The sequence below is a fragment of the Sinohyriopsis cumingii genome, chromosome 1 (genome assembly GCF_028554795.1).
Source record: "Sinohyriopsis cumingii isolate HCF-2022 chromosome 1, ASM2855479v2, whole genome shotgun sequence".
NCBI classification, from domain to species: Eukaryota; Metazoa; Mollusca; class Bivalvia; order Unionida; family Unionidae; genus Sinohyriopsis; species Sinohyriopsis cumingii.
In genome coordinates, this window is record NC_142961.1 from 29,735,841 (window position 1) to 29,806,566 (window position 70,726).

Below are 70,726 nucleotides of genomic sequence, written 5' to 3' on the forward strand. Positions count from 1 at the left end.
AAAATCCCATGTTAAATTCCCCTTGTCCGTAGAGTGTCCCACGATTTATTCCCATGTTAAATTCCCCTTGTCCGTAAAGTGTCCCACGATTTATTCCCATGTTAATTCCCCTTGTCCGTATATGTTCCCACGATTTTTCGCCATGTTAAATTTCCATTGTCCGTAAAGTGTCCCAGGGGTGTTTTGACTGGAATTTCCATTGTCCGTAAAGTATCCCACCTTACTACTGACACCAGATTGGTACCATCTTCATTTAGGACCAACTATATATCATAATTAGTCCATCCCACTCTATAGGATTAGTGAGATTTTCAACATAACGATCTACAGCGTCTATATTGGATGTCCAACTTGCACTATTTGCATCTAGGCCCAAATTAACCATTGATTGAATGCATGTGTAAAGTTTCATGGCAATCCTCCAAATAATTTAGGAGTGGCTGTGATACCAAGCATGTGCTAACAGATGTACAGATCATGGACACAGTCTGCAATGTAAAATTAATGTTATTGCGCAGAAGGTACTTCTCTTCTTTCAATGATCTTGACCTTTCAACTGTCACCCCAAAATCAATGGCTTCTTATTATCTGTTTAGAAGAAATAGTGATACTCTGCTGCGTGGTATATACTGGAAGTCAAAGACGTACCATTTTGATTCAGAACTAGACATCACAACACTTTCAATGAAAACCCTATGTCAAATGAACATCCAATCAGAAGAAAAACGTGATACGATTTTTAAGACTGCCGCCATGACAGCCATATTGGATGTTAGGCTGACACCATTTTCATTTACAATCAACCAGACAGCATAAGAAGTCTCTTAGTGAAAACTCCACATTGATATGACCATCCATTCAATGTGAGTAATGATAATAAGATTATGAAGAAGGCCAACAATGAGGCAATAATTGATGCAAGACTGGTACAATTTTCATTTAGGACCAACTAAGGAGCATAAAAATTATTTAATGAAAACCCCATATCAGAACAACTATTCATTAAGGAGTAGTGTTAACTGTATTTTCAAGATGTCCTTTGATATTATCATCTGTTCAGGAGTAGTGATAAGCTGCTGTGGCATAAATAGTGTATGTCATATTGGCACCATTTTGAATAAGACATCGGAAACAATAATGTCTTTCACTGAAAACCCCATGCTGATATCACCATTCAATCATAAGGAATTGTCATGGATGGTTAAGGGCACCATTTTCATTTAGAACCAACTACACGTTATGTGTGTGTGATTGGATTTTTAATGTAGCTTAAAAATTGCAGTCATATCGCTTCAATGTCTGCAGTGTGGCAGTTTTATGTGATGTCTATCACTAGGGCATCATGCCACAGACATGTAGTACCATGTCCCACCCAGTCATTATCCTGACATCTGGCCGACTAGTCCTAACACAAACCTCTTAATGCTGAGCATGAAACAAGACTGCTGCAAGTACCATTTTTAAAAGTCTTTGATATGACTCAGTTGGGGTTCAAACCTGCAACTTCAGCATCTGAAGCAGACAGTCTAACCACTTAGTCCACCGGAGCTTTCCAACTAAACATTATAAGAATTCTTTTAGTGAAAACTCCATGTTAGATATGACCATCCATTCAGGAGGACTAATGACACAATTGTCAAGATGGCTTCCAAGACAAATATAATGGACATACAAAGCTCACCATTTTCATTTGGGGCAAACAAGACACCATTAGTCTTTTAGTGAGACCCATATTGATATGACCATTCAGAATGAAGTAATAAGATTTTCTGTGTCCATCATGGTGGCTATACTGATTGTCCAAGATGCAAAATATTTACTTAGGACCAGCTAGTCATGAAGATGATGTGTAAAGTTTCACGGCAATCCTACCAGTACTTTATTAGTATGTCACGGCAATCCTACTAGTACTTTATAAGTATTTCACGGTAATTCTACCAGTACTTTATTAGTATGTCACGGTAATCCTACCAGTACTTTATTAGTATGTCACGGCAATCCTACCAGTACTTTAGAAGTATTTCACGGTAATCCTACCAGTACTTTATTAGTATGTCACGGCAATCCTACCAGTACTTTAGAAGTAGGAACCAGTACATTAGAAGTATGTCACGGCAATCACTTCATAAGTATTTCACAACAATCCTACCAGTACTTTAGAAGTAATTCACAGCAATCCTACCAGTAATTTAGAAGTATTTCACGGCAATCCTACCAGTATTTTATTAATATGTCACGTCAATCCTAACAGTACTTTATTAGTATGTCATGACACTCCTACCAGTACTTTAGAAGTATTTCAAGGCAATCCTACCAGTACTTTATTAGCATGTCATGACACTCCTACCAGTACTTTAGAAGTATTTCAAGGCAATCATACCAGTACTTTATTAGTATTTCACGGCAATCCTACCAGCACTTTAGAAGTATTTCACGGCAATCCTACCAGTACTTTAGAATTAAATCACCGCAAATCAGACAAGAACTTTATTAGTATGTCAAGGCAATCCTACTAGTACTTTAGAAGTAATTCACGGCAATTCTACCAGTAGTTTAGAAGCACTTCACGGCAATCCTACCAGTATCTTATTAATATGTCACGGCAATCTTGCCAGTACTTTATTAGTATGTCACGGCACTCCTACCATTATTTTAGAAGTATTTCAAGGCATTCATACCAGTACTTTATTAGTATTTCACAACAATCCTACCAGCACTTTAGAAGTATTTCACGGCAATCCTACCAGTACTTTAGAAACAATTCACCGCAATCCTACCAGAACTTTATTAGTATGTCCAGGCAATCCTACCAGTAAATTAGAAGTATTTCAAGTCAATCCTACAAGTACTTTAGAAGGAATTCACCGCAATCCTACCAGTACTTTATTAGCATGTCACGGCAATCCTACCAGTAAATTAGAAGTATTTCACGGCAATCCTACCAGTACTTTAGAAGTATTTCACGGCAATCCTACTAGTACTTTACAAGTCTGCCACGGCAATCCTACCAGTACTTTAGAAGTATTTCACGGCAATCCTACCAGTATTTTATTAATATGTCACGGCAATTCTACCAGTACTTTAGAAGTATTTCACGGCAATCCTACCAGTACTTTAGAAGTATTTCACGGCAATCCTACCAGTACTTTATTATAATGTCACGGCAATCCTACGAATATTTTCGAAGTATTTCATGGCAGTCCTACCAGTACTTTAGAAGTATTTCACGGCAATCCCACCAGCACTTTATAAGTATTTCACGGCAATCCTACCAGTAGTTTAGAAGTATTTCATGGCAATCCTACTAGTACTTTATAAGTATTTCACGGCAATCCTACCAGTACTTCAGAAGTAATTCACCGCAATCCTACTAGTACTTTATTAGTATGTCACGGCAATCCTACCAGTAATTTAGAAGTATTTCACAGCAATCCTACCAGTACTTTAGAAGTATTTCACAGCAATCCCACCAGTACTTAATAAGTACTTCATGGCAACCCAACCAGTACTTTATAAGTATTTCATGGCAATCCTACCAGTACTTTAGAAGTATTTCACGGCAATCCTACCAGTACTTCATTATTATGTCACGGCAATCTTACGAGTATTTTCGAAGTATTTCATGGCAATCCTACCAGTACTTTAGAAGTATTTCATGGCAATCCTACCAGTATTTTAGAAGTAGTGGTAACAAACTTGTACTAAAAGGATTGGCAATGGACAACAATCGATGCATAAGCTCCACCTGTCTATGACAAGCACAGCTAACGTATACAGTTAAGCCACAGTTCTATTCAAAGACAAGCATCAAATTATTGTATTTTTAGAAAATAATTTCTTTTAAGTAACTGGACATGCTCATCTGTGCCTCAATAAATTATAAAAGCTAACTCAATGATGTTTCAAAAACACAAAGAAACAAGGACTGAATGAATACTTTTATTAGGTACATGTAAAAGAGTAGTCATTTATGATTCAAATTACAACTAAAATGAATAAAAAGAAACAAAGGGAAGAAAGAATATGTTTTAAGCTCGATATACGAGATTTTATGCTACATGAATGGGACACAAAAGTGAATTTTTGTGATGATATTACTCACTTTTGCTGACCATTATGTGCCTTAATGATTATGGTGAATACTTCTACAAACAGCAGATTAAGTAGGGCTAAACTATTTACTGGAGTACTAGGTAAATCCAAATGTAAATTATGCCAGTTCAAAGTTGTGCTCATTAGGACCCATTAGTTAAATCCAAATGTCAATAGTGACTGTTCAAAGTCATGTGCTCATTATACAAAAATCTGGCTGATGCTCTATTGCTAAACTTATTTACCCTACATTATGTTTTCTGTTACTCCAAGAAATTGTCTTTCCGTCTTGGTATAAAATGTATAGCCAACACTGAAATTATGCAAACAATGAAAACGTGACTCAGTCATAATATCTAAGCACATGCAGACATCTGCCACCCAATCACTAGGTTTAAGATGTTAAAGTTCAAATGCAGTAATGACTTAAGAGTAAACACATTATAAATGGATGGCAAATGACTGCATGCCCTACTAAATTCTAAAATTCCTTTTCCTGCTTGTATTCCTTCTGAATGGATTCAAACTCAAATCCTACCATTAATGTCAAAACTAGTTTAAATTGAAATACTGAAGCTGATTACAATCCAATCATGCTCCAACATGAATTAATCCTGCAGTTAATAAAATAAATAATCTTTTCCTTGAACAATATGATAATTGACATTAAATATTTGTATGTGTAAATGCATAATTAATTTTTTTTTAAAAAAAGAGTATACTGTTCACAAACAGTAAAGCAACAAACATTATGAAAAGTTCTTCTGCAAGTCATGCCTGCTCCCTCCCTAGCTTTTGGCAAACTGGTATTGTACACATGAAGATGAATCCACATACCAAGTCACATGACTGTGGCCAACTGTACCCAAGAAATTGACCACTGAATTTAGCCTAGATGTAGACAGATGAGGTCAAATTTAACCTAGGTGTAGACAGATGAGGTCAAATTTAACCTGGGTGTAGACAGATGAGGTCAAATTTAACCTAGGGTGTAGACAGATGAGGTCAAATTTAACCTAGGAGCAGACAGATGAAGTCAAATTTAACCTAGGTGTAGACAGATGAGTTTGCAACTAAGTCACTACATATGCAGCATCTAATACTGTTAGTCGTTTGAAATCAATAAACTTGGAAACTTCTGTGATGGAGAAGGCTGAAAAGTCTGAATCATCACTTAAAATCTTTAGTTGAAATATTGTTGTATAACTTTTTGTGAGGTGTACACTTATTATACATGGTAGTTACACTATTTATTACGAAGCTTAATGCCTTAAGTTAATTTTGTACACGGGATTATCATACAATGTAAATGTCAATATGTACCATGCTTTTTGGAATGCATACATGCTATAACATTAGATTCAGTGATTTGTTTGTTTGGCGTTTTACAGCACAGAAACACATGAAATTTATTTAGTGCGAGGCAAGTGAAGCAAAGTGTCTTGCACAGGGACACACAAAGGTAGCAAACCTGGGCTGACTTGACAGTAGGATCTGAACCTGACACCTTTCTTTTGTGAGTCCAGCATGCAACCAATGAGCCACTGCAGCTTCTCAATTTCACAATTTATTTTGGTAAAATAAAATTCCACAATTTCAAACTGGCGTACTGTAAATTTTGATCCATCAATCAAAAGAATCAAATTATTATAATAATAATCATTATAATTATTGATCCACATATATATCAGTGGAACAGAACTGAAAGGAGATAGCCACAATAAAGTCTAATCATTTACCTCAATTTGAGTTCCATCCACCTGACAACAAAAAACTGACCTGAAAGGTCCATGGACCTCATCCTTGTTATTAATTTTATTAAGACCTGAAAATTCCTACTGGCTTCTAAGCCTACTCATTCTTTTACAATAATACAGCTCTGTATTTACATTTAAGAAGCCAACCTAAACATTGAAAGGCATATTTTTAGTTGTCTAAGACTATCAAATATGATAATGATTCTACCATAGAAACAAATTTTATCTTGACAAACCAATGCACAGTTATCTTACAATGTACACTGTTGTTGCCCTGATTTCTGTATATTCCCAAGTGTCCTGACTGGTTTATTAGGACACAATTAGTCTAGTCGGGACCAGAGTAATTCAAAACATTTTACTGTCAGAAAGTTTTCCATCTCTGCTAGCTATCCACTTCCATATGAATTCCTTAGCATACAAGAGCAATGGAAGCATTACCACATGATTTTGAAGCTGCATTATTTATGAGCAAAGTGTCTCTGCCATCAATGAAATCAATAAAGCTTTTAGATGCATTTTAATTGCCAGACCTTTAGATACATTCTTAATTGCCAGATTTTTAGATACATTCTAAATTACCAGACCTTTGGATACATTCTTAATTACCAGACCCTTAGATACATTCTTAACTACCAGAACTTTAGATGCATTCTTAATTGCCAGACCTTTAGATATATTCTTAATTGCCAGACCTTTAGATATATTGTTAATTGCCAGACCTTTAGATACATTCTTAATTACCAGATCTTTGGATACATTCTTAATTACCAGTTCTTGACATACATTCTTAATTACCAGACCCTTAGATACATTCTTAATTGCCAGAACTTCAGATGCATTCTTAATTGCCAGATATTTAGATGCATTCCTTATTGCCAGACTTTTTAGATACATTCATAATTGCCTGACCTTTAGATACATTCTTAATTACCATTTCTTGAGATACATTCTTAATTACCAGACCTTTAGATACATTCTTAATTACCAGACCTTTAGATGCATTCTTAACTGCCAGACCTTTAGATGTATTCTTAATTGCCAGACCTTTAGATACATTGTTAATTACCAGACCTTTAGATACATTCTTAATTGCCAGACCTTTATATATATTCTTAATTACCAGACCTTTAGATACATTCTTAATTGCCAGACCTTTAGATACATTGTTAATTGCCAGACCTTTAGATATATTCTTAATTGCCAGACCTTTTGATACAGTCTTAATTACCAGTCCTTGAGATACATTCTTAATTACCAGTCCTTTTAACAGTATGCCATGATGTGTTAATTGAAACTCCCACAGCTGAAGCTTTCTACTAAATTAAAGATAATTAGACTGATTCAAGTAAGCCATTTCGATTTTCTCATGAAATGGCTCTATGTAATCCAAGGCTCTATATGGATGTGGTAAGCTCAACAGAAACCTCGGACTAGCAAAGATTTCTGTTTTGCTGCTGTTGGTTTTAATGGCACTAAAAACATAGCATTAGCTTCGTCATACCAAGAAAACGGGTGCTAAGTGCTTTTCCCATGAACACACCTAGACAGCCAACCCGGGCAGACCTGGGTGGTATCAAACCCACCAGCTTTGTGGCTAGCAAGAAGGAAAGTTTTTATAAAGGAAAAATTAAAATACCACACAGGGTGCTGCAATGCAGGCATGAAAAGCAAGTGTACATATTACTTGATGGCAGGGAGTCAATCATTAATATACCTGTTAATTTACTATTTCTTTCAATTCATAAAAGCAAGGTCAAGCACATGTAGACTGAAGTAACACAAGATTTATCACATTACAAAATGATGCATCATTCAAATGTACAATAATATATACTGACCAAGTATAGCATGTAAACAATACATGAATCTTTGCCAAACAAATCATCCTAAAGCTGGTCAAATCTATACAATTATAACATACCTTAAATCTAGAATTTACAGTATCATTTTGGTTGCAACATTTTACACATGTAAGCAGCTTAGTTTGGGTTACTGTCTGTAAATGTTTATAAAATTGAAAAATCTGTAAATGAACAAGCATATGACTGTCAGTAATTAAATGATAAATTTAAATATCTTTGCATAAGAGGACTGTTTCAAAGAGTATTTCTGTAGATTCTTTTCTTAAAGTATGGATGATTTTCACATTGAATATTGTAAAGCTAAGAAAAAGCTGAAGTTGATGAGAACTGGCTTGTAGCACACCATACACATTAAATATCAGGCCAATTTAGTGGAATATGTATATGACTGCATTTAGACTATTTTTACCTTTGAAAAATATATCAAACTGAATCATTGATTAGTAACATTTTATTTTAAAGGAACACCATTTCAGGTCTGTAAACAACCATATGGTCTCTTAGTCATTTCAGATATTTCAAAAACATTCCATGTGCATTTCCACCCAGTATATCCAGTTACATTCATCATGTACATGTATGTAGTAGCAGGAAACATTTACACAATGATCCAACAGATCTTTTACCTAAACTGACTGATATATTCTAGGAAGCCATATCTTACATTCTGAATCCAGTCATAACGAAAAGGTAAAAGACAAAAATCCAATGAATTAATCATAAGCTGAGTATGCATATTATAACAAGTCTGCCTCTCAGTAGACCTAATGTGTACATAAGTGGAAATGTAGAGTTTCTAATCATTTTCGATTAAATGGTGGAAATGTCGAGTTTATAATCATTTAAATTAAATAGCACTGATTTGGCTATTGTAAACCATCCATGTTTAAAATTATAGTTAATGATGCAGCCTTACATAATAATAATAATAATAGATACATGGATGAATGTACAGGATCATGTTACCGCTTGATAAATATGACCCAGAGTATGCTACACATCCTACTGAAGAAAAAAGGTATTATCTGACATGCCTTAAAACTGAAACGGAGGAACAACTCATCCATCCCATCCAATGTCATTTTTGTCCCTCATGCTTAGGGAGCCATATTTTAAGACAGCAATCTACAAACACCTACTCTATATTAAATATGGTTTATTCAATTCTTTTAATTTATAATCAGTGTATAGGACAAAACAGACCTCAATAAAAATGTGTGTGTGTGATTAGGATTTTTAAAGTAGCTTTAACATTTTTTCATTAAGTCTTTTGGTGAAAAGCTAATGTCATAATAATAATCCATTCTGTGCAAGTAGTAACAACAAGATAAGGAGTCAATTGGTGAAAAACTCATATTCATATAGCAATTAATTTGGAAGGAGTAGAGATAACCATGACTGTAGCCACATTGAGAGTTAGTCATTTTCATTTAGGATGGACGACGATGTCAAGGATATAAATAGGATGTGTAACGGGTGTAACATAAATGACTATTCACAACATTTGTCTGTTTGTAGTGCTGGATGTAGAGATCTGAATTTATTCAACCATATCCGATTTTTATTCTTGATTACTTCCTGATATACCTAACATTTAAGATATTAAATATATTTAATCCCATAAGCCTCATAATCATAATAAATATGCAAAGTAAATTTACATAAATGTTTGTATTCTTCACCATTAATAAGATGAAGTTTCTTCAAGATCATTGACAGCTTTTTTAAACTGTTCAAATGCATAAAATTTTATCATTAAATTAATTTTATGATGTGTGTTTGTATAATTACTTATATATAGACACCGAGTTCCCATGCATCAGTGTAGGGAACATTCATAACTCTTGGTATGCATTTCAGATTCATAGCTAAATTTCCTTTTTACAAGTTTCCTGGCAGGAATAGGTTGACATCTGAAAATGTAATTTTATTCCAATATATACTTAAGTGTCACAATCACAAAATTGGATAATAGGCTCTTTAACTGAACTTGTACATTTACAAACAAAAACATCAGTTATCAACTCAGCTGAATCACTGTGGTGCAGGAACTTTCCCACATTCAATGTCACAATGTAATGTGCAAATAGTATTTGTTTACATGCATGACATCATAGGAACATAATGTCCATTCTATTTGTATGATGTATGGATAATCCTGCCTAGCATATATTCCTCAGAATTCCAGAGATTCAAACGAGTTCTATGAAGGACATGACCAAGGGACAATTGCCGACCTAAAAATGCAGGGATCCTCCTTAAATCTGAGAAATTCCAACTTTATTTTGCAATGGCTAGAAGTTCAAGTAATTGCAGGAGTAAAAGAAAGAAAGAAATTTAACCCACCCACCAAACCTAGGTAAAATACTGAAACTTTTATATGCTTCAAACCAATAAGAGAAAAATACAAGCTCAAGTCCTGCAAAAAGTGATAGCTGTTTGACATATATTCAATATATGCATACAGCTGTACTTTTCTTAAAACGTCATTCTGTGCAAAAACATGGAATAAACTTAAATCAACAAATGTGTTCTATAAAAAAAGAATGGATCTGAAATACAATAGTTTAAATTTTCAATCAAAATGTCAATCATTATGAGAATTTGGTGATCTAACTTGCAAAAATAATTAAATATAACCAAGCAAAAGCATTTATATTTTGAATAAGAAAACAAAGTTGGGCAAAGACTTAAAATTATATAATTTAATGAAATTAAATTATATATATATATATATAGGGTGGCTGCAAGGAATCTTTCAAAAATAAATACAAAACTTGAAGACAGTTATATCATTTACAAGATACTGAGCAGACATGTACGTGGCAGTTTCACTTCCATTATATTCCAACTAATTCCTTATCCTGCTGGTAACATAAAGAAGGTAACTCGGTGATCTATTTTCAGCAAAACCTAAATGGCTTGCTATTCAGTTGAGAAAAGCAGAAAGCACTTATGATCACAAGGGAAATCCATGGAGTCAACTGGCCAGTGGTCACTTAGGGATGGACAACTGGGCACAAGAATTCAGCCATTCATAAGCTGGATTCACACTGTCAACTGTAATGTTAAAATTATGCATCCACCTAGAATGAATGAAAACTAGGGGCATAGTTGACTATTAGCAACAGCCTTTTTTTCCTCCACTTTCTTTGTGGTCCATTTGTACACCCCTTGGTTCTGCATCTCGCCCAGGTGTCTGCAAAGATAAAAGAAGAGTAAACATTTGAAATGAGTTATTAACTTGGGCAACACACAGAGATAAAACAAAATAAAGATAAATAATTAAGTGTTCGATACTAATCGAAAAGAATGATTTTATGTCTTGAGTTTTCATATGCAAAGTCAAGAAATGTGCCCCAAACCCAGATGCCTCGAAAAATATACTATAATAGACCATTTGCCAATTTCAGTAGTAGGCTGACTTTATTAGGAGTTAGCTCTCTTTTTGAATGGCTGGGGGAAAAACAAAAAACAACTTTCATTATTACCCAAATTATTTTGCCCATAGATAGAAAAAACAATTTGTCATAAGTTTACAGTTATCTTAATGTTATTCTGATGCTATACAGTAAAAACTGTTATGTTGGCATATAAAAAAATCAGCCATGTTAATCCAAATTCTTAGATGGCAAATCATATTAATCCAAGTTGCCTGTTTGGTAATTGAAAATTTCTTTGCATGTGCTCATGTCAGCAGAAATTCACTGTTAAGTCCTGACACCCACCAGTATAGCATATTTTTGAAATTGCGAAAACGATGTAAGGGTCAATATTTTACAAATAAGGAAAATGCAGAAATGCAGTATTCAGCAACAAATCAGGCATTTAATTTCAAAAAGAAAAATTTCACCAAAAGATTGAATTTAAAAAGAAATAAGGTAATAATGACTAAAAATGAATAGGAGCTAGGTCCAGAATGCAAAATTCATATTGTAGTTCTTATTGGGGAATTATGTAAGGGACAATATTTGGCGACTACCTGGAAAACTGAAGCACAAACCTAGAAACCCCATCTTAATTGACCACCACTTCTGCCAAAAAAAAAATGGTATTTTAATTCAGGTAGTCTCACAAAAGAGGTCACAATAACAAATTAACCTGAGCATTAAGAACCTGATCTCCAATGACAGGTGGTCCCTCTCAGCAGTAGTCTCTAAAGCCAGGTTTTACTGTACTGTGTAATGTTTCTGATGTTTGGACATCATTATTTGAAAATCAACAACTGAAATTATGCTTTCACTTGTATGACTCACTCTCAAATGGAAAAGGTAGATTTAATCCTACTACACAAGTTTCAAAGAAGGATAACTGTGGCAAATTACACAGTAACTGAATAAGCCATGTTTCACAAGGCCCCTTTTTTTGTTAAACCTTTTAAAAGTAAACAAATAAAACACTGAGGTTAAGACAAACTTTACTAACACGTGGATTCCAAAATGATTAGGGGTCATAACTCTGTCAATTCAAAGCTATGAAGCCCCAATCCAATTCTGGTTTTAATATATCAAGTTCTCTGAAAGAGCAGGAAAGGAAATTGTAATGGTCACTGTTTTATATACCTACCTTATTCAAAATTGCTTGAGCTAAGTCCATAAAAGCTTTTTCTACATTGATATTGGCCTTGGCACTCGTTTCTAAAAAGGGAATACCATGTTCTCTAGCAATCTGAAAAAGAAAGCAAGATGCCTTTGTCTGACAAAAATAATATCCAACATAACTTATGGAGAAGCACCTAGGTCAGTTTCTGATCGTATGTTGTTCTGACAGGACGTGAAGCAAATTCTAACATAGAAATAAAATGGGGCATGACAATTTGTCAATTACTTATAGGTTAACTTCAATGCATTATTCTATCAGACTAAAATATGACTATACCTCGCTGTTTGTTTGTACACACTGATTTCAATAACGGAAATATTTAATGTGATAAAAAGTGCAAAGAACGTTATCAATTCATTCACCAATTTATAATTTCTAACCTGAATGTGACCAGAGTAGCCCTAGTACTGGTATTCTCTGCACCTTACATGCTTAACAGACTTTCCATACTATCATGGTGCCATGTTGCGTACACTATCGACAAGTTGATTTCCTCAAACAACATTGTGACATACTTCATCCTATTTGGTAACCACCAGATAATTCTGTAAATTACCATTATGTTGAGAGTTTTTAGTTATATCCTTTGCACAAGTGTACATAATAGAAATTACACTGCTTGTTAAATCCAGGTGAAAGGCAAATTTATAATTGTCATTCTTTTTCTTTGCTTGATTCGACATTGTAAATATTGGAAGCAGGTGATGTAGTATTTTCCTTCCACATACATACATGTGTAGTCGTGAATACACCCCTTTGCTGAAAATAGACTTGTCCAGGAACTGGAAATGACTGGCAAAATGGTCATCTTTTACACTGAAAACTTACAATTGGAATGAAACAAACAGACAATAATAGTGTTAGGGTCCCACCTGGGCATAATTGGGTTTGAAATTATAAATCAGTGAATGAACTAAGTTCTGTGCATTTATTATCTCATTTGTGCTTTTCATCTTATAAATCAGCAGGGGGTACAAACAGACGGGTGGCTGAATGATCTAATATGCTCAACATTACAGATCACTCATACCTCACCTCTGTTCGCACATGTTCAAGTCTTAGCATGGCCCAACATGGGCATGTAAGAAAGAATGCCAGTAGCTTCCAAAGGGTTGGTGTTTCTTCCCAAGGGATTTGCTTCCTCTACCAAATAAGGTCTATTGGTAAAACACAATGTCAAATATAACTTACAGTTCAGAAGAAATGATAACAAGATTTACAAGATTGCTGCTGCGGATGCCATATTGGACCTCACATCAACACCATTTTCATTTAAGACCAACTTGATATTCCAGATTATCTGGTATCACTGTAGAGCTACATCTGTCTACCTTTCTATAATACCATCCACTTTAGTGTATCATGCATGACCATGACGCTACAGAGCTCGGCAGTATGCTACTACCTCCTGCCCCGTAAAGTCGTCGCTAGGGGTTAATGTGTTAAGACCAACTAGGGCCAACTAGATGTCATAAGAAGTCTTTTAGTAAAACCCTACCTTTAAATGACAATCCATTTTGGATGAGTAGTGATAACAAGATTTTTAAGATGGCCACTGTGATGGCCATATTGGATGTTTAAGCAGAACCATTGGCTGAATGTGTCAAGTTTCATTGCAACCCTGATAGTAGTTTGGGTTCAAAAACAAATCTATACTAATGGAACAGACTGACAACAAATGAAGGACCATCCCATAAGCTCTTCTTGCCCATGACCAGTATAGCTAAAACTACCAATCAAGTTTTAAGCATGAAACATGTAATGATAATGATTGGTTAAATGCATGAGATATACATCACTGTAACTTAGTTTTGCATTTTTGCCTAAATGATTAATACATCCATCAAGTGTTATGACTGTACATACAAAATGTCTGAGAAATTGAGCTATATGTAAGAACCTAAAGTAACAGTGGAAGCACAAAATGCAGGTTAAATGTAAGCAGGACCTCAAGTTTTATGACTACCTACAGCAGTATCAGAGAAAAAACTAAACGCAAAAATTCAACACCAACACCTATGATGATGCTGATGAAAGAGTGATCACTATGTCCTATCAATGCTTCACACACAAGATCAATATCTCTGAGTAATTACTCAGTATAAGTTCAAATGATGAAACCAGATTCTTAATCAGGAGTCATAACAAGTGCACAGTGAATGGCACACACCTCATGTCCAATAGTCTTCAATGTCGATAACTGAAACTTACGTGCACAAACCGCATTTCTATATCCAGTCAGTAACCTTAACCACTGACCTTTTGACCCTCAAATCAACTGAAGTTCAAACGAAATTTTTGCCAGGTATCATGTTGTTGTTGTAGGGTTTAATGCCATTTTTCAGCACAAGATAGGCTATACATGGTGGCCAGTATTAATGGTGGAGGAAGAACCTGGAAAACGCCAGAAAGAAACACCGACACACGAGAAGCTACTGGCAAGCTTTCTCATATACCCACATAAGCTGAACCCAAGACTCAAACCCAAGCAGACAGAGGTGAGATGGCAGTGATCCATAATGGTGAGTGCTTTAGACCACTCTGCCACTTGGGGCCCCCACCAGGCATCATAACAAGAACACCATAAATGGCCCATTAGATGCCCACCACATGTTTAATAGCCCTGTATGTAGATAACTTAAGTTTATGTGCAGAAACCACTCTTCTTCTTTCAGTCAGTGACCTGGATCTTTGACCTTGAGACCACAACATCAATAAGCTTTTCTATACCCAAGTTCAACCCATCCACAAAGTTTGGTCCAGGTCAATTATGCATAACTAAAATTATTCTGTGGAAACTAGTTTTCTCCTTTCAATCAGTGATCTTGGAGTGCTACGTTTTCACCATATATGCCATGTGCAAGTTTTAAGGTAATATGTGAAAATAAATTGGAAAAAAATTCCTGGCATGTTGTAATAAATGCTGAACACAGATAAACCTTGAAAAGTCACAACAACTGAGTTTAAGTTTGTGAAACACTTTGAGTGAAAGATGATATTCCACTGCATGGTTGGTACCATTAGGTGAAAAGGTACAGAGCATGAGCTTAATTTTTTTAAACAGTTCCAGTCTAGTAGGTCAAAATGATACCTTAAGTGCAGGACAAAACTTTTTGGTATAGACTCAGACTTTAATCTGATATCATAGATAGAAGATCACTTAACTGTCTCAATCTCAAGATAACACACATGCTAAGTTTGGTTAAATTCTGTCTCATGTTACGATATACACACATGCTAAGTTTGGTTAAATTCTGTCTCATGTTAAGATATACACACATGCTAAGTTTGGTTAAATTCTAACTCATGTTAAGATATACACACGTGCTAAGTTTGGTTAAATTCTGTCTCATGTTAAGATATACACATGCTAAGTTTGGTTAAATTCTGTCTCATGTTAAGATAAACACACATGCTAAGTTCAGTTAAATTCTGTCTCATGTTAAGATAAACACACATGCTAAGTTCGGTTAAATTCTGTCTCATGTTAAGATAAACACACATGCCAAATTTGGTTAAATTCTGTCTCATGTTAAGATAAACACACATGCTAAGTTCGGTTAAATTCTGTCTCATGTTAAGATAAACACACATGCTAAGTTAATTTCCATCTCAGACAATGTCAACATTGCCAAGTTCTGTCTCAATGTCAAGATATGTACGCATGCAATGTTGTTTTAAATTCTGGCTCAATGTCAAGATATACATACATGCTACGGTTCATTCATAATTAATATTTTGGGGAGAATTTTTTTTACTCAAGTGGCATCATTTAAGGTATTCTTCAGGTATACCAACTGGGTTTGATGAAAACATCTATACATACCCATTTGTGTTGTTATGCTCATGAGTAAGTGCAGCTAAAACTATGAGACAAAACCATTGACCTTAAAATCAAATGTCAGAGTGCTAACATTCAACTTACTCATTGGCATGCAACTAAAAACAGGTATGGTCACAAATTCACTTGTATATTTACAAGTAAATTACTATAGTTCAACAACAACTTGATTACAAGATTTATTAGGTCTGGTTTTCAAACGCGTTTAAAAAAGTAGAGATATCATGATAGTAAAAGTGGTAGAATTTTCCTTAAGAACCAGTTATATATGGCAACAAGCATTTTAGTCAAAACCCAATTTCAATGCCATCGTTCATGCAACTGAAGTAGTAATAAGCTTTTGCTAGGGACATGTGTCAGGCTGACCTCGCTAGGCACTGAACCTGCAACCCCTGGATTATAAGCTAGATGCTTTCCAACTGAGCTATTGTGGTGTTATGAAGGTCAGATGAGCACGTTTTTCATTCAGAACCAGCTATATTATCCTATATTGTTTTAGATAAAACCCCATGTCATTATGACTATCCAATAATAATAATAATAATGAGGACTTTGTATAGCGCCTAATCTTTAGAAGCTCTAAGCGCTTTACAACATTAGACAACACCTATAAGATAAGAAACATAATAATATTATTACAAAAACAAACAACATGAAATTAGAAAAACATTATAAAATAAAAAACATGCTGAGAATATTTCAGGTAGGAAACATTATTAGGTCTTTAAGTTTGTTCTTGCTGTCAAAATAAGTGAGTTTTGAGAGCCCTTTTGAATGTGATCACTGTGTCTTTGTGTCTAAGTTCAGTGGGCAATTCATTCCACGTTGCTGGGCCCTGGTATGCAAAAAAAAGTCTGGAAAGGTAAACAGAAAAAGACTTCCATGATGGCCATCAAAGACTGTCATTTTGGATCAGCACCATATTCAGACAGGAACAACTACATTGTGCATGAATGAAAGGGTCTTTTTGTGGGGTTTTTTTTAATGTTGACAGGGAAAGTAACAGTTGTGAGATTTTTTAAATCCTGGAAAATTACACTGGCATCATTTTCATGCAGGATCAAAGACCTCTTGTGAGAAGATTTTAGAGAAAACTCCATGTCAATAAGAAAATCCTTCCAGTGATAGCAAGATGGCCATTATGTTGCAGGTCTGAGCATCATTTTCATTTGGGACCAACTACCATAAAAGGTCTTTGAGGAAAATCGCCATGTCAAGATGATTATCCATTCAGGGCAAGTAGCAATAACATCATTTTCACGATGGCCAACTTGATAATCACATTAGAGGTCAAATCATCACCATTTCCATTTAGGACCAGCTCCATCACAAAAGAAGTCTTTTAACCCAGTCTATTTATGTCCATCCATTCAGAACAAATAGTGATAAGTGGTTTAAGTTGCCAGCCACCATGTCAGCCATTTTCAGTGATCAACTACATATCATTACAAGTGTTTAAGTTTAAAGCCCATCTCTATATAACCATCCATTCAGGACAAGTAACAAACAAGATTTCTAAGATGGACACTAAAGTGACCAGATTGGATGTCAGATTGGCACCATTTTCATTTAGAAGCAAACACAGGAAGTCTTTTAGTAAAAACAACCTTCAAAGTTGCTATGGTCATTCCTCTGGGATAAGTAACACTAATAAGATGATCAAGATGGACACCATGCCAGCCAAAATTGATGTATGTATGTGGTTTACCAGCACTGCAGCACAATCCTGGCTATTTTGTGCCAAATAAGTTGAGGTATCCCACCCAAAAAGACATTAGGAAACAAAAGCTAAAGGCAAATGAGTACTGTGAATGACATACTGTGTACCTGCCACATTTAACAGTACCCTATATGGGCAGTGGAAGGCATGGTTGACTCTGGAGATACGTGATCAAGAGGTCTTAAAAACCTGGATCTTTGGTCAAGATATACTCTTGAAATAACATTACTTTACAAAAGCCGTATTTTTCTTTTTAGACCTACCATTAATATAAACTCTGAACTTTAGACCCCAAAATCTATAGATTTCTTAATTACTCAAAGTACAAGCAATCCAAAGTTTGGTCAAGAAAATTACCCTAGAACAAAACGTGCAAAATCCACTTTCTTTTCAGTCATGATGACCATGACTGATGACCCCAAATAAAAAGGCCTCTTCCATACCTTAAGTGCCAGCCCTTTGCAAACTTTGGTCAAGAAACGAGCTCTAGAACTAATAGTTATTATACAAAAACGATATTTTGTCTTTCAATGACCTTTCCCACTGACCTTTTGATGCCAAAATCAATTTGTAAGTCATCTATAAACTTTGGTTAAGTTTTATGATCCAGAACAAATACAGTGGCCCCTCTCTTATATGGCCACCTCTTCTGCACCAGGAAAGTGGCCTTATAAGACAGGTGGCCTTTCTAGAGGGGGACTAAATTTTTTGTATAAGTGTATGTAATGAACATAGTAAGCATTTAATATCTTCGTTTAAAAGTAACATTAATTATTAAAGGTTCTTCTTGTTATAATAATACTTATTTCAACTGAATATACATTAATAGTTCTTATTCTTGGCATAAGCATGATATGCAAGAGGGTATTTTTGTCATGCACATTGCAAAACTATTCACAAAGTCATTTAAATATTGGTACATACATAATTCTCTTTCCATTTGATCCATTTTCCCACTGCTGCTGAATAACCTCCTTATCGGTTATGACGATTATTTGAGTCTTTTCAACATAAAATTGTTTTATTCAAGTCTTTTCTACACAAAATTGTTCGGCAAGTCCCTCTCCCCATCTCACCTGGTGTCAAGTAGAATAATCAACTTTCTTCTAAAAAGATATGTCTCCATTTATGTGATGACATGTTAATGTTTGGTAATGATTATTAGGATGTTGCTAACTGTATGTGGTTTAATTATGCAGTCAAAACTTCTGTCGAGTGGTCAAAATGTCTTCTTTGTAAAGGAAGCGATAAATGTGTTGTAACATGATTTTTCGGTCTTTGTCTGGTACCCTGATTTGTTCAAGGTTAATTTCAGTGTGTGTGTGTGTGTGTTAATGCACGAAATCTCTTTTAGCCTATGCTGATACTGTTATGATCTTGATAATAACATCTGGTTGTAACCATCAATGAGAAGAACTCGACAGATGTGTGAAGCCCAAAACTCTATCATAACACTGTTGAGCCCATTTCCTGTAAACTTCGGCTTTTATAGACAATGATATAATATTAATTTTAGTGTTACATGTACTTTAGTCAACACTTCTTTCAGTAACGAAAACTTGACATTGGAAGACATGTATCAACGATAGAGATAATCCGATCACTTACATCACGATATGAATTATTGGTTCTGAATACATTGGAGAAAAAAGTGGCCGCTCGTGAGGGGAACATTGTTCATTTTTGTACTAATATGCTGGCCGCTGGTAACGTAATAGGGGTACTTTTGAATACAAACCTGTCGGTGCCAAGGGATTCTGGCTGTAAGAAGTGGGTAGCTGCTGGTCAGGGGGGCCATTCAAAAGGGGTAACTACTGTACTTGTAAGAAAGAGCTTTTTCTATTTCTAAAAGCTAGCTTAAGCTCCGAATTTTTTACCATAACATCAATACACATCATCCTTTTTCCAAGTTCAAGTAATCCAGAAAGTTACATATTGGTCTGGCACTGTGATATCAAACCTTACTGTGAAAAGATTATCATCTGGTCTATGACCAGTAGAGCTAAAAACCTTGAATGTTGAAAGTGTGAAAAGCAGTTCACTATCACCAACTTTTTCCTCACATGAGCAGAAACTTTAAAAATAACCAAACCCATCTAGTTTAATGATTGTACATATAGTTTTCGATGAATCTGGGAAAAATCCAACAATGTAACCTCTAGAGTCTAAAAATGTAGGTCACTGTGACCTATAATTTGGCTACATATCACAGTGTCAGAGGAACAGAGCCAAATGCAAAGACTTAACTGGATCACCGAGCATGAAATGCAGGTCGCTATGACTACTTTTGCCAGTGGTAATTAGAACCTTCAAGATGAAATGACTCCTCAAGTTATTGGAAACTTAAGGTAATCAATGTAGCATGAAATGCAGATCACTATGATCTGCTTTTGCCACTGTAAAGTAGAGCCCTATAAGACTGACTGCTGGACCATCAAGTTTCATGACTGCAGTGATGTCAGAGAAATGGAGCTAATGCAACAACTTTACATATCGCTGCAGTGTGAAGTGTAGGTCACACTTTGAGTAGTATCCTCCAATAGTCTATCAAATTTTTTGATTGTTCATAGAACAGTGACAGAAAAATTAGCCAAATGCAAAATCTTAACAATGATGCCATCACTGTCTGAAAACTGATCTCAATGTCTGATTTATGTTTTGCAGGCAAAATAAAAATAAAGTTGTTGTTTCATGCATACGCCCTAGTGTTCTTATTATCAAACAAGAAGCTGACCATGGTTTTTGTGTCACATATACCCCCCAGCCCTATTTTCTAAATCTAGAGAGCGTGGGATAAAATAGTACTGAAATAAAAGGAAGGCAAAAATCTTGAACACTGAGATTAATCTATGGTGTGGATGCACACAAGGACCTCCTGAAGCTAAAGCGATCATTATATTGAGCTTCTGCTAAAGGCATATTGTCAGACTAGGTATTTATTAATGCATTTAAGAATGTATCAAAATGGCACAGGGACCAAATCAGGATGCATCCAACTATATGGTTGATTTTTATAAGTTTTGTCATCATTGGTGAATATAAACATTAAAAATGTGCATGGAACATATGGAATGTATTTTCTGGCACTGTTTATGCTGTTTAAATGCACCATAATGAAACACCAACTGCCCTGACAGCTTGAGAAATACTGACAAATTCAGACTAAATGTTTAAAATTTTACTCTTTTCATACTCTGAACACATGCAAAATATTATATGTACACTTTAAATCAATTTACTTGCATAATCTATTGAAATACACTGCTTATCAACAGCTCTGTCTAAGGGACAATGTGGCCCAAATGCGTATATGTTCAGATGTGCTGACTGGAAGCAAGGAGACTTGTAGGACATAAAGATTGCTATCTTGCACATTACTTTTCGTTAGAAACAGGTCTCTATGGATACTTACTCCATCTCCCCGTTCTTTGGGTACCTGGCGTTTGTCTTCCATATCACACTTGTTTCCCAGTATCATCTTTTCCACATCTTCATTAGCATGCTGCAGGTAGTACAAATAACACCAATTATTATTTCAGATATGTAATATCTTAAGACTGGAAATATGTAATTTAAGAAAAATTAAAGCAGCCATAAACAAAGAGTCTTTATAATGGTAATTTTCAGACTATCTCACTTGTTTATTCTTCGTACAGCTTTTTCATAAAATATTTTCAAAAAAGTGTATGCTGATTAATTTTGAAACCCTATGGATTCATGAGACCATTCCTAGTGCCCATCCACCATCAATAATGTGAAAAGTTTGACTTTGTACTTTACTTTGCTATTTTCTGTACTTTTCTTAATTAATTCAAGTCGTACCTTTCAGCCAAAATGTTCATCTTAACTTTGGGTAAGGAAAGTTATTAGTAATAAATTCCCATATAAAACTCACTGCTGTCATTAAGTAATGGCTTCTGTAATAAATATAAACTTCTAAATTTAATGTATGTGGAGATTGGCCTGAGCAAGATAAACATTTATACTATACAACATGCAACTGACATTTTCTGCCAATGATGCTATCTTCAAATCTCAATGTGCCTTTCGAAACCTCAATGCTGAAGTAAATCTTTTCATATATGATTTATTATTTTGGACAAAGTCACACCAGATTGTCCATATGTCATCTCAATATGGCATTTCCCAAAATAAATCCATGAATTACAAAACATAGGCTTCATGTGGATGCTGTTCTGAAGTATCCGTGGACACAAAAGATCCAAGCCATGGGTATCCAAATCCATATGGAAGCCAATTCCTAGGCTCTGCTACTGTGGTCACCAAGTATTGTGTTATGCTATACACTCAACATGGCTGAAGCAGGCTCCACACTGATTGGTCAAATGCCTTGTCAATCACTAGCTTGCCACTTCTATACAATCACCTTGCATTGTCTTATGGGCATGTAAATACCTGTATGAAGCCAGTAATAATTATGATCCAGTGAGAAATAAATGGTGTATCAGTTCCTCTCACTCCAGAGCTCTGAATTCGCTGATCATTACTGCACAACATCAAAAAGCTATATTCTATGTATTATCTATCAAATTATTGATGAAGTACTTTGTCCCGGACTGTATCCATATAAAAAAAACTTCTGTTCAAAGTTTTATCCACAGAACTGCAGTTTGGGGAATATTTTTCAGAATAACTCTGAATGTGGCAGCTGTTAGTACCATTTTTGTAAGTCTTTGGTATGACTCAGCCGGGGATCGAACCCACGACCTCCCGCATCCGCATGAAATTGACTATTGGCGATATACTCCTTAACTATTTTTTTTCTAAAACTGCAAATGTATTCATAAAACAAATGCTACACAACAGTACCTCAAAATGAACTCTTGTGTTCCAGTTAAATTAAATGGTGAGCATAAAAGTCTTTTCTGACAAACTGCAAACACCTGTATGAACACATTTTTTTAATGAAATAATTAACATTACCTCATCAATGTTGCGTAACCATTTGGAGATATTTTCAAATGTTTTTCCATTGGTTATATCATAGACTAGCATGATGCCCATGGCCCCTCTGTAGTAAGATGTGGTAATAGTATGAAACCTCTCCTGACCAGCAGTATCCCTGAAATGATAAAGTCAACTGTGATCCTAAAATGCACTTTCCATAGGCTACTGCTTGATGTAGTGAGAAATGTTTGGTGTTACATGAAAGAAATTTTACAGGCAGAATTAACCTGCTATTGACTTATTCTCTTATTTTATTTTTATTTGTATTGAACTGCCATACGATGTAGTCTCATGTACAGTCCCATGTGCATCCCTGTCCTCGATATAGCTTTTTATACATGACAACAGTGAACATTATGTGTTATGTATATTTAATTCACATTGTGATTTGGCTTTTCTCCATGATAATATATTATATATATCTATAATATGTGACTGACCTTGGTCAGTAATTTAGTTTAGGATCTACACCTGACAAAATCTTTGACATGCTGTAAACAACATATTACATAGCTAATGATTCTCAGTGATTCTAGAATATGTTTCAAGAGCATTACTACTGGAGGTAAACATAGTTGTTCCTAAACTTAGGACATAAGAATTTCACTTGAAAATTCCTGATTTTGTGGACAACTTAGAGTGTTCTAGAAGCAAGTTGTTTACAGATTTGATGGGCAGTTGACCTTCCAGGCTGTTATTGTGATTTAGCCCTTTATATTATTGTTGTCTACTTCAAAATTACTAATTCATACTTTAACAGCTGTCTAGTTGAATATGTCTATTTGTGTTTCATTTAATATATGAGAGAATTTATATATTTAAATTATTCACTGGAATTACAAAGTGGACTAATCACTATTTTGGGTTTATTGTGAATTCTTTCAAAGACATTTTGGATTATATCATTGTGATACATCAAGACTGTTGGCACATTAACATATTCGAGGTTATTGGTCCAACAGAACATTCAAAATTGGAATTCATTTGGATCAACATTGGAATATTTTTTAAACTTCTACATCTGGACTTGTGACAGAACATTAAGGAATATTTGGGATTAAAATCACAATTCTGCAAGTTCTTTTTAAGTTTGATTTTGTATTATAGTTAAATAAATTATATGTTGAATTTTTGTTCATTTTGCCCTTTTTCTGTTACTTAGTTTAAGGCCAAAAAGTCATAACGATTATGATCTGTGCATTATACTTGCATTTCAGGGGATCTATAAAATCTGCTAGTTGGGAACATGAACATTAAATAACAGAACTCTGCAACAATACTAAGCAGAAGTACTGGACCCTGACACAGGAACTCTCAGTAAGAGAGTTGAGCACCAAGAATTCTATGCATGTCTTGATCAATGGAAACAGCATAATTTATCTTTGATGGGTAGAATAACAGGAATAAAATTTTATGATACCTAAATTGATATTACCACTGACGGTTCTACCAAAACCCACAGCTTTGAAGATGAAAAAATAAAATATTTTTCTTTTCATATGAGCCGCGAATATGGACTTCTAGAAAAATCACCAAAAACAGCTGTGGTGAGAGTGGCTTAAAATTGCTGGATACAGATAAATTTATTCACTCACTAAATGTGTGCTGGGTCTACAGAATTTTAAATAAAGAGATTGTTTGTTGTTGTTGTTGTAGGGTTTAACACCATTTTTCAGCACATGATAGGCTATACATGGTAGCCAGTATTAATGGTGGAGGAAGAACCCAGGAAATCCCCGGAAAGAACCACTGACCCTGGAGAAGCTACTGGCAAACTTTCTCACATACCCACATAAGCCAAACCCGAGACTTGAACCCATGCAGACACAGGTGAGATGGCAATGATCCGTAACGGTGAGTGCTTGATAGGTATCATAAAATTGCTGCAACTTTTTCCTGTGCTGTTTATACCAACCTAAATATAAAAAAGCACAGTTACTTGTACAATTCCCTCTCCCTTTAGTTCTCTCACCCCCTTTTTCTTGCATATACACAGTGAAACACCATTCTTAACATAATGGTCAGGTCCACAAATTACCATCATGCTAAGCAATGTATTATACAATATCCAACCAAGTCAGTTAACTGAAAAAGATTGCATGTGCCTCCCCTTGACTAAACAAGATGGGTGAAGTGGAGTTTGGACTGGGGGTGGGGGTACAAAACTATGGACTTCAGTGGCTACACAAGATGGGTGAAGTGGGGTTGGGACTGTGGTGTTCAAAACTATGGACTTTAGTGAAGCAATTACCAACTTCATTCAACTTTTATGAGAAATACATAAACAGTTAATGTTTATATTTGGATGAGAACCATTCACTGGTACATAATTATACATGTATAAAAAGAACTGACAATGAAAGTGTAAACAGAGTACATGTACTCACCAGCTGATTTTATTGTATTCATAATACAGTTAGTAATTCCATTGAAAATATGCAAAAAGAACAATAATTTCCCAATTTTCCTTCCAAATTTCATTCAAATCCAAATACTTCATTTCTTGCTAAAGCACTCACACTAACTTCTGAAAATTCATGTTAAGAAAAAATGAGTATTTACTGGACATGTTCAATAGGTTGGACTTTTGACTGAAAACAAATGCATATATCAAACATTATGAGATTCTAATAAGAAACCTGTATTTGGGCTTGATAAATACTTTAACTGAAATTCTAGAAAGAGTTCGAAGGTACTGAAAATGTACTTGAAAATTTCAGCAGATTTGTATAAGTGCTTGGACAAAGTTTGAGAATAAACCATTCGATTTCATGGCTAAAGAGTGATCTTCATAAAAATAGTTCAATCATCTGCTAAAAGACAAAGAAAACCTATATTCATTTAAGCTTTGTTTATAACTATGACTTTGCACCAGTGTGGAGAAAAAACAGAAGTATGTGTGTGTGTGTGTGATTTAGATTTTTAACGTAGCTTTAATGATTTTCCAGTCATATCGCTATGATGTCTGCAGTGTGGCAGTTTAAAGTGATGTCTATCACTGGGGCATTATGCCGCAGACATGTAGCATGATGTCCCACCCAGTTACATTATCCTGACACCAGACCGACCAGTCCTAACACCAACCTATTAATGCTGAGTGACTAGCAAGGCAGCTGTAAGTACCATTTTTAGATTTGGTATCACTCGGCCAGGGTTTGAAACCACAACCTCTCGCATCCAGGGCAGATGCTCTAACCATTAGGCTACCAGAGTGGTCCAGGAAGAAGTAAGTTTCATTAAAATTAGCAAATTCTTCACCCCTGCAACATAAATAGTTCTCTTACAATCTTCACAAAATATAACTATACATGTAACTTAAACATAATATGGGAATGATGTTTAACCACTGCATTTCTGACACTGAAATAAAAAGGATTTGGATGGAGGGGGAGACTGTGGCAATAACTAAAACCACTCCTGAAAAATCAGAAGTCTGATGATAAATTGGTTTCAATGGGTGTGTACGATGGTTAACTGAGCTGGCATTGGTCATCTATTGTCTTCCCTTAAATATGTAGGTAAATTAATTTCTTTATAAATTGGGATGAGAACCTTACATAGGCTATTATATTGCATCGTTAATGCTTGGATGCACATGCCAGATGAGGAAGCAAAGGTCTGATGGTTATTGTTTACCCTGGATTGAGCAACAATTGCACAAAGGTTGTATTGATGATTAACACAAGGAAGACAATGTTACTGTTAATGGTTGTATTGATGATTAACACAAGGAAGACAATGTTACTGTTAATGGTTGTATTGATGATTAACACAAGGAAGACAATGTTACTGTTAATGGTTGTATTGATGATTAACACAAGGAAGACAATGTTACTGTTAATGGTTGTATTGATGATTAACACAAGCAAGACAATGTTACTGTTAATGGTTCAACAATAATTACATTAACAATTACCACCTTTCAGAAATAACCAAAAAGAAATATTTTTCTTCACAAATATAACATATTTTGGCAAGTTATTAAATCAAACTCATTTAGGCACTGAAACTTTGTTGAACTTAAGCCATTCGTAAAATTTTGGAAGTCATGCTACAACCATGCTATAAACCCAAATTCATGCTATAATGAAGTGCTGAAGGGATTTCAATGTACAATGAAAATAAGATGAATTGCTAGTTTAATGCTAAAAATTTAAACCCACCAGTACCCCTGTGCTGAATTTATATAACAGCGTGAATTTATATAGCTTTTATAGTGCAAAATTAATAGCAATAATTATAAAAGCACAAAGGTTTTCACTTTAAAAAAAGACTGAAAAGTGTTTTACTGTTGCCTTCTCTTTGGGTACTGTCATCCTTACATACCTACCGTATTTACCATATATGTTGGGACACTGTATTTGTTAGGACATCACACATTTATTTTAAAAGTAATTTTTTGTGCACTGTATGTTCTGGGAGACATTGGTTTTTTTTGAGCCGTAAGTTGTGGGACACCTTTTAAATCAATTGAAAACTACATGTCAGAAAATGCACTTAAGGTAAATTTTATTAAAGAAACTTTTTTAAAAAAAGAACGCTGTGAGTGTTGTTTGTTTACACCTTTTCTTCCTAGATGCAAATTTGCTAAGAACAGGAGCTCAGGTAAGAATGAATCGTCTGTGTATATGAGAACGAGTTCAAAATTTTCTGTTCTAAGTTTTTTTAAATTAAATGTCAATGTTTATTTGCAGTTCATACTTGTTACACAACTTATTATGCAAAAATAACTATTGATGAACACAGTATAAACAATTCACTGTAATTACGTAAAAATATATTCAGAAAGACAGAGACAGAGAAAGATACCGGTAGATAGTGATGGTACATAGTGATTGATAAATATACTAATTCCGAAACCGAACATCTTTATTTCCGCAGCAGTGAGATCTGACATAATCCAAGTACTGCTGAACAGACCTGAATGCCATTAACATATTTAATTTAAATCCTTCAATCTGTCCACATTATTAATTGCCCACTCAACCTCCTCAGGGTCAAATCCATCAAATTCGTCCTCTTCACTGTCACTGCCATCACACTCAGTATCTCTTATGATATTGTCCTAACATCCATTAAAGTTATTGTTAATACCACAAACTTTAATTGATTTTTGGATCAGATCTGGTTTGTCCTGAAGCGATTCGAACATCTTTTATTTACACAGCAGTGATATCTGACAAAATCCAAGTACCACTCAACAAACTTGAATGCCGCTAATATATTTAAAAAAAACATATTGCCCAGTACCTATTGGCTTTAAACTCAATTTCTGGACGTTCACTTGACAAATTCCTTGACATAAGCACATATAGTGTCCACACTAACAGGGATCTGCAGATTGCACTGGACAATAACCCACTTTGCAATTTTTCTATCCCACTCCTTGCTAAAAGTCTCCATTCATTCAGCTGCTGAGAAAAATCTATTTTTAATCAGTCTGCAATGGTTGATTTGGGGATTTTGAAATGTCTAGATGTTACTCGAATTCCTTGCAATTTTTAGACATTTACAACTTCCTTTTTTTTCTTTAATGTAAAACTCTTGCAATGCCCTCAAATGACATCATCAATTTCATAGGCATCATCTCACTCCTGACTGGGGTCTCCAATTTTGTATCTTTTTGCACCTGGTTCACTTTCTTTTACACCACACTTCTCCTCTCTAGCAAGCTTTTTTGGTCGACCTAAGGGCCTCTTAGGTGAAGCTTTAGGCAACGCATTTTCTTTCCATGCACGAGGCAAGGCCTCTTCACTACTTGAGTATTGCACTACAAACTTATCCATAATAATGGAGATCTATAATGTGGTTTATTTTGTTTTATTTTTACTCCCCTTTATATATGCTATGTACATGATAACAATGACTGTGAGGAATCACTTTTTGTGTAAATGTGTGAGAAGTTACTGTTTCAAAGTGTTTCATTGTTTCTATTTATTTTCAAAATCCCAGTGAAAACTGGTCGAAAGAAATCCAAGTTGGCTTCCCCATGTCGGCCGACTTTGTATACATATGTATAGTTAAAAACAAATCCCCATGCTAAAAGGAATCCAAAGTCTGCTTCCAGGGTCGGCTTGCTTTGTAATAAATTAAACTTTGTATTTGATATCCTACTGGTAAGTTCAAACAATGAGCTTATGGCAGTTACAAGGTTTGTTTATTCAACACCTGGGCTTTCATTTATATGCCATTGGTAGTCATAATTGACACAAACAGGTTTCAAGTTCTTCAGTGTAAATAGTATACACAGCATTAACTTGCTTTAATAATACTTTTTGTAACCCATGGAATCAAAAGGATTGTCATTTGTACTCACAGTGAATGTATTTCTAATAATGATTTTAGTTTGCGAGATATTACCATATTGCTGTCCTGGATATAATACTCTCTTGGTTATTTTGTACCTTACACCGTGTCACACATGAATGGCAAGTGCTTTCGAGCAATAGGGTTGATAATTCTCTCTCTCTCTCTCTCTCTCTCTCTCATATGTGATTTTGCAGGATCTAGTTTTCATTCTCATGACATTCAAACCTTTGAGGACAACCAAACATGATTTGTTTCTCAATATTCACATCAACGACCAATGTATTGTTTTGTCTGATGAAAAGCGATAACACTATGGATGCATGCGCTACTTATACAGAGTTTGTGGATATATTTTTCCTTTAGTAAAATGCTAATGTCGACCAAAAAAGTGAATAAATGATAACAGTACAAGGTTAGTTTCTTTCCTTTTATTTTGAAATAAGCATTTTATTTATCTATTTTACTGTAACATGCAACATGGCCGGTTGCAGTGGGGATGGGGTGGGTGCAAATTGAATATAATTTATTTCATTTCCTAAGTCTTGGGACACATGATGTATGTTATAAAAAAATCACCATTTGTTCTGGGACACAAAAAAAAATTGCGCCCCCACATATGCAGTAAATACGGTCCCCACCATGGCTTTAAAGGGCTCTATCAAACTTTTCATCACATGTCATTCCTTCATTGGGGCACTTGTATCACCTATCATATGGTACTATATAAACTCTATCTGTACATATTTACTTGTATCACCCATCATGTGGTACTATATAAACTCTATCTGTACATATTTGCTTGTATCACCCAGCATGTGGTACTATATAAACTATATCTGTACACATTTACTGTAAATGTCATTTACTTGCCCCCCAAAAAGTTAACAGTCCACTGCTATGAAAAAATATTTGGGGAAGCAATTTTCTAAAGTTTTATTTTCATAATAACTGTGGTCTTTCCCCATATAATTAATCAGGCTAGTTCATTTTTTATAATGCAGCAGCATGTATGGGGTGAATTTACTTTTGCCTCACCTACAAGTTTCATAATGCAATTATTTCTCAGGTCTAACATAAGTGTCTTAGCAGAAACATACAATGTCAGATTTGGGAATTTAACAGTTGGTAAAAGGTCAGTTCTGTCAGACATGTCCAACATATATGACTGATTCCAAAAGAATGGTTGCCATACAGAGTATAAAGTAAATGGGAAATATGTACAACTGAAACTCAAAATTTATTATGTAAATATGGCTTTCCTACAAAATCAGTAGAAAATATTACAGGAAATACAGCTAATGTACTTACACCTTGTACAGTATTGTTTTTCCTACTTTTGAACAAGTAGCAATCAAATAAAAACAAATGAAACTAGCCTTTTGATAAAATAGTTGTGCTTCTCTCAGTATCGAATTCATTATAACCTTTCTTGGAAATAAATGCACACACCATGGAGAAAGACATGTTCTCTTAAAAAAATAAATAAACTTTTGGAAGAATATTCACAATTATTATGACTCAATGGTCTTAACTCATTAACCCCTGGAGGTTTTAGTCGTTTTTGCCTGAAATGTGAGTAGGAAACATATTTGGGGGCTATTTCTGAATACATCCTAATACACAGACTTCCAAGAGATTTCCAGTTAACTTCATGCCTAGTTGTATTAGAAACAGTTTCCAGTGGCTATTTCGCTCATGCCTGAGTAGAAGGGTAAAAGTTCAAGTTCTTTTTGGTGTTTCATTTTTGCTTAATTAGACCCATTATTTTTGTATCCAGACCACTTTTTATTCCAAATGCCCATCTTATCCTACCTTTTGCGCAGGTTTGTCAGTCTGTATGCAGTTCAGACAGGTCTGTAAGATCTGAGGCCAAAAAGTCTAAAATCATGACATCAGATTACAACCACGGGCAAATTTTTCCCTTCATATTCTGTAGTGCAACTAGAAACTCCAGATTATTTGGTATAATTGTAGAGCTACCTCTGTCTACCTTTCTATAATACCATCCATTTTAGTATATCTTAAATGACCTTGACACTACAGAGCTCAGAAGTAGGCTAATACCTCCTGATGCATAAAGAAGGTGCCAGGAGTTAATAAATTAAACTAAGTAAAATAATTTATTTTTCCAGAATACAAAGTGAAAAATGTAAACTGAACTTACCCTATCGCAAATTAAATCCCTGTACTGTGAATTAAATTCAAATTAACCTAGAATTTCTAATGCAGGTCCTAATGATTAACGTTCTGAATAAGCTTCAGTGGTATTCTAGAATAAGTTCAAGGCTGGAAGTACTGACGTGTCTGTGATGGCCTGTATCACAGCAATGTGCCAACAGTCTTTTTTGAATCACAATAATACAATCCAATAATATATCCTTATTTGAATTTCACTATAAAACCAAGTCTCAATTTCCAAGAACGTTTTTTTATAGCAATTTGCATTTCCAGAAAAGAATAACTTCAATTAAATAATCTGAATAAATAAATTCCAGCCCAAATGAAAAACTGGAAACAACAATAACTCAACTGATTCTGCTCAGATCTGACAGCAAGAATGAATAATTTCTAGACAAAAAAAATTATATAGTCCTCTAGTTGACCTTTGCTCACAATTAGCATTTTCTAAAAAATAATATTACTTAACAGAAAATTTGATTCTGGAAGGTTCCAAATATTTTACAAGATAAAATCTTAGTTATGATTAGAAGGTCTGTTACTACAATTAGAATATAAAATGTGGTAAACAACACCTGGCATTTCATGGGGAATTTCCAATGTTCAGGACTCAAATTGAGTTAAAAACGTTTACAAAGCCAAAATCAGTGATTCAGGTCAGGTAGCAAATGAACTTGATTTTGGACAAGGTCAAGTCCAGAATACAATTATCCATAGCATGCAATAAATTAAAAAAAAAATAAACAATGCAAATTAAATATACATAACATGGTTATTTAGTTCATTCTGTAATTAATGAATCTATAACTCAGACAGGATACAGATTATTCTGCTTTCAATGCAAAAGGCTTAAAAAAAGAAATGTAATGAAAACAAAACAATGAAAATACACACCATATCTGGAGCTTAATCTTCTTCCCTCCAAGCTCAACCGTCTTTATCTTGAAATCAATACCTAAAGAAACAAACAATACTACAGTGAGGAATTAACATTTAACCACGCCTGAGCCGTCCCTGTATTATGTTCTTAAAAATCTGCTCAGAAGCTATAATACTGTTCACCCACTAAAGTCAGATTTTTGCGAGATGAAATTCACAGGTTTTAAGTAATGTCCGAGTGGCAGCCAGTATTAGCAGCATTGTTCATGTTTTAGTAATTACCTTGAATAGCCACTACTGTCAAAACCTCACATGAAAACATGCAGTCCCCTCATCCAATTCATATGTACCATCACATGCACAGTTAACCTAATATAGGTAACCTATCACAAATAATGCATACAGTCATTAATATGGAAAATTTACAACTGAGTAAATATTATTTATTACTACTTACAACTGCTCTGGTCAGAAAAAGAAAATTCTAAGCAAAAAGTTTAAACTGAACTGTCTGAATTTTTTTTTATCATCAGTGACAATGAATAGGATAAAATATATTTTTTGCCAACCTTTAACAGACAAGGTTTGATGCAACTGATTGCCTCACTTTTCATGGCAATTACTGTAACATGGCATTTATATTACAGGCTTTGTTCAGTTTTATGGAATTTCTTATAATGTCTCAGTTTTATGGAGTTTCTTATAATGTCTCAGTTTTATGGAGTTTCTTATAATGTCCTTCTACTGTCTAGGTATTGTACTGATTAAATCATATACACAAATAATATTAATGTCAATATTATATTTATTCATGAAATCCATCATATCTAAAACTCGCAATTAAAATGTCATTTATGATTTACAAGAAATGCTTGTTTTTAAAATTCTTGGAAAAATGTGTTTTTACCATCTTTATTAATTTAATTAATTAACCAGGAGAGGCTGAAAATCCCATCAACCAAAAGTCCAAAAACCATATTTTTGCTTTTGGACCAGCTATTTTTACCATTCCCCCCCCCCCACCTCCGGTCTGGATGACAAATGAATCATAACAGGAAAGATGAACCATGTTCATAAAGATGGAGACTGAAATGAGTCATGAAACTGATCTATCAGGAAAATATATTTACCATTATAACAAAGTAGTGCACAGAATAATATGCATTGTACTACACAGTTGGTGTGATCTCTGAAATACTGGGACTCAGTACTACAGGAGTGGACCAAGCATAATTTCATCCAATTGACTTTCCACCCTAAACCATAATGGTTGTGAAAGCAGGACTCTAAATCAAGCTAGCACTTTGCAACTTACAATTCTGATATTGTCAACTAAAAATAGAATAAAAAAATTTGATGTTTCTTGCCAGTGACATTTTGTAAATTTTATTTTAAAAATATAAATCATGCCAGTGGTCACTGAAAATACTGTGATATTTTCTGACTGAAAATATAATAACTGACAAAATTCTACCAGTAATGAAGAAAAGTAACTTTTGATCCCCATTTTGGGGATGGGGTTAAGCCTTCTAATTTTCCCCTGGATAAAGCTACACATTTCCAAAAGAAACACATCCCTTTTATAAGAAAACATGATCCATACTTATCTAGAAACTTCATCTTGTGTCCTCCAGACTTTCTGACAGAAGCAGTTTCTATTTCAAATGATTAAGTAGATCCAAATTATTTTTAATTCATTACAATTTCAAAGTGCTATAGAAAGAAGGAATATTAAACACATTTAGACTGGCACTAACTATTTTGTTGATCAAAAAGTTTATATAATTTTATCTCCTTTTCCACTCTGTACAAGTTCAAAGAAAATAGTACATGTAATTGTTGAAAAATATGTTGTGAAAGGTATAAAACAGTAAGACTGTTCACAAATTAAAAAGGATAGGTGTGCATAACTTTTCAAATAATGATGAATGTCAAAATGACCAACTATCAGGAAGTTTTATGATCGTGTTTTCTGAATATAATAGGACTTTCCCACTGCTAACTCCCTGACCCTACTTTTCACAGAAGGCTTGAAAATGTTGTAATGGCTTTTGAAGGAGCCATGTTTCTGTTTCAGTGAATCCCACTCAGTAAATGAGCAAAATGAATGAACAAATGAAAGAATAAATGTTTCATATGAAAGAAATAAAGTTTTCTTCTAATAAATCAGCTTAATAACAAAAAAAAGTGTACAACTATGTAAGGAGTTTAAGAGAAAATTGTTTTTAACTTGAAACTATATGGTCAAAATGATAGATTTACTTTATCAATTTAAACAAGAGATCCTAAAAGGGACTGATGCTCTACTGGCTGAAAACAAAAATTTCCATAAAAATCAAGACCACACCATTTGTTCTTTTCAACTGCTCAATGCTGAAACCATCTGTGATATTCTTCAGTGATAAGATGATTTTCAAATTAGTTGCTGTGATGCATATACTGGATGACAGTTCAGCATCATTGTCATTTTGGACAAAACAGACATCATCAGAAGTCTTTTCGTGAAACCCCCATTTCATAATGACCAGCTATATTGGACATCATCTAGGCTCCATTTTCATTCATAGGACTATGAAGTCTTTTAGTGAATACCCCATGCTGACACAACCATACTTTCTGGTGGAGGAGCAATAACACACGTTTTAAGATGGCCACTGTGGAGGCCATATTTTACATCAGAGCAGCACCATTTCAATATAGGACAAACTAGACCATGGGATGAATATCTGTCAAGTTTTTGGGAAATCTTTCAAGCAGTTTAGGAGAGGGATAACAAACTAAAATACCAAAAGACCATCAAATCAGCTCTTCTGATCTATGACCTATGCTAAAAATTAAGTATAATTAAATTTCAGTTGTTTACTTTAAATGAACCAAGGTAAACGATTATCCTCTCAAGTCATTCATAAAAAGAAAAAACAATAACTGACTGTTAATATAATTAACTATATGTCTTCTCATAAAGAAAAGAAAATCACACGATTAAGATAATGAACTGTATGTCATCAAGGAAAGATGCCATGAATACTGCTTTCATCATCATTTCAGTAAAACATGCCAAGAAAATTTTAACATACTACATTCTAAGTCATTATAATCAATAAAAACAATTTATCAGTTAAGTGACATGCATTAGAAAAATAATATTCACAGAGAGTACAATGATTTCTATAATTATCCTTTAAAATAAAACAAAATAATAAAAGAATACCATCAAAGGGGCTGACTTACTACAGGAATTCAAGATAAGTCCATTTCTTCCTTTAACTGCGAAGTGCTGATACCATCTCTAATATTCTTCAAGAATAATATTTTTAAATTAACTTCTTTATTAATCATCTAGTCAGGGAGATTATAAAAATGGTGTTTGCTGTATAATAAGTCTACTGGTAAAAAACCCATAATTATATAGCCATCGATTTAGGTGGAGTGGAGATAATATTTTCAAGATTGCCACCATGAAGGCCAAATTGAGGGTTAGTCATTTTCATTTAGGACCTACCAGACACCATAAGAACTCTTCTAATGAAAATTTCATGTCAAAATGACTTTCCATTACCAAAACCAAGATTTTCAAGATGGCCACATATTGCATGTCAGATCAGAACCATTTTAAGTTAGGATCAACAATACATTATACGGTCTTTTAGTGAACACCCCATGCCGATATGAGCTTTCATGCCGAATTTGTGATGACAAAAATTGTCAAGCTGGCCTTTGGTACACAGCAGATCAGCATAATTTTCATTTAAGATCAACTGGACATCATAAGGAGTCTTCTAGTGAAATGTCCCATATCAGTATGACTTTTTGTTCAGGTGGAGTAATGATAAGATTTTCAGGATGGCTGCTATGGTGGACATATTAGATGCAAGGTCAGCACCATTTTCACTTAGAACCAAACAGACATTATAAGAACTCAAGCTCATATGACCATCCATTCCATTGGCATTAACAAGATATTTGATATAGCCTCCATATTGAATGTCCAACAGCACCATTTCATTTAGGACCAACCATATCATACAATGAATGTGTGTATGAAGTTTCATTGCAATTCTCGACCGCTCCGGTGGCCTAGTGGTTAGAGCGTCCGCCTCGGATGCGGGAGGTCGTGGGTTCGATCCCTGGCCGAGTCATACCAGAGACTTAAAAAATGGTACTAACAGCTGCCTCGCTTGGCGTTCAGCATTAAGAGGTTAGTGTTAGGACTGGTTGGCCTGGTGTCAGGATAATGTGACTGGGTGGGACATCATGCTACATGTCTGCGGCATGATGCCCCAGTGCTAGACATCACTATAAACTGCCACATTGCAGACATCGTAGCGATATGACTGAAAAATTGTTAAAGCTACGTTAAAAATAAAAATCACATCAATCACATCACATCACTGCAATTCTCAATGCATATTAGGAGGTGGGTATAACAAACTTGTGCTAACAAACAGATGGACAGACTGATGGATAACAGACCATCCCATAAGATGTTCTGGTCCATGACCACTAGAGCTAAAAACTAAAATGATTTTTCTCAAACTACTGCATGATTTTCAAAACATTTTTGACATCCTCCACAAACATGTAGTGTTCTTCAAAAGAAAAAGATGGATTTTAAGGCAAAACCCTTACAAACTTTTCTCAATGATAAATTATCAGGTGTGGCTGGCCAGAACAGATATGGTCTACTTGAGTTTAGAAGCTAGTATTATGTGCTAAAGTTCTTTTATAAAAAATTAGAAACTCCAATTCCAGGTGCATATTTACCCATGATAAAAATTCAAATAATCTTCAGAAATATTTTCATCACGCATGTATACATTTTTTTGTGAGCTTTATTTAGGCTAGTACCCAAAACAAGTGAAAAAGCAGCTATAGCTATGGAAACTAAAACAAAAGAAAACACTGCAACAGGAGAAAGGAGTAAAGAAGACCAGGAAACTGACACTATGGTGGAAAGTCCAAACTTGCAAGGAAGCCTCCATCCCACTTGTAGATCTGACATCCAAAACTACTATCCACAATGGGTGCTAGAATGTGAGGAATTTTTAGTAGACAAGGAATCTAGAACAGGTTCTCCAGGAAATGCATCAGTACAAGTTAAGTCTTCTATGCATTACATAAACCAGATTGATAGAAGCAGGAAAAACAACACTGGCCACAGCAGAAGGCAGTGCCATGGTCATAAAGAAACAACAACACACCTCTACAATGAAAACCCACCTATGAATGAATGATGTATGCCAGATTCAACTGAAAATTCACCAAGATATCAATCATCACATGCTATGCCCCTACAGAAGATGCTTTGTAGAGAAAGTCCTTTTGTATGATAGCTTGCACTCAGCCGTTGAAGCAACACCATGGCAATGACTTTCTACTCACTGTTGGCAATTTTAATGTGCAGTCTCAGACAACTCAGAAAACAAAAAACAGTTCACAGGTAGACATAGAATAAGGTCAATAAATTATATGTGGTGAACGACTTTGTGATCTCTTTGAAGACAGCCAACTTGTTAAAGGAAGGACTTCTCCAGTATAAGCAAAGTCACAAGATCATATACAAGTCTGCAAATGGCAAGAGAGAAAGCCAGACAGACCATGTGCTGATCAACAGAAAGTGAAAACAATCCCTGCAAGATGTACAAGTCAAGGCATTCTGATAGGCAGTGATCACAGTCTGCTGATAGCCAAGATGACCCTTTGTTACTTCTCAATGGTCTTAACTTAAGAAACAGAACTGAGAAAAATCAACAAGTTTTGTAAAATTCAGCAAATATTTCAATTTCTCTATAATACAAAGTGAAAATTATAAAAAGAACTTACAGTATTGTGAACTAAATCACAAACAGTACTAAAAGTTCTATCACAAGTCCAAATGTATGAAGTTCCAATTGAATCCCAGTCGTATTCCAAATAAATTCCAATATTGAATGTGTTCAAGTGCATAGTCTCGAATGTGCTAATGTGCCAATGGCCTGAAGTGTATTGATATGCTAACAGTCTTTTGATGCATAGCAATAACATAATCCAAAATGTTCTTGTCTGAATTTGCTACAATTCCAAATTAATATTTCTAAGATTACTGAGTACTTTGTTAATTCCAGTGAATATTTTCAATAAATAGATCCAACCAAAGTAAAAACAAGACAGCAATAAGACTGACTCTGCTTCAGATGTTAAGTCAAGAATGAATAATCTGTCAAGTAAACAACATCATATAAAAAGCTAAAACACAATAACTAAGACAGGATATAGGTCAGTCTCCTTAATAAAACATTCTAAGTTCTCAACAGGTTTAGCAATTTCAAAGTAAAAAACTTAATGTCCTATACTCTGATTCAAGAAAAAATGCTTACCTTTAATAATGATCTAAATATTTAATCTATTCTCTGAGAAATATTAGCTATGTATTATGCTGTTTACAAAATAAATGTCACTGGTCAGGTACACCAATAGCTTGATTTTGGACAAGGCTAAGTACAAAAATACTGACGTACATAACATAAAATCTTTAAGAAAGCCACCAAACAATACAAATTAAATATACATAACACCTTAAACTGAGAAAGACCAAATTGGGTGAAAATAAAAAATAAAATAACATTTCACCAATGCCAAACTTTAATATCAAAATGCCTGGCAATAGTTCAACTTTACACTAAAACAAACAAGTTCAGCATACACACCTCACTTCATCCCTCAAAAACCTGGACTATGCTGATGACATTGGACTGTTTTCAAGTCAGCATTTAGATATGCAACAAAATGAAGATAAACTCAGTGAGATGGCCATAAAGACAGGACAGATAATGAACAGCAAGAAAACCAAATCAGTGAGTAAAAACAATAAAACAAATGATCTTATCACTGTGAATCATGTGCCAATGAAGGTAGAGAAGTTCTGATACACTGGAAGCAAAGTGTCCACTGACAGAAACCGGGAGAGAATCAGCACCCAAAATTAGCCAAGCAAATCAAACCTTCACTATGCTGAAACACATACAGCACTTCACACCACTTGGATTACAGACTAAGCTGAGGATTTACCAAAGCAATATCATCAGAGTTCTACAGCACAGCTTTGAATGCTGGAAGCTAACATCAAGTATAGTTCAAAAGCTTTACATCTTCCAAAACAAGGGTCTGATGATGATTTACCATGTTCTCGGCAAACAGGATAAAAAATTAAGACCTGCATCAAAGGAGAGAATCATCTTCTTTTGTCCTCATTGTGAAGAAAAGATGATGGTGACAGATGAGGCATGTATGTTGAATTTCACTGGATGCACCACCCATTACAGACTTTGCTAGACCCGGAGCAGGAGACAAAAAAAGGGGTTAGCCAAAAGAATCTTGGAGAAGGACTATAGAGAATGAAATGAAGGAATGCTGCCTGACATGCTGAGCAGCAGGATGTCAGCACTGGCTAAATCTCAACAAATCCTTATGTGCCACCTAAGGCAAAAATAGGGAAAAACACATCAGGAGTACTTTAAAAGTACTTTCTAGTTTCAGTACATGACAGTCATACTGTACAACACTGTCTACCGTATTTACCTTATATGTTGGGACATATCTGTTGGGATGCCATAAATTAATTTTTTAAGTAATTTTTTGTGCACTACATGTTCTGAGACAAATTGCTCCTTTCAAGTCGTGTAATGTGGGACATCTTTTAAATTATTCAAAAATTACATGTTGGAAAATGCACTCCAACTTCAATTTTATTTTTTATAAAAAGAAAAACTTGTGTACTTGAGATAAAATTCTTAAATCCACTGCAGCATCATCTCATCATCCCAACCCTTCTCCTGCACGTGTATGATCCATCCTTTTGGTGCATGAATATTTGCCATGAAAAATTATCATTGGAGGAAACGAATCTCCTAAGCAGAAAATGCAAGGACTCAAGGCAGTTTTTTGGGGTTGCTTTTCCTTAATCTGCACCAGTCATGCTAATTCTCTCACTTTTAAACTCCCATCTTATAGACAGTCTTTGAATGAGTACACTGAAAGTTCATCTATGTTAATGTTGATATTGTTGGCGATATCATCTTCTCTTCTGGCCTTCATGAATTCATCAAATTTTATTTTCTCCAATTTTTCTGGGCAATGTTGGGTAACTGAAACACCCTGTCTCACTTAATCGTACTATGTTAAGACATCTACCCTAATATTTATGTTGTCTGGGTCAATCAAAAGAACATTATCATGGTAGACATATTACAATGAATGACTAGGTTTCACCGTCTTATATCTCAAGTTTGTGCTATGCAGTGTTCACAAAATGTAAATTCTGAAAACCTAAATTTGTTCCAAACTTGGGAGTAAAATACCCAATTAATTAAAATTCAACCTACCAGTAGTGGTTACTAGAAACACAGAAACATGCTCAAAAAGCCAAAATACACAGCGAATCACACAATTTTTATATGTGTTTCATTTAGGCATATATACACTGCTCTCAGGCATTTCTGCGCACCTAAGGTTTTTGTTTCCAATTCTGAAGCAAAACGCATACCGAATTCGAGCAATTGACAAAAATAAAATACAGCAATGCTTACCATTTGAAATGATGCAATTGTCACCAGAACATTCTGTTCAAAATAATATTAATTCTGGACACAGGGGATACCACCCCGATGTTTTCCTGACTCGCGATATGTCGGCCTATTCTGCGCATAGCTTTGAAAAGATGTAATGTTTGTCCATCGGGCATTAGAAATTAAATATATTACTTTGGACTGTTTCTGTCAGCAGTTCAGTCGAATAATTAGGTCAGGTTTTTATAGCTAGTTTTACCAAATTCAACATAAAAATGCCTATTAATGGCAATATATATCAAGCAAACTAAACCGATCTTGTAAAAAAATTAGTATAGTTCAACATTTTATGAAAAATAAGCTATAACGTGGAAGAGAAACAACAATGAATATGATGTGATGTATTTACAACGTCTTGTTGATGGGGAAAAATTATTACAGAATTTAGAAACAGACTATACGCCAGGGAATTTGTTGAGAATTTGTGTTCTAGCAGCAAGTAGACATGTTGGGTAGCAGACGATTTTTTACATGTGGGACAACTTCTTGCAAAACTGGAAACTTGGATTAAAATACAGTTTTGTTTTAAGGTACACATTTCCATCTTTTATATAATGTATTTATTTGTATGATTCTAAAAGATGCATAGTAAATCGAATTTTCTGGGTTACAGGTTCAAGAAGGTCATCGACTGGGTCTTCACACTGCCATTTAGAAATCAAATTTTAAGTGCATTTCTAGTCTAAATGTGGGATATTTTTGTACATTTTATGAATATCAGTTTTCTTAATTAATGTACGATTGTTCTTTCTGGGTACAAAATGGATTTTTGACCCAAAATAGCACATGATCCTATGTTTACAGAAATAACGTATTGTTGCACTGAATTACAAGACGCACAGAATTGGCCAGCATGGCGGTATTGGAGTACAATTCTACATCATGATTTGTAACTGCTTTAATAATAATAAGCAAAACAAACTTGATTTAAGTGATTTTGATCAAAATTATTTCTTTTTACCATGTAAATATGTCACTTATTCATACTTGATTTTACTCAACTGGAAAGTTATGATAAATCGTGAATCAGTCAGAACATAAAATATAAGGGTGAGAATCCAGAATGTATATTTTCGGTGGAAATATCATATATGTATCCGTTTTAAGGTAGATAATGACGTAACTGACAGAAAACGATGTAAAAGCTGTCCAGTTAAGTACGACCGAGTGACTTCATTACATGAATGGAGCGATAAATAGAAAAATAGAAATAGGATTAAAAAAATCCTATAAAAATCACTAAAATCAAATTTTATTTTGTTATTTATCATTATTCAAACACATACAAATCATAATACATCTTCATGAGTATTATGATATATATAAAAATGTGCATTTTGGTGTGTATTTCGGTTTTGGTGTGTATTTCGGTGTTTCCAGTAACCCTACCAGTTGCACTCAAAGAGAATATAAAGCAATTAACTGTACTGAAAATAGGGTTCACCATAAACCTATTTTCGTTGGGTTTCCTTCTTACCTATAGTCGAAATAAACGTTGTGTTGAAGGCGTCATCTGAAAAACGAAACAGCAAGCAAGTCTTTCCTACGCCTGAATCACCAATTAAGAGCAATTTAAACAAGAGATCGTATGTCTTTTTCGCCATTCTTCACCATTCAAAATGCAAAATGGCGGCTTCTGCAGTAGAATAAGCCTATATAACAGACGGACAGAATTAAAGCAGCTTTTGTGTAGCCACCAAAATCAGCTCAGATAGTAAAGTCTTCATGTGAAAAAGAAACCGTCTGTAATACAAAGTGATTGATATTCGGCTATGCTGTCCTGCTCTTGCATACGATTCCTCCGTAAAACGTCACTTCCTCGATAAGGGTAGTAAATGGTCCATCGATGACTTCATCCAAGGGAAATAATTATAAATATAGTCTTCATTGACTAGTTTGCCTCCCTTGCTTAAAGACTTGTCTGATGAGTCATAAAACAGCGTGACAACGTGTCGTAAATTCCATCAGCATTTTTTATAATCACATGCTACCCTGCATTTAATAGACAAACTTCAAGTATTATTGTACCTATAAATTATTAAATTTGAAAATAGTTTGCTCAACATAACAGTATTAGTAGATGATGATGATGATGATGATGATGATGATGATGATGATGATGATTAATATTATTATTATTATTATTATTAAACAAATTGGGAAAACATTAATGAGCCTAGTTCCGGGATAAAATCTACAGCAAAAAGATAAAAGAGAGATAAAGAGAGAGAGATTATATCTTAAATACAAAGCGATTTCATCATGTATCAGTCATTTTTAGGGATTTCTGTTTGTAGCCTTAGAAAGTTCTTAAAATCTGCCCAAATCTATTGTCAAAATTCAATGAAAAGGCTTAAAAATTAAAACTGTAACATATATATATTACCCACTTAAAATATGCTCTGTTATCCATGCGTGATAAAAATTACAAATAAAGAAAATGGAAACATCCAACAATTTGTTTAATAATAATCATCATCATCATCATCATCATCAGTAGTGAATAGGGGCACCCTAGGGACAATGGGAATTACCATTACAGACACCCCTGGGCAACTCTGGGGACTATGTAAATTTAACATGGAGAAAAATCGTGGGCAACTCTAGGGACAAGGGGAATTAGCATTACATGGGAATAGAGTTTGGGTCTGTCTAGGGACAAGGGAAATTGAACATGGGAAATAGACTTTGGGTCTGTCTAGGGACAAGGGGAATTGAACATGGGGAATAGAGTTTGGGCTTGTCTAGGGACAAGGGGAATTGAACATGGGAATAGAGTTTGGGCTTGTCTAGGGACAAGGGGAATTGAACATGGGGAATAGAGTTTGGGTTTGTCTAGGGACAAGGGGAATTGAACAGGGGAATAGATCGTGGGACTGTCTAGGGACAATGGGAAATTGAACATGGGGAATAGATCGTGGGACTGTCTAGGGACAATGGGAAATTTAACATTACGGAAACCCCTGGGGGATATAGCCTCAAGAGAATTTAACATATGGAAATTGAACATGGTGGGTCTGAATAGCGTCAAGGGGAACTGAACATGGTGGGACTGTCTAGGGACAATGATGGTAGAGGGTCAAACACAACAGAGACAGAGACATACATACACTAGTACGAGCGTGAGATTTATATATAAAGCATTACAAAGACCTGAAATCTTGCTGGGGTGTTCAAAAATTTGCATAATTGTAATGATGCTATCAATAGCTATAATCAAGGAAATGCTCAACGACAAAATGGATGTGACTAAAAGTAACGCTAAAATGACGAAATTGTCCCAGAATTTAAAGGAAAATAAACATATCCCCGAAAATTAAGTTACAATGGTTTAGACTAAAATGGATAAAATTAGTAACTACTTACAATATCAACTTGTGTGACGATCGTGGATAAATACCTATGTATCTATAATCAGCTGAAATTCCTATGAAATCCCACTATCTATTTATAGCTCCAACTTGTGGGTTATTCCTTTGGAAAATCCCACTATCTTTTTATAGCCTCAGCTTGAGTGACGTTCCTGTTTATGAATTCTAGTATATATGTATAGCTACAAAATGTGGAAATCCCCAAGTCCATATTTATAGTCTCAAAATTTCCAGCGTCAGTGACGTCACTGTACTGAACACTAGGCGATAAATGGCAACAGTGTTGCAAGTGGCTGACCTGAATACGCGCTACTGTAGGTAGGTAGGTAGAGTGTATCTGATAGGGATAAAGGGAGTTTTATAGGGACAAACAGAGACCAATACACACACACACACACACACACACACACAACATACGCGCGCAGACACACGCGCACACACACACACACACACACACACACACAGAGGGAAGAGGAAAAAACAAACCCCAAATATACTATCAACACAGAAGGGAGATAATATAAACCCCAAATAAACTATCCACACAAACGTACGCGAACGCATACAAACCCCAAATATACTATCCATACAAACGTACGCGAACGCATACAAACCCCAAATATACTATCCACACAAACGTACGCGAACGCATACAAACCCCAAATATACTATCCACACTCGGGAGGAAGAAGAAAAAAACAACCAAATATACGATCTACACAACGTACGCTAACACACACACACACACACACACACACACACACGCACGCACACCACAGAGGGAAGAAGAAAACCATTATACACTATCCACACGGAGTGAAGAAATAACCCTTTATATATACACTATCAACAGAGTGAAGAAAATAACCCATTATATTCCATCAACACAGAGTGAAGAAGAAAAAGTTTTTTGAAAGCACCTAAGCCCTCACCTGCAATGACCAACTCTGCCAAACACCTACACCCCACCCCCCACCCCACTCCCAACACTACAAAACCCATTTAACCCGTTATTTTATGGCATCAGTGTGTGCTTTAGGAAACATCAAGACACAAAATGATGGATGAATAGACTGACTATTGTTTACGGACTTGCATGCCTAAAGAGCGTGCGTGAAGGAAAACATCCTTCCATTTCAATTCTAACTAAAACATGATCCAGAGGGATAGAGAGGTGAAAGAGCACAATTTCATAAAGTGTGAGTAAAAACAAAACACGCCATCCTTATTATACAATGTCAAGACCAAGAGACACTTACGTTTTCTTTCTGGTCTATTCTCTTTTAGAAGGTAGTATGAAATTTCACATCAGGGCCAACGCATCGGCTCACATTGTCAATTTCTCCATTTCCATGTCTTTACTGGCACAAGTTCTTCATCATCTTCAATTTCTTCTTCTTCTTCTGAATCCCTCTTCTCTGTTTCGTCTTGTTTCTGTTTCTTCTCTTTTCTCGTAGGGCACTCTGAATTCCAGTGTCCTTTCTCCTGACAACGATATTAGGTATCTTGACTTTTGTCTCTCTTTCTTAGACGAAGCAGGTATTTTGGAGACAAATATCCATTTACCTTTGCAGATATAGCAAACTTCATTAGCACACACTTTCGTATGACTCTCATCAAATCAACGACCAAAAGAGTAAGTTTTGTTGCCACTTTCGCCTGTGAATTATGCTTTCGTATGACTTTTAGCAAATATTTGACCAGCAGGTCGATCTGTGCTGACTCTTCCATCTTCTTGATCGTTTGAGAGTGGAATGAATACTCTGACGCTAAGGCACTCTCCTTATAGACAGGGACCTGCTGCGTATGAAACCTAGTCAAATGTAATTTTGCAATAAGATGAAACGATTTCATTGAGGAAGTAAAAGGCAATGATGTACCGTATCGCCTCACACAAAACCTGAAGTGTTAGCTCAGATCCGTGTCAGCGATTTTGAAGACGACATAACTGAGCTTTCATCAATGCTCTCCATTTATGCCACAAAACCACGAGTCCTGATTCACGCCAAAAGAAATTTCGTTCGGTCCATAAAAAATAGTATCACATCTGAGAAACGCAAAAACGAACTTCCAGAAAACTGAGAACGACGGCTTACACCTACAACGTGAAATGTATGAGTTCAAGTAGTGCGTAAAACTTAGTCAAATTAAATTTTTATAGTCAAGACGAAACGATCTATTTTCGAAGAAGAAAGCAGACACCAAGCGACAATGGCGATCCGTGTCACACAACACTTTTCAGAATGTATATGATCAGAGGTTTGTTCTAGCGATCTGCACGGTTAAATTAAATGTTGATGTATTTTGTAATAAGACGGACACAATTTCCATGGGATCGCCCATGGAACCATTGTTCGTGCATTAGTTTAATTTTTTTAAATATTTTTTTATATAAATCGCCTATAGGATAGACCCAGTAAAGCATGGCCATTCTCGTCACTGTGTGAATAGCTACTCAAGTCAATTCGAAGTGAACGCTGTAAGAAAATAAGTATAGCCAATGAAATGGCTTACAACGGGTGATGCATTGTTTTGTTCTAGGACTGTGTGGCATAATAATCCCTATGTTCTTGCGTTGTTACCATTACAGTGCAGACAGACTGAAATGTGAACTTACAAGCCCTCTTTGTGTCTGTTGTACCATTTCTTCTTACCACATCAAAATACTGAGCGTCACAGTATTGGTTCGCGTTTTCAAGCTGACCATTTTTTTTATATCTCACTTAAACATTTTAACATAAACACTCACACTCACATCGGTAGAGTCAGAACAGATGTGTTACAGTATTGAGGGGCATGTTATCTTTTTTTTTTTTTTCAAACTAATAAATTTGGGGTTTGTATGAAGTAAAGAACCGAAAGTACAGTGAAACTCAAGGATGATGACCCAATCTGTCTGTCTATTGATGCGTGAATTTACTTAAGAAGAAATATGACCTCTAAAACACAAAGAGATACGGCAAGCATGATTAGAATGAACATAACGATGTTTTCCTTCACGCCCGTGTAATTTAGAGCTTCAATCCTCTTTGAAGACAAACTTGGTCTCCTTTTGTAGGGCTTGAAATAATAAAAAACCTGAAAAAATCTTAAGCACTTTGCTATAGATAATTTCATCAACAGACTAAACAACATAAATACCGTTACAACACTAGAAAGCCTTAAATCTTCTATCAAAAAGAAATGCATCAAAAAATTAAAGATTAACGATAACTAACCAATGAAACCGAATTTAACAAAGGCAGTGACATGTGAAGAAATGGCTCTCACTTTGGAAAGGTAGGCGAATGTACTCTGTCATGCACCATCAACTTGAAAAAAAAATTATAAACAGAGAGAAACCTGAATTCAAAATTCAGTTGTTTTTTTTTTCTTCAAAATTGTTTCGTTTCTTTTTTCTTTTTTTGGAACAAATCTAAGCACTAATATAGAGTGGAAAAGGGAAAATGCACATACAAGCTTTGATATTTCTGAAAAAATGAGGGGATATTCCTAACGTTCATAACCACCTATGGACTTGGACTTGTCTGTGACTTATCCACAAAACAAGATGTACATATTTCTGGTCAAGCTGCAAGTGTGTGCGTGTTTTTGAAAATGGTAAAAATTGGATATACAATTTTCTCGTGACACTTATAAAGCGAAGAGTCTGTGCAAGTGTCAAAAGCCAAAGTCATATAAGTTTTGTATTTTGTACGGCTTGTAAAGATTTCCACTTTAGAAAATGTAAAGTATCACAAGTTATTATCACAAACAGAAGTGGAACATAGGGGCTTGCAAGAAAGAAAATAACCCAGACAGTTGGTGTCATCAAAAGTGCTAGAGACGGTACCCGAACTTGCTTGCTTGCTTACTTGAATTAAAGTGATTTTCGCTCTAATGGAGCATATATCACTGGTTTAATAACGCACCGCGTGATTTTTAATTACTCCTGGGGAAGGAAAGAGAGCCTCATCTCCCAGGCTTTTATGTACTCACAGACTACTTTTAAATTTAGCCACTCAGGTGTAGGACTAACTAGTCCTTAGCAACCTGACTGAAAGGCTTTAAACATGAGTGGGAATAGTCTCACCACACACTCATTTTTCTGTCCGAGCGTGGTAAAGGAGGAAAAAAGGTGCTCAAAAAGACAGTCATGGGTGTTAAGTACTCAACAAAACGCTAGCCCTTACTTATTTCAAATCAAGTCCCGTTTTTGCTAATGGACAGTAAAAAGTACCAATAATGTGTTAACCACTTGTGCAATTAGTTCAAATCTAACGAGCCTGTTAAATTTCCTACTTCCTAACATATCTATCTAATATTAGTACTTAGTGTACATAAAAATAGCCATACTAATCTTATTTAAATTATTATGTCTAAGAGACATACACCAGTTTGGTCACTGTTAGGTTTAAAAAGTTAAGTTTGTTGCGGTGTTCTAATGGGTCAAGTTTGTTTCGAGAATAGTTTAGTCAAGGAGGGATACCAAGCCAAATATGGTTCCCTAGTTAATAAAAAGCAATCTTTTGGAGCCCTAAAAAAGGCTGTTTTTTCTGTTAGAAGGTAACACGTCTCTCTTTTGCTTTCACGTTCTTTCCCGCACTCCTAGTCTCATGATTCTCGATATCAGGAAATGCGTAGCCATGATGGGCGGCAATGTAAGCAGCGGCTTCTACCAGTTGACTGAAGGGGTATCCAGTGTAGGTTTGTCTGTAGAATTGGGGAAGAACTCTGACCCTAATCCCCACTGAGAAGGTCTTGGTTTAAAGGTGTCTGGAGATTTGTAGGCAACGTATTGTATGGCTCTAATAAACTACCCTGCTTTGTTGACGTCATACAATGCTTGATCTAGTCCCATTTCGGTGTACTTCTCAACGAGGGTTAGCGTCCCCCTCCTCCTCCTTAACCGCCTCAATTTCCTCTTCTGGTTCTGATACTAATTCTTTAGCTGAGGTAGATAGTTTCAAATCCGATGCTATGGTGTCTGTCGCTGTTATTGTTGTTGTGGTTGTTCTTTCAGCTGAGATTTCCTGTAGTATCGGAGTGAGAAAAGAACGTTGTTGTTGTTGTAGGGTTTAACGCCATTCTTCAGCACGCGATAGGCTATACATGGCGGCCAGTATTAATGGTGGAGGAAGAACCCGGGAAAAACCCGGAAAGAACCACCGACCCACGAGAAGCTACTGGCAAGCTTTCTCACATACCCACATTAGCCGAATCCGAGACTCGAACCCACGCAGACAAAGGTGAGATGACAGTGATCCGTAACGGAGAGCGCTTTAGACCACTTGTCCACTCGGGGCCCCAGAAAAGAACGTAGTGCCTCCGATAATTACATTTGAGTTTGCCATACCGTTTGTCTAACATAATTGGCCCTTTGTTTTTGCCACCACTCTTTCCGGGGCAGGTTGTTTGTTAGGTATAGTCGGCTGTTGACTAGATGTTATTTGTGTTCTCGAGGTGGGTGGAGTGCTAACTGGCTAGGTCTGCATTTCTTGCTCCCGCTACTGTTGCGTATATTTCTTCCCTCCACACCGAGTTCTGGGCCTAATTCTTTTAATTTCGTTGTACCCGAACTTACATTATCCATATTATCACCAACAAAAAAAAAACAAATGCACAAACCTAAAAGAAACACTCACTCACTTTTTTACAGAAGATTACTATTTTTAAAATTTTGATAAGCGACGGAAACGAAGAACTTAGAGTCGCACTTTCTAACCAAGATAAAGAAATCATGTGCTGATAGACTCACTTCTGTATTTTTTCTTCTAACTGACTAACATATCATAGGCAATGGAATGTTATTTCTTTTCGAGAGTATGGGATAGCCCTGAATTTGTTTTTGGAACTTGAAGCTATGGCGGTCGCTTAGGTTATAAGATGGCGGCCTCCTCTGACGACAGGCTTTCTCACAGGATAAGGTCTGCTTCTTCGGAAAAGAGAAGAAGAACTCTTTGGTGTCGATACAACTGTTGACAAAGCCTCTGTCAGGTTCATGCTGCTGCTGTTGCTGCTCTCTCTCTGCTGTTTATGAAGTCTGTACTTCTCCATCCATTCTTCTTTCTCCTTCTTGAATTCCTCCTTGAAGAGCTCTTCTTTCAGGTCTTCAGTGACTTTTAGCATGCTCACATTTTCTATCTCTTCTGGCTTCGGTATCAGACTGTGTCTGACCCTATGCAAATTCACGTTGGCTTCGTTTAGCTTAGCTAGTTTGGAGCACATCTTCGTAGGAGGATGGGTTAACAATGGATGGGCAGACTGGAAACTTCCCCGGTTCTTAAAGTCAAAGCGCGGACGTGAAGGAAAACATTACTACACGGTTTTCGAGCCCGAACGTTCAAATAGTGTTATGGGAGGGATAGAGAGAAGTCAAAGAGCATGAATCAAGATTCCTATAGCCAAACAAACCACAAAGGCATTTTTTTCTTCAAAACACAACATTTTTTTTATTCATACTAACAAACAACTCTAACATTTTTTTAACAATAATCCAACACTATAACATCAAACATTTTTTTCAAATACCAAACATTTTTTTTCAATTCACACTCTACTTTAAAAAGGGCTGACAACGTTGTGAATGAAATTGTGATTTCCACTGTTGGAAGTCATTAGGCCATTGATGGACACTACGTTTCCTAGTTAGAGACAAAAGATAAGCATACTGGTCACAAAACCATCGATGTACTTTCACATCGTTTCTAGAAGAATGACGAGGATCAAAATGAGTCACTAAATGTTCTAAAGAATAGCCCAGGCTGCAATGATGCAGAAAATACACACAGTACTGTCCACACACCAAGGAATATGTGCCTTGTTATTTCACATTATTGAATCGTGTGGTCTGAGCATTTCTTCTCATAAAGTCAATGATATCGTCTTCCAAAGGGGACAGTCCATAGGAATCAAAATATTCCACACATCCTTCTTGAGGAAAGTAGACGGCTACCCAGTGGGTTCCTCGGAGATGACTGTCGTCCGTGTTGATCACGTAAGCTTGATGGTTTTGAGGTGTACAATGAGGGAGTTCATCTTTAGCACAGACGACAGGATTCCAAGAAGCAGTGTACAAACTGTGGTTCAAAAGGTAATAAAGTTCTCAGGTATCCATTTTTTGTTTTTTTCTTCTTCACAGGTAATGATAAGTGATCAATTTGATCCTGACTTTTTGCTTGAAAATGTCTGACAAGTAACCGTTTCTTCGCCTTGTCTCCCAACTCTGATCCAACAGAGCTTCGATGCGATGGATCTCTTGAGTTGTTAATGGAGGACAATAATGTTCACGCAAGCCTTTATACCACTGTTGTAACACGTCTTCTTCCGAGATGAGACTCCAAGCTTCGTCCAGATATTCGTCCAATTTTTCTTCTTGACTCAGCATCAGGCATTTATCGTGTTGAATTTCACTGGAATGATCGTTATGACATCCATAGCAATCTTTCTTGATCAATTCCTTAATTTTTTTTCTGTCAAGACTATAGCATAACAGGAAACTAAATGTGATTCTTGTTCTGGCCATCTAGACTTCATCATGATGACTTCTTCGTCTTTGTCTTGGGGTTCTCCTTCCTCAGGATCTTCACATTCCATGTCCAAAGAATCCCTACTATACAAACATTGATAAAAGTCTTCCATGACTTCTAATAGTCTAGAATGACTTCTCTCAAACTGTTGGTTTATATCGTATTGTCCAATTCAGCATACAGGATGACGTTCACCGTATTATCTGCGCGTAGATTTTCTGCAAACTGAAATTCCACACGCATCTGGTCGGATTTTATAGGGTGAAAATGTCCCTCCTCGCTGTCTTGACTTACAATTCGTTAGAGAACCGTTTTCGAAAATGGAGTTTCACTGTAACTTTCCCTTTGGAGAATGGAATATTTTGTCCCAGATCTCCTTTTATAGCAATGTTGACAGTGTCTAAATACGACTTACTGACGGGCAAATAGTGAGGATGTACAAACTCACGGTGTACGTGATAGGTGTTTGCACCTTCCTGGTCATTGTTTGTGGTACTATCCACTTTGAAAGGAATGACACGCAGTAACGGAACAGAGGTGTGTCCCACCACGTTGTACTCCACCACATCTGAATACACAAAGATCAAATTAAGTCCTTGGTTCAGTTCTACCGGGTTTCCAAAAGCTCTGTAAAAATCCATATTACTTTTGATCTTGGGGCTCATATTGTTTGCGACCATTGTTGGATGTCCACCCAAAATTTCAAACAAACTACCATTGAACCTGAGGGACAATGTGTCCGTATCTTGAAATTTGATCACGAGACGATGAGCCACTTTATGGTACTCAATCTTCACACTTTTTTTGGCTCTGTTCAGTGCTTTGCCAAAGGCTAAGTTGAACCTGTCCGCAATAGTGTCCACCAAATGTTCACCACTAAAATAATAACCTGAAGGAATTTTCAAGGTGTAGATAATGAAGGCTGGATTGCTGGCTGGTCTTGTGTCCCCTAAAAACCCGATTTTGTTGATTTCTTCCTCCAATTGGGCATTCAGGATTTCCACCTCAAAAAAGTTTTGCTTTTCAGTGATGTTTTTGATTTGTGTAGGGTAAATTATTTCCAATAAAGCCACTTCCCAATGGGCTTCGTGATCTAACTGGATGGTCTGAGGTAATTTGGCCGTGTAACAGCACAACGTGTTCTTGGGAAACACCTCCATGGAACTGTCACTGAGTAAGGTTAAGTAAAATTGGTTGTTATTGCTCATAATTCCAGAGTTTTGTGGCTCTCCGAGGCGATACTGGAAGTTAGAGGAGTGTCTCCGCCCAAAATGGGGTTGTTGTTGGAGTGGTGACTGGCACTGACACTGGACACAAGGTTCCCGTTGTTCCCGTTCGAGGAGAATTTCAGGGAGGGATTAGGAAGCAGGTAACCGATGTAACTGCTCAATACAATGGTCCACAAGTGTTTGTCTCCTTGTTGCAAACTCAGATTGGCAATGGCTGCACCGATGACACAATACACCACGAAGGTTTGGCAGAAAAAGACGATTTGCGTTTTAGGCACACGTTTTCCATACCACACCCACAAGGGTTGTGTTTGTAAATCTTGCAGAGAAGATTTGAGTGAAGGAGTGATCGCAGTAGCTGAATCTGTGTGAAAGGGCATGATGGTCACTTCTTTTTATAGTGCGAAGCGTCGATGCAAGAATCAAAACTGGGTGGATATCCTTTCCAACGTACTTTGACTTCTTTGACACGTCGTTTGCCCACTTTACGGTTTCTGCGTTTGACAATGCCTTTGATGTCGTACACGTCGTTTTTTTTGGTGACACGACCTGATTTGAAATAAGTACGGGCTAGCGTTTTGTTGAGTACTTAACACCCATGACTGTCTTTTTGAGCACCTTTTTTCCTCCTTTACCACGCTCGGACAGAAAAATGAGTGTGTGGTGAGACTATTCCCACTCATGTTTAAAGCCTTTCAGTCAGGTTGCTAAGGACTAGTTAGTCCTACACCTGAGTGGCTAAATTTAAAAGTAGTCTGTGAGTACATAAAAGCCTGGGAGATGAGGCTCTCTTTCCTTCCCCGGGAGTAATTAAAAATCACGCGGTGCGTTATTAAACCAGTGATATATGCTCCATTAGAGCGAAAATCACTTTAATTCAAGTAAGCAAGCAAGCAAGTTCGGGTACCGTCTCTAGCACTTTTGATGACACCAACTGTCTGGGTTATTTTCTTTCTTGCAAGCCCCTATGTTCCACTTCTGTTTGTGATAATAACTTGTGATACTTTACATTTTCTAAAGTGGAAATCTTTACAAGCCGTACAAAATACAAAACTTATATGACTTTGGCTTTTGACACTTGCACAGACTCTTCGCTTTATAAGTGTCACGAGAAAATTGTATATCCAATTTTTACCATTTTCAAAAACACGCACACACTTGCAGCTTGACCAGAAATATGTACATCTTGTTTTGTGGATAAGTCACAGACAAGTCCAAGTCCATAGGTGGTTATGAACGTTAGGAATATCCCCTCATTTTTTCAGAAATATCAAAGCTTGTATGTGCATTTTCCCTTTTCCACTCTATATTAGTGCTTAGATTTGTTCCAAAAAAAGAAAAAAGAAACGAAACAATTTTGAAGAAAAAAAAAAAACAACTGAATTTTGAATTCAGGTTTCTCTCTGTTTATAATTTTTTTTTCAAGTTGATGGTGCATGACAGAGTACATTCGCCTACCTTTCCAAAGTGAGAGCCATTTCTTCACATGTCACTGCCTTTGTTAAATTCGGTTTCATTGGTTAGTTATCGTTAATCTTTAATTTTTTGATGCATTTCTTTTTGATAGAAGATTTAAGGCTTTCTAGTGTTGTAACGGTATTTATGTTGTTTAGTCTGTTGATGAAATTATCTATAGCAAAGTGCTTAAGATTTTTTCAGGTTTTTTATTATTTCAAGCCCTACAAAAGGAGACCAAGTTTGTCTTCAAAGAGGATTGAAGCTCTAAATTACACGGGCGTGAAGGAAAACATCGTTATGTTCATTCTAATCATGCTTGCCGTATCTCTTTGTGTTTTAGAGGTCATATTTCTTCTTAAGTAAATTCACGCATCAATAGACAGACAGATTGGGTCATCATCCTTGAGTTTCACTGTACTTTCGGTTCTTTACTTCATACAAACCCCAAATTTATTAGTTTGAAAAAAAAAAAAAAGATAACATGCCCCTCAATACTGTAACACATCTGTTCTGACTCTACCGATGTGAGTGTGAGTGTTTATGTTAAAATGTTTAAGTGAGATATAAAAAAAATGGTCAGCTTGAAAACGCGAACCAATACTGTGACGCTCAGTATTTTGATGTGGTAAGAAGAAATGGTACAACAGACACAAAGAGGGCTTGTAAGTTCACATTTCAGTCTGTCTGCACTGTAATGGTAACAACGCAAGAACATAGGGATTATTATGCCACACAGTCCTAGAACAAAACAATGCATCACCCGTTGTAAGCCATTTCATTGGCTATACTTATTTTCTTACCGCGTTCACTTCGAATTGACTTGAGTAGCTATTCACACAGTGACGAGAATGGCCATGCTTTACTGGGTCTATCCTATAGGCGATTTATATAAAAAAATATTTAAAAAAATTAAACTAATGCACGAACAATGGTTCCATGGGCGATCCCATGGAAATTGTGTCCGTCTTATTACAAAATACATCAACATTTAATTTAACCGTGCAGATCGCTAGAACAAACCTCTGATCATATACATTCTGAAAAGTGTTGTGTGACACGGATCGCCATTGTCGCTTGGTGTCTGCTTTCTTCTTCGAAAATAGATCGTTTCGTCTTGACTATAAAAATTTAATTTGACTAAGTTTTACGCACTACTTGAACTCATACATTTCACGTTGTAGGTGTAAGCCGTCGTTCTCAGTTTTCTGGAAGTTCGTTTTTGCGTTTCTCAGATGTGATACTATTTTTTATGGACCGAACGAAATTTCTTTTGGCGTGAATCAGGACTCGTGGTTTTGTGGCATAAATGGAGAGCATTGATGAAAGCTCAGTTATGTCGTCTTCAAAATCGCTGACACGGATCTGAGCTAACACTTCAGGTTTTGTGTGAGGCGATACGGTACATCATTGCCTTTTACTTCCTCAATGAAATCGTTTCATCTTATTGCAAAATTACATTTGACTAGGTTTCATACGCAGCAGGTCCCTGTCTATAAGGAGAGTGCCTTAGCGTCAGAGTATTCATTCCACTCTCAAACGATCAAGAAGATGGAAGAGTCAGCACAGATCGACCTGCTGGTCAAATATTTGCTAAAAGTCATACGAAAGCATAATTCACAGGCGAAAGTGGCAACAAAACTTACTCTTTTGGTCGTTGATTTGATGAGAGTCATACGAAAGTGTGTGCTAATGAAGTTTGCTATATCTGCAAAGGTAAATGGATATTTGTCTCCAAAATACCTGCTTCGTCTAAGAAAGAGAGACAAAAGTCAAGATACCTAATATCGTTGTCAGGAGAAAGGACACTGGAATTCAGAGTGCCCTACGAGAAAAGAGAAGAAACAGAAACAAGACGAAACAGAGAAGAGGGATTCAGAAGAAGAAGAAGAAATTGAAGATGATGAAGAACTTGTGCCAGTAAAGACATGGAAATGGAGAAATTGACAATGTGAGCCGATGCGTTGGCCCTGATGTGAAATTTCATACTACCTTCTAAAAGAGAATAGACCAGAAAGAAAACGTAAGTGTCTCTTGGTCTTGACATTGTATAATAAGGATGGCGTGTTTTGTTTTTACTCACACTTTATGAAATTGTGCTCTTTCACCTCTCTATCCCTCTGGATCATGTTTTAGTTAGAATTGAAATGGAAGGATGTTTTCCTTCACGCACGCTCTTTAGGCATGCAAGTCCGTAAACAATAGTCAGTCTATTCATCCATCATTTTGTGTCTTGATGTTTCCTAAAGCACACACTGATGCCATAAAATAACGGGTTAAATGGGTTTTGTAGTGTTGGGAGTGGGGTGGGGGGTGGGGTGTAGGTGTTTGGCAGAGTTGGTCATTGCAGGTGAGGGCTTAGGTGCTTTCAAAAAACTTTTTCTTCTTCACTCTGTGTTGATGGAATATAATGGGTTATTTTCTTCACTCTGTTGATAGTGTATATATAAAGGGTTATTTCTTCACTCCGTGTGGATAGTGTATAATGGTTTTCTTCTTCCCTCTGTGGTGTGCGTGTGTGTGTGTGTGTGTGTGTGTTAGCGTACGTTGTGTAGATCGTATATTTGGTTGTTTTTTTCTTCTTCCTCCCGAGTGTGAATAGTATATTTGGGGTTTGTATGCGTTCGCGTACGTTTGTGTGGATAGTATATTTGGGGTTTGTATGCGTTCGCGTACGTTTGTATGGATAGTATATTTGGGGTTTGTATGCGTTCGCGTACGTTTGTGTGGATAGTTTATTTGGGGTTTGTATTATCTCCCTTCTGTGTTGATAGTATATTTGGATTTTGTTTTTTCCTCTTCCCTGTGTGTGTGTGTGTGTGTGTGTGTCTATTGGTCTCTGTTTGTCCCTATAAAACTCACTTTATCCCTATCAGATAGACTCTACCTACCTACCTACAGTAGCGCGTATTCAGGTCAGCCACTTGCAACACTGTTGCCATTTATCCCCTAGTGTTCAGTACAGTGACGTCACTGACGCTGGAAATTTTGAGACTATAAATATGGACTTGGGGATTTCCACATTTTGTAGCTATACATATATACTAGAATTCATAAACAGGAACGTCACTCAAGCTGAGGCTATAAAAAGATAGTGGGATTTTCCAAAGGAATAACCCACAAGTTGGAGCTATAAATAGATAGTGGGATTTCATAGGAATTTCAGCTGATTATAGATACATAGGTATTTATCCACGATCGTCACACAAGTTGATATTGTAAGTAGTTACTAATTTTATCCATTTTAGTCTAAACCATTGTAACTTAATTTTCGGGGATATGTTTATTTTCCTTTAAATTCTGGGACAATTTCGTCATTTTAGCGTTACTTTTAGTCACATCCATTTTGTCGTTGAGCATTTCTTTGATTATAGCTATTGATAGCATCATTACAATTATGCAAATTTTTGAACACCCCAGCAAGATTTCAGGTCTTTGTAATGCTTTATATATAAATCTCACGCTCGTACTAGTGTATGTATGTCTCTGTCTCTGTTGTGTTTGACCCTCTACCATCATTGTCCCTAGACAGTCCCACCATGTTCAATTCCCCTTGACGCTATTCAGACCCACCATGTTCAATTTCCATATGTTAAATTCTCTTGAGGCTATATCCCCCAGGGGTTTCCGTAATGTTAAATTTCCCATTGTCCCTAGACAGTCCCACGATCTATTCCCCATGTTCAATTTCCCATTGTCCCTAGACAGTCCCACGATCTATTCCCCTGTTCAATTCCCCTTGTCCCTAGACAAACCCAAACTCTATTCCCCATGTTCAATTCCCCTTGTCCCTAGACAAGCCCAAACTCTATTCCCCATGTTCCATTCCCCTTGTCCCTAGACAGACCCAAACTCTATTTCCCATGTTCAATTTCCCTTGTCCCTAGACAGACCCAAACTCTATTCCCATGTAATGCTAATTCCCCTTGTCCCTAGAGTTGCCCACGATTTTTCTCCATGTTAAATTTACATAGTCCCCAGAGTTGCCCAGGGGTGTCTGTAATGGTAATTCCCATTGTCCCTAGGGTGCCCCTATTCACTACTATCATCATCATCATCATTGATGAAATAATGAGAAAGTATGTATTCTCAATGATGACAAGAATATCTAATAGTAAGAACTGCATATTGAAATCTCTTTGAAACTATGACAATTTTTAAAATTCTCATCCGGTGGCCTAGTGGTTAGAGCGTCCGCCTCGGGTGCAGGAGGTCGTGGGTTCGATCCCCGACCGAGCCACACCAGAGACTTACAAAAATGGTACAGACAGCTGCCTTGCTTGGGCTGCCTTGCTTGGCGTTCAGCATTAAGAGGTTTGTGTTAGGACTGGTTGGCCTGGTGTCAGGATAATGTGACTGGGTGGGACATCATGCTACATGTCTGCGGCATGATGCCCCAGTGATAGACATCAATATAAACTGCCACATTACAGACATCGTAGCGATATGACTGGAAAATTGTTAAAGCTACGTTAAAAATCAAAATCACATCTCACCTCATATTATTAGTAGATGGAACAAATTACTATTTAATTGTGTCATTTAATTTCGTTCTTAACAATGCATGGCACAGTTAATAGTTCTAGATGTATCTGTATACTTGAAGGTATGATATATATGTTCTTTTATGTTTACAATGTTTTAATTAATATCTATATTTTATTTTAGAGGTATTGACTTTGTAGTCTGAAATAAAGATTTATTATCTTCTTGTCTTATCTTATCTAATTTGGATGACTTGTTGTGTACAACATATTAAATGTCGACGTCTGTTTAATAGTAACATGAAACTATTTTACCACCTTAATTACAGCTAACAACCTTTCATTACCGTGACTTTTGTCTCGCATTAGGGATTTGTCTGTACATAATGGCTCACTGTCCATTTATGGACATAAGTGTCAGAAAAGTTCATTGAGTAGGTCTTAATGTGAATGGAATCAAAGCAACGTTTATAAAGTACGTCTAATGTATAATAACTATAACAACTCACCTGCTGTCCCGACAAAAATGTTTAATTTAGCAAAGATTATCTGAGTAGTGAGAAAGCTTGCTTCTGGCCCAGATTTTTAAAAAAATAAAATATCCCCCACAAATTTACAAACTATATATATTTTCTTCTTTTCTTTCTTTCAATATACTTTTGTTATGTATATTTATTTTGTATTATTTTTTGTTGTTGCTTCTCTGAATGATTATATGTTATATACATTGTTTAGGGTTTCTTACTTGACCTTATCCAGATTCAAGTTCAATGTGTACCTGACGAGGGACATATACTTTCTAAACAACATAACACATACCTAATATTTCTCTATTAGTGTGGATTAAATATTCAGATCATTATTAATGGAAGCAGACATGTTTATGGCTGGGTCTAGGACATCAGACTTCCACTTGGAAATTCCTAAACTTGTTGACAACCTTGAATGAGTTTTACGAGTCTATAAATTTCACCTTAGGTTTCTTTTTCTTTTTCATGGATACAGTCGGGATGGACCATCTTCCTGAATTTCTCCTTAACTTTGATTCAACGAACATTCAGACGGTGTACGTCATTTTGTTTCTTCTCGTTCTCCTTTTCCTTTCTTTCCTTGGTCCTGTTTGCCTTTATCTTTTCAGCTTCCTCTGTTATAACTTCTTTGATCAGATCCTTGGTTCTTTGAAGCGCAGCCACTTCCCGATAAACAAGGCTTAGGGCAGGGGTCTCAAACACGTGGCCCGCGAAGCCGTATCCTGTGGCCCGCCAAATGATTGGCGTCACAAGGTGTCGTGTAAGATAACAAAGGTGGTGCTGCCCTTGGGCCATTAAAAATCCCCTCATGCGGCCCTCAGGGTGGTTTGAGTTTGAGACCCCTGGCTTAGGGTATACCATTGAGCCTGCAACTTGCCTACTTTACACCGTTGAGATGAATTAATTCTTGCGTTGTCGACAAACATATACAAATACATACAAAGCACACATTTTTGGGGCAAACTGATTAGTATGTCTCCCTAGAAATGTGGTGTCTCTGAAACAGACCGTTTGTTTTCTAGAGCACCTAGTGCTCGCACCTCCCTGGTTGAACTTCACATGTCACACTCCATCTGTTGCCACTCCAGGGATACACGGAGATGGGAAAATGCTGAAGAGATTAGGGTGAATTCACTGTCCCAGTCTTCAGTTGAAGAGAGTAATTTGCTGTTTCCTTCTCATATACACTTGTCGCCCTTGTGGATTTGGATGCTGTTGCTGATGCCGCCGCTCAAGAGCCCAGTTCTTTTTCTGGGATACAGTGAACTTTTGTTTTGTTTGTGGTTGGGTTGCCACAGGCTTCATGTTACAGGTCGGTCTCGTCATCAAATATAACCGGACCATCTTCTTTTCCCATTCTTCTTTTTTCTTATTCTGGTCCTCTAGAGCTGCTTCTTCCTTCAATTGCAACATGACCAGTTCGTCGAGGAGGCGACGAACGAGCTCCATGTGTACATGAACTTCCATTAGTTTTTGTATCTTACTACTCATTTGTATGTTTTTGGAGGCGTCCTTGGCTGACTGACTGACTATGGGTTAGACTCGCGTATGACCAAAGGCCGAGTGGCTATAGCCTGCATCGCAGGCTTCTTAATTTCTTGCTCTGTAGGGAACGAGAGCTTCCTTTATTTATCTTTTTTTTTTTTTGGGGGGGGGTACACCAGATAGGTGCCCCCCCACCCCTTTTCCAAAAAAGAAAAGGTTGTAATGTATTCCTGTCTCCCCCGAAGGTGTGTATGTTTGTATCATTTATAGTAGAATTTTGATCAAAAATGTTATTGAATTTTTGATGGGGTATTTAATCCCTAGTGTTATCTAAAGGGTTGTTCACTGGGTCGAAATTCCTTCCCTTATGTGTTTGGTGATCTTTGCCAGAAATCCCTAAGTCCCGTGTATGCTATATGTATATGCTATGTGTATGTGTGCTATATGTTTATATGTTGGGACGGCCTTTATTGTCGAATTTCCCCAGTTGTCTTCTCTTGCATTCATATGATATTTATTTCATTAAATATTTAGACTGAGTTTTCGAAATTTGGTAGAGAAACCGTGTGATATTTGTTTTTATAAAAGAAACTTATTGTTTTGTATGAGTGGTCATATGTGTCGTTTTCTTTCTACTTTGATTGAATGAGAGGGATGTCCGATAAAGGTTCCGCATTTTCCTTTATTTTCTGAATGTTTCACCTTTAGAAGAGTGTAGCTCTCTCCTTTATTGAAAGTGTAATTGAAAGTTCGAAAAGTTATAACTTGTATTTATGTGTTAGTTAAGTTAGTATTGTTAAACTAGTTCTTCATTAAATTTTACTATTTCCCCATGTTTCTGTTATGTTTGTCCATATCCTCTGCGTGGGTTTTTCTGTCACTATTTCGCAGGCCTGTCCACTTCGCGTAGCGCCTTGTGACTTAGCCCTGCGACGTCTATGCAACATACTTCTCCCATGCAGAGGTTCCCTGTATCTCATGCTAACAAGAAACGTAAAAAATAAAATTAAAATAAAATAAAAATTCTCTTTTAAGTTTGGGTTGAAGGTCTTTTTAAGTTGGGGTTGAGTGTTTTATCTGCAGGGAAATATTAGCCGCGCGGTGGGACAGGGTTCGGCTCGCATCTGCGTTACCGCTAACAGTACTACTGAAGCCCTCCCCCCTCGAGATCGTAGATATGGTGTTTATTTTCTATTTGGTTTTCTTATTTCAAAACTGAATCACTTGTCCGCAGAATATCATAGTTGTTATTATGTAGTCTATTATTTTTAAAACAGTTTTGTTATCATAATCCACATCTAAATATAAAATATTATTTCTATGATACTTGTATTTCTTACAAATTTCCATTATTACCCTGATCCTATTATTTTTGTTTTTGTCGCATTGGGCCATCGTATGTAGTTTGGTGAAATTGGCCTTTTTACATAGCGGACATTTTGGCATTTCCCTAATCATACGACGTTTTATTGCTTCTTCGCCTGAAAGCCAGGCGTTGTGTAAATACTTACAAATGATACTTTGTGTTTTTAAAGATCTTATTTTCCCCCAGTTTTTCCACGTTTTGGTCCAGTTTATCCCCCAGTTTTCCTGCTCTGCTCTACATTTTATATATTTCGTTACTTCTTCTCTAATCCATGCATAACTTTCACTTACTTCTAATTTCCATAGTTCCGTTTTATCCCTGTACTTTACAAGTATTTCTTTGATATATTTGAATTTTCGTGGTACTTCCAACTTTTTGGTTAATTTATTATTTTTATATATTTCTGGTTGCTTTCTCAGAGTGAAGCCGAACTAGTGAATGTATAGTGCTTCCCATGCTGTAGCTGGGTCTGGTTGTATTTTTTTAAAATCTATTAATTATATTTGATAGTTTTAGTAGTAGAGGGCTTGGCAAACCCAAGCCCACTCTACTTTTGTCTCTATATAACGTTTCTTTTTATGTAATGCATTATAAAATTCTAGATATAGTCTATTACCTCTTTGTCTATCTTATTTAAAATTTTGTTATTTACGTCTATGGATTTAATTATATAGTTTATATTTGAATATAAATATGTATTTGCCACTTGGGCTCGCTCCATAATTCATAGTGGCGCCATGGCCCAGATATCTACATTTCCCTTTATAATTTTAATAATTTGTTTGTAGTTTTCTATTGTTTCTTTTTTTCCAAAGTGCACCCCTAGAGCTTTTACGGTAACTCTCAGTCGGTGTGGGTGAGCCCAGGATGGTTGCCCCTCCAGTTTCCTATTTTTAAGATTTCCGTCTTGTCGTGATTAATTTGTGAGCCCGACACTTTATCGAATTTTTCAAATTCTTCTTTTAAGTATTTCTAACATCTTCCCTCTCTTTAAAGTTAGTGCAATCGTCTGCATGTTGGAGCATTTTTAATTCTTTTTTTAGGTTAGGTATTTGTATGCCTTGTATATCTGGGTTATTTCTTATCTTATGGCTTAGGATTTCTATTGCCATTACGTATAACAGCATCGATAGTGGACCTCCTTGTCTCACTGATCGTTGTATTTCAAATTCTTTCGTACATTTTCCATTTACCTGTACACATGAAGTTATCCCTGTGCATAGGATTTCGGTCCATTTTCGGAAATTCGGTCCGAAAACAAATTTTTCTAAAACCGTCTGTATATAGTTATGTTCTAATCGGTCAAAAGCGTTTTCTTGGTCGAAGAGTACCATGGCACCCTTCGTTCCTGTTTCATTTATATAGTCTATTACAGTTTTGATATTTAGAATTTTATTTTGTATATCCCTCCCTTTTCCCCCACAAGTTTGGTTTACATTGATTATTTTGTTTATCCCACCCTTTATCCTGTTTGTTAGTATTTTACTTAAAATTTTGTAATCTGTATTTAAAAGCGATATAGGTCTCCAGTTCTTTATTTCATCTCTTTCTCCTTTCCCTTTATATATGATTGTAATAATCCCTTCCCTCATTGATTTAGACGTGTTTTTTGCTTCAAAATATATTGTTAAATAGGCGTTGAGGATCGGCGTTAGTTCACCGTGGAATTTTTGATAGAATTCCACGGTGAGTCCATCTTTCCCTGGTGATTTTTTCTTAGTTAGTGAAGCTATATTCTTATTTATTTCTTCATCTGAGATGACATCATCACGTATGTCTCTATGTTTTGATGGTATCGTCATACAATCAACATTGTTTAAATAGCTGTCGATTGTGATGGAATCTATGTTCTGTGTAGTGTAGAGTTCTTTGTAGTAGCTAAATATATTGTTCAAAATTTCTTCCTTCTTCGTGTAAATTACATTGTTTATTTTCATTTTATTTAGAGTTTTTTTTCGCCCCCTTTTCTAAATTCTTCCCGTTTATATAGATTATTTGCTTTATTGTATAATTCTGTAAATTTTCCCGCCCTTACTATGCTCCCTTGATTCTCATCTTCTTCTATTTTTTTTATTTCGTCTGTCAGTTGCTTTTTTTCGTCCTCGTTTATCGTCTTTTTTAGGGTTGATTTAAGTTCATATTTGTCTTTCTTTAGTGTCTCTGCTCGTCTGTTTGAATATTAGATCGAAATTCTTTTTATTCTATTTTTTAAAATATCCCACTCGTTTATTATGTTTATAGTTTCTTCATTTTGGGAAATTTCAATTTCTTTTTTTTATTAATTCTATATATTCATTTTCATTTAAGATTTTGTTGTTCAGTTTCCATACTCCTGGCCCACATTGTATCCTTTTCCTGACTCTTAGATCCATTGTGACCATATAGTGATCTGATAGCTTGGTATTAGTTATGGCTTCGTTGATATAGGTTGAAAGATCGTAGAAATTTTCATAAAATTTGTCGATTCTGCTAGCTTGGATTTGTTTGTAATTGAAAGTGAATTCTCTTCTTAATATGTTGAGTTCTCTGTAAATATCATGTAAGTGATGTTTATTCAATAAGTTTATCATTTCGGTCCTGTATATTTTGTCGCTAGTCGTTAAGTCAGTCGTTCTGTCAATTTTGTCACCTACCCAGTTGAAATCTCCCCCATTATTAAATTTTCCATTGAATAAAGTTGTAGATAGTTTGTTAAATTGTCGATAAAATTTATTTTTTTAGTTCTGTTTGCTGGCATATACACATTTATTATATGCCAGTTTAACATTTTTACATGTATTAAGCGATCTTTGAAAAACTCTCCCTCCTCTATCCTGTCCCATCTTCCTTTAAAGCGCGTTTATGCAGGCAGATAATTCTTCTTAATTAAAAGGTGTGTGCCCTGCGCACTGGTTAATTCCTCGAAGGATGGGAGTTAGTACTCAGCTTGCACCACATGCTCATTCGGGGATTAAAAATGAATGACAAAATTAGTAGTCTCCTGCGAGGAATGGAAAACCATCTGACAACCTAGTTTGTAAAAAAATTGTAGATTTGGTAACCCCTCATGCTATTAAATCAGATGCTATCTGTGAATAAAGAGTATTATTGCTATAGTGGTGGTGTCTTTAAAAGTAGTTTGGATAAAGAAATGTTGGAAAAATTGGTAACACTCTGGAAACCCACTATGTGAACAAGTAGCAGAGCAATTTATTGTTAGACTTTAAAGCAAAGAATCTTCTTAGTCTGCAAAATAAAAAATTATTAGCACAGACTTAATGTAACATAATATTATAGAAAGCTTTTAGATTTGTTTACATTTAGTTATGCATATTTAATTTGTGTTATTTGTTTGCTTTTCTTAATGATTATACATTATATACATGTCTTTTATATTTGACCTTATCTAAAATTAAGTTTACTGTGTACCTTACTAGGGCCACTGGTTTTGTAAACAACATAGAACAGATTAAATATCAGGATCATTATCAATAAAGGAAAACATGCTTATCTTAATCTAAGTCTATGGCACTGGAATTCCCATATGAAAAACATGGTCTACCTGATCCTTACCGTGTTTTCTATTATAAATTTAGTAAAAGACTGAATCTTGTGGACAGCTTAGAATTTTCTAGAAATTAACTTTTGACTCATCTTGGTCTTATGACTGTGGCTTTTTTTTATCTAATGATGTTTGCTTGAGAAATTATTAATTGTTGCATTTACATCTTTAGCAGACTCAGTCTTATTGTTGTGTTCAGTCAATTTCATTTGGGTGGAATTATTTATTCAAACTAAAATTCACAGGAAATACGAAATGCTCATCATTAATATTCTTGGACAGAAAAATTAATTTGGAATTGTAGTGAATTCAGACAAGAACATTTTTGGATTATATTACTGTGATACATCAAAAGACTCTTAGCAACATTGCTACAATCGAGGCTACTGGAACATTAACATATTCAAGACTAAAGGCATGTAAGCACATTCAATATTGGAACTTATTTGAAATAACACTGGAATTCAGTTGGAACTTCATATATTTGGACTTGTGATAAAACGTTTCAGACTGTGATTTAATTCACAATACTGTAAGTTCTTTTTAAATATTCACTTTGCATTATAGGAAAAATAATATTTGTTAAATTTTACAAAACTTGATGGTTTTTGCTCTTTTTTGTTACTTAGTTTAAGACAGAGAGTCATAACAATTTATTAAGCTTAAGTTAAAACTTATCCAAAAATGTTACTGTTATAGAAAATTTACAGAGGATGCCATAAACAGATCATACTATTTATATTAGTTGTAGAAGGTGGATAAAAATAACACTTGATAATCAAAAGATGAGATGAAAATATTAGAAATTGGAACAGTTGATAAAAAATATGATAATGACCAAGTATATCAAAGTGTTTACTGTCCTAAATCAAGCCACAACATTATGTTTCAAGAATACCTTCTTTATTTTATGATAAAATCTTAGTTCCTCCATAGACATTTAATATTTTTCATATTGAGTCAGAATGTTTATCATCTAAAAATTTGGTTCCCAACCTGTGTGCTGCAGACTCCAGGGGTTAAAACAAGGGAGTCTAAAAGTACAACTATTGGCCTCGGGGGGGGGGGGGGGGGGGGAGGAGGCACAAAATATTTTGGGAAGTTAAGAAGGGGTCATTGTACTCAAAATGGTTTGGAACCACTCATCTAAAAAAAATCCTTTTCAATCAGATTAAATTATTAAATTCAGATGGTATTGATTGAATAGTCAAAATGTATTATTCTTAGTTAAATTAGTTTTGTCCCAATATAATTTAAATATACTATTTCTAAATGAATTATTTCATGAATTCATTTTGTTTATATTATGAAAGGATAAATTAATATTTTTACTTCATCTTATTTACAGCTTCTACATTATTCATATCATTATCAAGATCATCCAAATTTGTTAACAATGATATTTAATCTGGAATAACATGAAATGAAAATGTTCTTCCTAGAGTGTATACTTGTGTTTCCATGTATAATTTTTGTATATTTTGCTTGATTTTTAAGTATTCAGGTAAAGTATAAATATACTAAACTTTATGTTTTATTATTGATCTTAAATTTTGCAGTCATTGTTTATCCTTCACAATGGAATTTTACACCTCTAGGATTAATACGAAGAAAATGTCTGATAAGCATGTATATTTTATAAACTATTTTTAAGGCATGTAAAATCAGGATAAGATGCTGTTTTTTAAATACTTTTTGCTGATGGTGTAACCAGTCATAAGATTGAAAATTTCTTGTCAAATTTTATTGAAATGATCAGACACCAAACTATTTGGGATTAAATTGTCCAAGCATTGCCATATCAATCCGTTAGCTGAATTCAAGTCTTGTTTTCTTTTCTTCTTTAACTCCGCACCATCACTAATACAATAATGGCCTACATCATTTATTGATTGTTTAAGAATAATTTGAATTTGTATGTCCATTGAATTGATCATCATTATGAATACATACTTTCTTCTCATTTCTTCAAAAATAAATACATTATAATTTATAAACATGGTAGAGGCACTGTCCAAGATGGTAGAGGCACTGTCAAAGATCTGAAGGCTTAAAAGTAAATGAAGAAAATTTGTTTTCTACTTAAACATGCTAAACATTGTGTCCATAGAAGAATGCAATACATTGTACAGCAGTAAGATTTTAATAATCTTACTTTTATATTCAACCAACAATTTATAAATTTACATAAAAGGATGTCTGCTTGTGTACATACAAAGCTGTAATGTCTAATTATATGAGTGTAATCTGATAGACTGGATTTTAAAATAAGACCCAACTGTTCACATATTTAAGAGCATGACTGTCGAGAAGTACAGAAGGAGGTGATAGTAATTTGTTTATAATTATTCACAAATGCACAATGTTCACAGATCTGTAATAATTTCCTTAAACCTGTGATAGGGTGACTTATCAATGACATAGCAGCAAAATGAAGATTGTTAGAAAAAGAAAACATTTAGTGGTAAATGTAGTCCCACACTTACCCAACTTACAACTAAAATTATTTATGCATATTTCAAACAACAAAGATGAAAGAACACCTACCTGCCAGACTCCATTAGTTAAATGGAAGAAATCATATAATGCATTTTAACTATGCACATAAACAACTGTTTGTCATACCAGTTGACTAGTGTATGAACTATATAGATGAGTATTTGACTGTTGGGTAACTTCTACAAGGTATACAAAGTATCAAATGCCTTACTATCATCTAAAACACATAAAACATAATGACCGACAAAAAGAATTACTTACAAATGCAACTTTTGGTATTTCATGTATAAATAATTTGGTTTTAAAGCTTTTCTAGACCCCAAAAAGAAATAAGATGAAATGAATTGTTAAATTAAAGTCCTTACATTTTATCATCTTAACCATTCTGTTCAGCGTATTTTGGACAATAAATATGCTTTCCTTTTGGCAAATGTTCTGCTTCAACACCAATTCATTCAAGATGTAACTTGTTGTATCTTTCATGAAAAACATTCATAATATGTTTCAATAATTTTGCATAGGCAATATAATTGAATATCCAGCATCAACTTCACTTTACTTTTTGGTGCTATATAATGCCTGCTCTTCGAAATAGTTAAAATTGCTTGCAACTTTTCACATCAAGACTTAGCATTTTCTTGTTATATTTTTATGTGCATGGATTTTGTTCTGAGTGCAAGAGTAACTATGTTTCCTATAGAATATATGCCACAGTCATAGCTGCTCTTGTCTTTTTTGTGTTTTTTTTTTACATCTATCATTATACTGTGAATGAATAGTTTTGGTGGGATTGCTTTTGAACTGCTGTCAGGACCATTTCTTTGGAAAGATGAAATTCTCTTAAAAGCTGAATTTGTCCTGGTTCACAACTGATGATGCTGACAGTCAAACCAGAGTGGTCCTCTATGTTTGTTTTTGTGATTACAAAATTTGTATAAATAAACAGGACTGTGCCTCTGAAATTTGCTTGACACTGCCAACAAACAGGGTTGCAGTCCATTTATGTCAGGAAAGTGAAATTTGACTATAATGATTTGGCCATTATTGGGACTTTTGTCTTTATTTTTTGTCCATTGTAAGATTTAGTATACCTTATTCATTTAAAATCAAAATTCAGATTAAGGCTCAACTTCACTGCAGTCAAATGAACACAGATGTTGGTGCATTCACAATAAATATCATCATGGGTGAGGGGCTGATTTATTGTCACATAAGAAGTTGTATGATATTGGATGTATTACTTGAAAGTCATGTAATTGGCAGCTGTATCCTTCCTACTGATTGGATGTATTACTTTGAACTGCTGTAGCATAAAGTACCTGTAGATCAGGGTCTATGTTGTTTGTTCTACTGATTAATTATAACAGACTACACAGAATCATACCCACATAAATATATATCTGTTGCTGCTTTCTTTCTTTGTGTGCATGTGCCTTTTACATTGTTCTTCGTTATGTGTTTGTGTTCAACAGATTATTCCCATGTAAATGTATGTCTGTTCTCTCCTTGCTTTCTTTGTGTGCCTTTTATATTGTTCTTCATTATGTTGTTTGTGTGAATTCAATGGATGATTCCCATTAATGTCTGTTCTGTTGTTGCTTTCTTTCTTTCTTTGTAAGTGTGTGTGCCTTTTACATTTTTCTTCATTATGTGTGTGTGTGTTCAATGGATCATTCCTATGTAAATGTTATGTCTGTTCTGTTGTTGCTTTCTTTCTTTGTGTGTGTGCCTTTTACATTGTTCTTCATTATGTGTGTGTGTGTGTGTGTGTGTGAATTCAATGGATCATTCCCATGTAAATGTATGTCTGTTCTGTTGTTGCTTTTTTGCTTGTGGGTGCCTTGCATGTTGTTCTTCATTATAGTGACTGTGTGTGAATACAACGAATCATTCCCATGTACATGTGTCTGTTTGGTTGTTGCTTTCTTTCTTCACAAGTGTACACACCAATCCTTTCATTCAGTTCTGTCAATTCTCTCATGGTTCCTGTATTTGTGTGTCCTCTCATTTCATTGTATGTTTGTTCCATCTTTCCCTTCATTGTGTGTGTATATGCCTTTTCCATCACTTTCTTTATTATGCATATTTGTATGTGTTCCAACTTTCATTTTCTATCTGCACGTCTTTTCTTCACCCAACCCACCCCATAGTTCCCTTTACATTTTTGTAGTGACACTCTTTTCTACTGCTCTGTATTTGTAACTACCTGTTCCATTATTTTGTTTTTGTAACAGCCTCTTATGACTTAGAGGCACTTGATCTTTTAAAATATATTTAGAATAAATACATGTGTTTCTTGTTTGAAGTGCCAGACAATTATTTAATACTGAAATCATTAGTTTCTTGTATTTAAATAATCTGGTGAAGTTTTACCTCATTTAGTCTACTTTTCACAGTAGATTCATCAAAGCCCTGAGGCTAGATTACAACTATAATTACTGGTC

The 70,726-nt window shown here is 35.5% G+C and overlaps 1 protein-coding gene across 1 annotated transcript; it reads right to left on the reverse strand.

The window, feature by feature from the left end:
• Positions 1–3,925: 3,925 nt before the first annotated feature.
• Positions 3,926–42,664, reverse strand: LOC149806616 (ras-related protein Rab-10-like). Its single transcript, XM_089955638.1, has 6 exons — positions 42,292–42,664; positions 32,227–32,287; positions 22,822–22,960; positions 21,290–21,379; positions 12,281–12,382; positions 3,926–10,913 (listed from the first exon to the last, which is right to left on the reverse strand). Exons 1-6 carry the CDS (start codon positions 42,416–42,418, stop codon positions 10,836–10,838), a joined length of 597 nt encoding a protein of 198 aa, XP_089811764.1. The 5' UTR covers positions 42,419–42,664; the 3' UTR covers positions 3,926–10,835.
• Between the last annotated feature and the right edge of the window lie 28,062 nt (positions 42,665–70,726).

Bases quoted from the DNA above. Each gene is read 5' to 3' on its own strand.
- LOC149806616 (XM_089955638.1), bottom strand. From the start codon at position 42,418: ATGGCGAAAAAGACATACGATCTCTTGTTTAAATTGCTCTTAATTGGT. The intron at 12,383-21,289 runs GTAAGTATCCAT...TTTCTTTTTCAG, and splicing joins CCAAAGAACGGGGAGATGGA to ATTGCTAGAGAACATGGTAT. The intron at 10,914-12,280 runs GTAGGTATATAA...TTATCTTTGCAG, and splicing joins CTCAAGCAATTTTGAATAAG to ACACCTGGGCGAGATGCAGA.